General features: G+C 34.5%; 2 protein-coding genes across 13 annotated transcripts; both read right to left on the bottom strand.

The window, feature by feature from the left end:
• Positions 1-16,935: 16,935 nt before the first annotated feature.
• Positions 16,936-45,975, bottom strand: LOC110620415 (acetyl-CoA acetyltransferase, cytosolic 1). 3 transcript variants are annotated; one of them, XM_043958737.1, is made up of 16 exons: positions 45,819-45,975; positions 45,694-45,744; positions 45,501-45,599; positions 45,221-45,394; positions 45,015-45,120; positions 35,295-35,433; positions 34,908-34,985; positions 34,758-34,823; positions 34,246-34,331; positions 21,455-21,554; positions 21,253-21,363; positions 21,129-21,170; positions 20,876-20,962; positions 20,481-20,584; positions 17,342-17,468; positions 16,936-17,226 (listed from the first exon to the last, which is right to left on the bottom strand). In XM_043958737.1, the coding sequence occupies exons 2-14, from the start codon at positions 45,725-45,727 to the stop codon at positions 20,495-20,497; spliced, it is 1,212 nt and encodes a 403-aa protein (XP_043814672.1). In that variant the 5' UTR covers positions 45,728-45,744; positions 45,819-45,975; the 3' UTR covers positions 16,936-17,226; positions 17,342-17,468; positions 20,481-20,494. The 3 variants fall into 3 exon arrangements, with proteins under 3 accessions (XP_043814672.1, XP_043814670.1, XP_043814671.1); XM_043958735.1 differs by having other exon boundaries at positions 20,499-20,584; XM_043958736.1 differs by having other exon boundaries at positions 20,499-20,584; positions 45,694-45,737; positions 45,819-45,967.
• A 4,867-nt stretch (positions 45,976-50,842) lies between these two features.
• LOC110620413 (sister chromatid cohesion protein PDS5 homolog A) lies at positions 50,843-68,398 on the bottom strand. 10 transcript variants are annotated; one of them, XM_043958731.1, is made up of 34 exons: positions 68,091-68,395; positions 65,177-65,380; positions 64,881-65,062; positions 63,676-63,802; positions 63,355-63,573; positions 62,798-63,014; positions 62,588-62,733; positions 62,315-62,460; positions 61,813-62,013; positions 61,688-61,736; positions 61,397-61,588; positions 60,330-60,512; positions 59,914-60,068; positions 59,709-59,841; positions 59,470-59,619; positions 59,322-59,381; positions 57,805-57,941; positions 57,560-57,677; positions 57,338-57,472; positions 57,008-57,204; positions 56,701-56,857; positions 56,391-56,534; positions 56,090-56,170; positions 55,372-55,983; positions 55,148-55,258; positions 54,211-54,290; positions 53,602-53,653; positions 53,439-53,525; positions 53,296-53,333; positions 53,026-53,088; positions 52,802-52,929; positions 51,983-52,386; positions 51,835-51,888; positions 50,843-51,267 (listed from the first exon to the last, which is right to left on the bottom strand). In XM_043958731.1, the coding sequence occupies exons 1-33, from the start codon at positions 68,181-68,183 to the stop codon at positions 51,838-51,840; spliced, it is 5,052 nt and encodes a 1,683-aa protein (XP_043814666.1). In that variant the 5' UTR covers positions 68,184-68,395; the 3' UTR covers positions 50,843-51,267; positions 51,835-51,837. The 10 variants fall into 10 exon arrangements, with proteins under 10 accessions (XP_043814666.1, XP_043814664.1, XP_043814665.1 ...); XM_043958729.1 differs by lacking the exon at positions 50,843-51,267 and adding an exon at positions 51,381-51,742; XM_043958730.1 differs by lacking the exon at positions 50,843-51,267 and adding an exon at positions 51,381-51,733.
• Between the last annotated feature and the right edge of the window lie 3,691 nt (positions 68,399-72,089).

Genomic DNA, 72,089 nt, shown 5'->3' with positions numbered 1-72,089 from the left:
AGGACCTTCCTTCTTAGTTTCAATTACACTAGCTAGATAGGCTGTACAGCCTTTTCTAATCATCCTCCTAGCTGTAGTGGCAGATATGACATTAGAGAGGTAATCTGACCTCTCACCCACAACTATAACCTCAGAACCCTCTAATGTTTTGAGTGTAACTCGCTTTAACTTACAGTCAACTATGACATGATGTCTAGACAACCAATCCATACCCAGAATCACATCAAACTCTCTAAAAGGTAACTCTATCAGGTCACCTAAAAAGGTGTGACCCTGCACACATATAGGACAATCTCTGTAAACTCTATTCACAATCACAAGATGTCTTAAGGGATTGGTCACTGCTATGTCATGCTCTAAAGGTTCTACTTGAATTCCCTTCTCATTACTGATGGGTATGCTGATGTATGAATGTGTGGAACCAGGATCAATTAATGCATAAACATATTTGCCAAAGATAGAAAATTTACCAGCTATAACATCTGGTTTGTCCTGGTCTTCCTTTGCACGAATAGCATATGCCCTGGCAGGTGCTCTAGTGTCTGGTCTGTCTACTGTCTCTGATACTCGGTGACTCTGAGCATTACTAGATTCACCTCTACCTCTACCTCTGCCTCTAAACCCTGTTGACATAGATCTCTCTGTCTGCATAGGCTGCACTGACTGGCCTCTAAGACAATCCCTCATGAAATGGTCTGAGCTTCCACATAAGTAGCAAGCCCTAGTTAATCTCCTGCATACTCCGCCATGTCTCCTGCCACAATGCTCACATACTAGTGGCAACCCTCTACCTGGTCCTTCTGTACTGGATACTGAGGTAGTCTGCTGTCTAGACCTCACTACTGAACTCTGTCCAGGTCCCTGAATCTGCCTAGGTGTTCCTCTCTACCCTATCTGCTGAAATTCCCTCTGTCTCTTACTAGTTGTCTGAGATGCAGAGGATTGTCCCTGATACTGGCTCTGGCTCCTCTTCTGCTGCCCTTTCTGCTTTCTACTTTGCTCTTCTTTAATTCGCTCCAAGCTATGGGACATCTCTACTAAAACTGAGAGTTCCCTAATATGCATAGCTGTGAGGTACATTCTGATATTAGCATGTAATCCTTGCTCAAAGCGTTTACATCTTTCTTCCTCTTAGGAACTATCTCTGTGGCATACTTGCTAAGTTTGACAAATTCTTGCTCATACTCAGTTACTGTAAGCCTGCCCTGTCTGAGGTATACGAACTCCCTCCTTCTCTCCTCTATATATAAGGCCCCAACATATTTCTTCTTAAACTATGCCAAAAAGAATTCCCAAGTCTGCCGCTCTAGTCGAACCATCTGTGTTAATGTTGTCCACCATCTATAGGCTTCATCTTTGAGCAATGATACTGCACACATCAAGCTCTCTACTGGTGAATATTGTAGTTGCTGTAAAACCCTTTCTGTACTTTCTAACCAGAATTCTGCAGCTGTAGGATCATCTTCCTTTTTACCTCTAAAATCTGTTGCACCATACTTCCTGAGTTTTTCTATTGGAGGCCTAGGTTGTGCCTGGGCTACAATAGGTGGGGGAACCTGGACTGCTACAGGTGGTGGTGGTGGTGGTACCTCTGGTACATTTTGTGTAACCCTCCTAAGCAACTCAGCTATTTGCTGAAAAAATGCATCTTGCCCTGGTCCGCCAGCATCAGCAGGTGGAGGAGCAGCAGCAGGTGCAGCTGCCTCAGAGGGAGCATGACTCTCTACCTCTTCATCTACTGCCCTCTGTGACTCAGATGACACTTCTATCAGACCTAAAGACACAAATAAGAGATTTACATCAGAACCATATCATAGCTGTAACTCATTTTCGCATGTACATATATGATACATATGCATATTCATACTATGACCTAAAATCGCCTAAACCATGCTCTAATACCACTAATTGTAACACCCCTTACCCTATCAAAGTGTAGACAGAGCAAGGAATGTCACAAAAGAGACTCAAAACAACCAGCTATGATAATGGCCTTGATATCTGATGTAGACCTCTGATGAACTTTGTGTGCCTACTTTATCTACAACCTGCATGAGGTAAAAACCAACACGCTGAGCTAATGCTCAGTGGGTGATAGTAAACAAATAACAAAATAGAGCAAACAAGTTCACATATACAGATAATCAGGTAAACAATTACAAGCGAGTCAAATGTTGGTAACATGATACAAAGCATACTTGTCAACTTCTAAGTATAAAATATGAGTTGCATATGTATACTTGTGCACGATAAGAATTTTCTTCATATTCGATAAAAACATCTTCTTTTTCCATTATTGCACATTTTCTATCAATAGCAAATCACCATAGCTTAGTGCATGTAATAGATGCAGACATGTTAACATTCAGTGATAAGTTCTCAAAATTGAGTATCAATCTTAATTAAGTTCTCAGCCCTTATAAACACACAGTAAGATCGACTAGGTTGATAAGGAGTTATAACGGTAGGCACAAGGTGCCAAACGGTAGGCTCAAAGGCCAAAACTGTAATAGCAGGGCTTTGTGGCCATGCTTATGAGGTACCTGATATGTAATGTAATAGCCGGCTAGACTCCGGTATCGGAATTCCTACCGTCCGGTGGAATCTCGGATGTCGGAGGCCTCTAGTAGGGTAGAATCATGTTTTCATAAGATGTTTTGAGGTATTTCATGGTTTTAAGAAAAATGGAAATGAGTTTTTGCTTAAAAACAACCTTGAAGGAAAACTCAGGTTCGGCCGCCGAACATGCATGCCTTCGGGAGCGCCTTTAGGCCCCCGAAAGCATACGTGAGGAAAGTCCAGGTTCGGCCGCCGAACCTCATGTTCGGCCGCCGAACATGGCATGCATGCGGAGGCACGTTCGGCCCCCGAACGTGGCCTGGCCAGCCACTATAAAAGGGTCCCTTAGCCGAAAACGGGCGAGCTTTTTCCCCATTTCCGGCCAAGGTGAGTTCTCCGCCACCCCTCACCGATCTTGAGTCTTTTCCTTCAGATCTTTCGAGTTTTTCACTAGTTTTCATCTTGTTTTGAAGATTTCCGAGTTTTGAGCAAGTTTTGGAGCTTTGAGGTTCAAGAACTCAAATCTCTTCCAACTCCAAGTTAGATCGCCTCTACCCTCGATCTTCAAGAGGTAAGGGTCGATCTCTAGCTTACTTTATGTTTTAAACAAGTTTTATGCAAGTTCATGGGGTATTAGCTTACTTTATGTTTTAAACAAGTTTTATGCAACTTTATGTTGAGCTTATGGGTTTTTGATAAGATTTTGATCAATGTGGCTTGCAAATGTATGTTGAATGTGTTATAGATGGGGTATTAGCTAGTTGATGCCCCTAGGAACTTGTATGCTTGTGTATGAGTGTTGTAGATTAGGTTTATGCATGTTTGGATGAGATTGGAGGCATAAATGCATAGGGGAGCTGAGTTTCTGCCATTCTGGGAGAAACCAGGTTCGGCAGCCGAAGGAACTTTCGGCCGTTGAACGTGCTTGTGGAGGCAGCCTTCGGCTGCCGAAGCTTGCCCTCGAAAGGAGACTTTCGTCTCTGTCTGGGACTTTCGGCCGCCGAAGGTGCCGCCGAACATGCATGAGTTTCGCCTCTGTCTGGGAGTTTCGGCCGCCGAAGGTGCCGCCGAACCTGCCTGACTTTCGGCTCTGGAGGGACTTTCGGCCGCCGAACCTGCCGCCGAAAGTGCCCTGTCCAGCCCTTTCTTGCATGTTTTTCTATGATTATTCCATGATGTTTTAGGGGGTTTTGGGGAATAGTTTAGAGTTATGTTCATGTATGTTTGGTCCCTCATTTGAGTCCGCCTGTGTAGGTTCGGACCCGAGGAACCGAGGACCCCAGCAGTGAGTCTGTTGCCCCAGTGTCTGGTCAGAGCTATCCAGAGGTGAGTGGAATAAACCTTTATGTTTTTAAGCAAATTAATCGTATAGTTTTGAGCATGTTCATGCATCATGAATGCCATGTGATGAATTAGGTTGCTTGCATTAGAATTCACGAATATGTTGCATTGCACATTTTAAATGTTGATGTGGATGAATGCTGGATGATCTATATCCCTCGATCTATGATATGACGATGAGATATGTACGGTACGGAAAGTAAGACCAGTGGGACCCATTCTACGTTCGCTGGCACTATGTAAGAGAAAGACCAGGACCCATTCTACGTTCTAGCACAGTTGGACCATGTTATGTTATACTATGTAAGAGAAAGACCAGGACCCATTCTACGTTCTGGCACAGTTGGACCATGTAGAGGGCTATTGGTGACAGGTTCATCCTTGATGTGATTAGCTGTGATGTGATGCATTCCATGATCCATATGATTTAAATGTTTTATTATTCTGCTCACTGGGCTCTAGTAGCTCACCCCTCTCCCATTTCCCCAGGATTGCAGGTACAGGGTAGACCAGGAGATCCATAGGAGTAATGAAGTCATGTGTATGTAATAGATAGTGTGGACATGATAAATGTATTAATGTTATGTAAAAGTACAGTTTCAGTCATGTAATGATATTGAGGATTAGAGATTGTGCTTGACTTTATGTTTGAGGTATCCCTTTTAATACATGATCTTAGATATTTTATAATGTTCATGTAAGCCAACTCATCTCATGTTATAGCGCCCTTTGGGGTATTGATGAGATCCCACAGAGGGGTCATGTTTATGACTATGTACAGTGTATGCTCAGGTTGAGTTGGATGTTTGAAGCAAAAGTTTTAAATTTTTATGCATGTTGTTGATCATGTATAGGATTAAACAGGTTTTCAGGTTGCATGTCAGGCTTGCTACGGGTCCCGGCGGCCTTAAGCCGATCTGGATCCTAGCGCCGGTAGCGGTCCGATTTTCGGGTCGTTACATGTAACCTCAAATATAGATCATGTATCGATAGCAGTACTGCGAACTTTGTATATATATATGGCATGCCATACCCTTAAGCTAACCTCGACTCCTATTACGTTTACCAGGGCCAAGTATGATTAATTCAATGTAAATGCTTATCATTTGAAGCTATTTGAATTCATTTCCAAAATACAGAAATCATATGTCAAAGTTAACAAGATGAGAAATGCATGGCAAATGGTACAAAACTTTGTCAACAAAGCATTCCAATTTGAGAAGATTGCATTCTGCCATATATGGCATAAACTTTTTAAGTAGATTAGAGTTACAATTTGACTTCAGTTTCTCATAAGAAATGTACATATATGGCTTATCTTTCCAACAAGATATAATTCATGCAATTCTGATCACCCTAGCTTAAGTTATGAATTTTTCTTTACAAGCTGCTCAATAAGATCTTAAGCAGTCCAGTATTGGTACTTGTTTATAGTATCACAAAAAATATCAGTTTCATGCATTTCTATACATATTCAAGCTTAAGTGTCTTCTATAAAATTTTAGGTATACTTCTTAAGATTCATTTGACACTGGTCTTAACACATTTCACTAAGTACATAAGTAGTGATAGTATAATCAATACACACTGTTCCGGATGCACTAACTCTGTGTCTAGTTTAGGTTCACTTGAAATTTTCATCATCTTACCTATAGATTCAGAATTTGGTCAACTCATGAAAGTTTTAGATCTTTTTCTCAGCTTTCATTTGGTATATCTTAGGCCTAATTTCAATAAATACACAATAGGTTATGAACTTGTTAATACAAGCAGCCCTGTTAAAACCTATTCTGCCAGATTTGCACTTTTAACTCTCATGTTATGTTTCTTTACTCTAAGCCTTTCAAACACTATTTTAACATTCATATAACATATTTATACAATCAAAGCAACATTTCCAGCAAGTAAAATCAATCTCCAACTTCATATGTCCATGAGAAAATTCAAGGAAAACAGAAAATCAAAGAAACACCAAACCTTTCTTGAATTTCTTCTTTTCTTTTCCTCTTCTAATCTCTAGCTATCTCCTTTCCCTTTGATGTTCCTTCACCTAGGTAGATTTATATCTTAGGAAAGAATTGAATAAAATATAAATTAAAGCTTTATAATTCAAATTCATGCATGAAGAAATGAGAAGATGCCATTTCCTACACATTTCTAAGCTCACCTTTGATTTTCAAGCTTGATGTATATGGAACCCTAAACTTTTCTTCTTCAATTCTTTCAATATATGGTTGTTCCTTTAGCTCTTGGTCTTAGGGTAAATTTTGGTTAAAGGAAGAAGTTGATTTGGTGAAGTTTGGCTTAGTTTTGGTGGGAGAAAGAAAAGTAAAGTTTTCTTCTTTGAAAATGGATGACCTACGGCAACATGAATGAAAGAAGATGACAACCCATTTTTCTATTTTGCTTTGTCATTCTTTCATGCATAATTAGGTGACACATCATCTTTTAACTTTCCATATTTATACTTTGACCTACTAAACTCTTTACCATATTTCAATTTAGTTTTCAAACTTTCAATAATCATAAATTGATCTACTAACCTATACATTTAGCCTTTAGAAGTCCTTTTCACTTAAGCACGCATGACGGATTTAAACAAGCCCCTCAAGCAAGCACGTCGGGAAACTCTAAGCACCTCCCGAAAGTAACTCGTTCTCGACTCGCTAATCACACTGTCTACTTCATTTCTGGATATGTTCGTTTCTTTATTTGAGTTTTCTATGATTTAGTTATTAGCACATTAGAGTTAAGCTAGCACCTCCCCTAATGCCACTTACTCTAGTAGTGAAATAGCCTAACTCATACCTAATGATGGCACTACTCTAACTATGGGTTTGAGGATGTTACACATGTCTTATTAGGAGAGAACTTTAATTATGACTATAAAGGAAATAACTTTTCATCAAATGGATGCCCCATCCTGTGATGCTAAATGTCAAAAGAAAAACAACCTGTAGATGGCTTTGAATGAGAAGTGACTGAAGAAGGACAAACAAACGGAGTGTTTAAGATGAATAATCTACTTTCCTACTTAGACAATCCAATCATCTTCCACAAGGAAAGACCCTAAATGAGATATTAATTAGCTATAACAAAGACAAATTTATCCAATACCAATTAACTTACTCACTGATGACAGATTAAAATTGAATTTAGAATAAACAATTATGAAGAACAAGTAAATGGTTGAGATGTATTGTTCCAATACCTAGTACTTGAACCTGTTAAATTTATATCAGACCTAACTCACCCCAAAAGCTAGCTCAACAGGGAGGATTGCCTATGCCCCATATAAGGGGCACATTACCCCTTTCCTAAATAGATGTGGGATTCAACACACTCCCTCACACTTAGAACCACACTAGAGCGTGATTGATCAAGCCAAATTTAGACCCATTTTTCATGTTGATATTAATGTTAATTTACACATTTTCTACCTAATTTTGTGGTTTTGATCTTATTTTGCAGAAAATAGTATAAAAGGGTAATTTAATAAAAATGGCCTTAAAACTGCCTAAAAGAGAGTAAAAGAGAACAAGCCTAGTTTGCCCAAGTTGTTTGCCAAACCAAGTTGCAGCTGAAATGAGAGAGGGATGAGGAAATTATAGACTTGCTGTTTGACGAGATTGTTTGCCCAAATAAAATGGGCAAACAGACCCGCAGGACAGAGGCAGTGTGCAGATAGCACCCAAAATAGATTGTTTGACCGAGTTGTTTGCCCAAATAACTTGGGCAAACAAGGCCTGCAACAGCAGACAGCAGAGAAGCGGAAAATTCAAATTTCAAAACTTTAAGAAGTTTTTTCCTCCCCAAACACATGAGGACAGCTCAGCAAACCTTGAAGACACCTCAGCACTCAATCCCACATATATAGGAAGCCAAATCTCAAGAAGATATACTTGCCTTCCAAGAATTCAAATCCAAATAGGAAAGAGAACCCCATCTCAACAAGGAAACAAAGGGCAACCTATTCAGCTATAAAAGGTCAGCAAACCAACAAGAAAAACCAATCTCCATCTTTGAAAATCAAACCAGCAGCCGCGCGCCACACCAGTCGGCCATTCTCCATCTTCTTCTTACTTTCTTTCTTTTATTTTTTGTTAGTTTTAGCTATGAGTGGCTGAAATCCTTTTTCTAATTGAAGATTAGGTGAAACTTCAAGTTGTTTATGGATTGAGAGATCTGAACATATATTGTTTATCTTTTATTTATCAATATTTATGCAATTTCATGTTTAATTCCATTGTTGCTTTGTTATTTAGATTAATAGGGCCCATTGATTCTTGATTGCAAAGTAATAATTTGTTAGTTTGGATAGTTTTAAGTCCATAATTGCTTGAATTATTCAAACACAAGTAACTATTGGTGTAAAAAACCAAGGAGATTGCATAATCTAGCAAGATCACCACACGTTTGGGTAGCTAGAATTAGGTCTCTCTATTTCTTAATGCAATTGATAGTTGTATGATGCTAAAAACTCCAAGGACGTTCCTTAGCAACTTGTTGATTAGTGGTTAATTAGAGGATGTTCCCTAGTTAATCTATGCCTAAGGAGGGATATGGAGGTGAGGAGCGTCTTTCATCTAAATAACTAATTTATTGAGTCAAATAAAAGAATATAAGTGTCAATGATCAATCCCAACAACTAAAGTGGATCCAATTCTTCAATTAGAGTTTTTCTCATTATTGAATTCTCTTTTCTTTAATTACTTGCTTCACTTTATTACTTTTAATTCTAGTTTTATTCATCAAACTTCAAAACCCCCCATTTTACTTTTATTGTCTATTTATGTACTTGTCATTGATAGGAAGATAAGTAAGTATCAATTCCTTGTGGATTCGATCTTTTTACCACTATCTACAGTTGTAAAATTGTGGATAACCAAAAATGTTACTTTTGACCGATTTCGACAACCGCACAGTCAGTGATACATTTATAGGAGGCTTAAGGCTCTGATACCATGTTAAATTTAGACCAGGCCTAACTCACCCCAAAAGCTAGATCAAGGATGAGGATTGCCTATGCCCCATATAAAGGGTACATTACCCCTTTTCCAAACCGATGTGGGATTCAATAGAACTATAGGACCCTTTTCACAATGAAACAAAGGACTTAATCACAGGTTTGAAGTCAATAAACAAGGTTGAATCACAAGTGATATGATTAGTAGCACTCATATCTACTAATTCCTTTATTAGAGCCATAAGAATATTGAGATATAATGCTCATACCTGTAGTGTTAACTTGTACAGAAGGAACCTGAATAGGATTAGTAGGAATTAAACTTGAAGCCACATTAGTGTCATTAAGTAAATTCATTAACCTTTGAAATTATCCTTTAGAAAAGACCAATTTGAGAAAAACCTTCAACACGAGTGGAAATTATCTACTACTATGAGAAGTAATGAATATTACTAGGCCAAATACATATGTAGACACCTGAATTATACAAAAAAAATCTTGTGGCACCCTTAACTTTTAAAACGTCCAATTTCACACCTATACTCTTAAAAAGTGAAATTAATTAACCCTCACATGCATAGTCAGTGTCAAGAGTCAATTCACGCGCTAAGGAGAGAGAGAAGTTTTAGTTAATCCTGACATGGAAAAGAAAAAAAAAATCCTATTGCTTTTTCTTCTTCCCAAGTTTCTCTATTGTTATTCTTCCCCCTCATTCTTCTTCTTCTTTCTTAGCCCATTTCTCACCAAATCTTGAGACTCCCAACTTGTACTTCTTGTGCCTTCTTAATAGCGTTTGCTCAATGATCAATGATAGATCTAAACATGCACAACCCTTTCTCGTGCATCTTCTCAATAACGTCAAGTCATAGTCGATGCCTATGATGGCTTTCTCTCACACCATTTCCACGGTGTGCTCTCCAAATTTGATAACTTTCTGATAGTTCTTCTCCACAATGTGAAATGAAGCAATGTGGATAATATTCACTTGGATTTTTGCTCAATTCTTCCTCAATGCATTTATACTTTTTTTTTCTCCTTTTCTTGGGTTAATATTCCCTTTTGTTGATTTTGAAAAAATATGGGCAATGGAATGAATTTACTTTTATTAGCATAAATCTTGAATTTGTTATTAATTATTGTAGAAATGTGAATAAATGAGGGGATGAATCTTTAATGCCATGTCAATATTCACATCTGTTAACCATTGATTGTATGAAAATTTGATTTTGTTCTATTGATTATGAAAAATATTGAATCTATTTTTATTTGAGATGGGAGAGAGTGAAAAGAATAAGAAATGGGTATGTAATTTTTTGTTTGTTTCTTGGAAGAATTAAAAAGAGAAAGAGAAGAAGAAAAGTGGGATAGAGAAAGAGAGAGTTATTGCATAAAAAATTTTAAAAATTTATATGTAATACACATGTCAAATAAGTATTAAATATTTAAGACACATCAATACCATTTTTAATATATTAGAGCGATTTGTTAGTACGCTCTCTTATCTTTAAACACAGTGTTTACTTAATTCCAATTTTTCAAAGATAAGGTGCGAGATGGGACGATTTGAAAGATTAAGGTGCCACAAGGTTTTTTTGAAAAAATTTAGGGGTGAATTTATATATTCAGCCTTGTTACTAATCATACTAAGAATATGATCCCCATAGATCCATGTGTACCAACTCAAAAATATAATTATTGGTAGAAACATGTTCAAAAAAATACAACCTCTGTTGTTTAGCCCTTGAGCAAGCATGACAAGAAAATGTCTTATTAGGAGAGAACATTAACTGCGATTATAAACAAAATAAACTTTTATCAAATGGATAGCCCAACCTGCGATGCCAAATGTCAAAGAAGAACAATCTACAGATGACTTTGAATGAGAAGTAATTGAAGAAAGACAAACAGACTGAGCCTTTACAATGAATAATCTACTTTCCTACTTAGCCAACCATTCATCTTCCATGGGGAATGGTCCTTAATGAGACATTGATTAGCCATAAAAATAAAACAAATCTACCTATTACTAATCAACTTACTCACTGATAATAGTGAATAATTTTTGGAGGAATTTTTTATTTTATTTTAATTAAATTGATCTTTATAAGGTTTGAATATTTATGCACAAAGAATCAACCTAAATTAGGAATATTTACAATAAGAATAAAGTCTTTATAATCAACCCCTATAATCTAGCATAATTAAGATTCCAAAGATCTGAATCCTCCTAATTAGGAACCTTCTATGTTGGTTAACACTTGCCTTCAAGTTGGTGTATATATATCATACATACCCAACTTGCAAACAAAAGTGTGATAGGTCTTGTTACTAAGCCTTTCGATAAACACATCAGCTAGTTGTTTATCGAAAGTCACATGATCTAATCTCAAGATATCATTTATTAACTTCTCTTTAATAAAGTATCGATCAATATCTATGTGTTTCGTACGGTCATATTGAACCGGATTGTGAGCTATACTGATGACAGATTTGTTATCATAGTACAAGAGCCGTTTTTTCCTCTCCAACAATTTCAATTCCTCAAACAATCTCTGCAACCATTGGAGTTCACAAACACCTTATGCCATCACTCTATATTCTGTCTCAGCACTTGATTGAGCAACAACACTTTACTTTTGGCTTCTCCAAGTGATAAAGTTTTCTCCCACAAATGTGCAGTAACCACTAGTAAACTCCTATCATCAAAGGATCCAGCCAATTTGCATATGTGAATGAGTGTATGCAGAGATGACTGTGTTTAGAGAATAGAAGACCTTTTCCAGGAGCAGACTTCAAGTATCACAAAATGTGAAAAACAACTTGCATGTGAGGCTCACGATAATCATGCATAAACTGACTGACTAAGCTAACTGCATATGCTACATCTGGTAGAGTATGTGAAAGATAAATTATTCTGTCTACCAACCTCTAATGTCTACCAATATCCACTGATTTACCAATCCCTACTTGTAGCTTGTGGTTGTTTTCAACAAGAGTTTCTGTTGGTTTGCAGCCTAACATACAAGTTTTTTCCAAAAAATCCAAACTGTATTTCCTCTTTGAAATAAAGATTTCCTTCTTTGATCTAACAACCTCGATTTCTAGAAAATATTAAAGTTTTTCTAGATCTATAATTTCGAACTCCTAAGCCAAAAGTTTTTTTAATCGAGTGATCTCTTCAGTGTCATTCCTTATTATTACTATGTCATCAACATACACTATGAGAAGAGTAATTTTACCCTTGTGATATCTGATAAATAGAGTATAGAGTGTCATCCCCTATTATTAGTATGAGAAGAGTAATTTTACCCTTGTAATGTCTGATAAATAGAGTATAGTCAGAATTACTCTATTGATAGTCAAAGGAAATTATAGCTTTACTGAATCGATCAAACTTGCTTTGGGTGATTGCTTCAACCTATACAAAGCCTTCTTTAGCATGTATATCCTTCCTTGTAATTTTTCATCAGCGAATCCAAGAGGGATTTCTGTATACACTTCCTCTTTTAAGTCTCCATGGAGGAATGTATTTTTCACATCAAATTGTTGTAGGTCCGGTCAAGATTAGCAATGGAAGATAATAAAATTCTGATTGAATTCATTTTGGCAACAGGGGCAAATGTCTCGTGGTAATCCACTTCATAGGTTTGACTGTATCTCTTAGCAACTAGTCTGCCCTTGAATCTTTCAATTGATTCATCTGCTTTGTGTTTTACAATGAACACTCATTTGCAGCCAACTGGTTTTTTTCCAGGTGGAAGAGACACTAACTCCCAAGTCTGATTTTTAGCCTAGGCTTTCATTTCTTCAGTCATTGCTCCCTTCCAATTAGAATGTGTGAGAGCTTCCTTCTGATCTTGTGGGATAGACACAGAGGAAATAGACAAAGCAAAGACTCTATAGGATGGAGACAAAGAATCATAAGAGAGAAAATTAGAAATAGAGTGTTTTGTGCAAGACCTAGCAATTGGTTTATTTATATCATCAATGGGCTCAAGATTTAGAATTGACTCACTAGAAGAAGAAGATGAAGATTCATGACACTGAGTAGGCTGCACAATGGTTTTTTCTGCTTCTATTGTTTCTTGAGTATCTGCTTAAATCTAGTTTATCCAAATGCCCAATTATCTTTTTCTGATCACCAATAGTCTCCCTCTATATAGTAATCTCCTCTAGAGTTATAGGGCTAAGAATCATCTCTTATCTCTCATTGTCCTCCCCCCTAAAGAGGTGATGGAGTAGTACTAAAGTAAAATTCAGTCTCTCTAAACGTAATATCTACACTGACAAAGTATTTTCTAAATAGAGGGTGGTAATACTTGTAATCCTTTTATGTGGGAGAGTACCCAACAAATACATATTTAAAAGCCCTCGGATTGAGCTTCCTACCTATCCTAGTATGAAAAAAACATGTGCATCTATTAATGAGATAAGTTGCGGCTAAGATTACATCTCCCGCATAGGTTTTTGGAAAGTTCATGGTGAAAAGGATAGATCAGGCTATTTCTAACGAGCGCCTATTTTTTCTTTCAGTAACACCATTTTAGGCACTAGTGTAAGGATAGCTAGTTTGATGTAGTATTCCATTAGACTCTAAATAAGTAGAAAAACGACCATCCATGTACTCTGTACTATTATCAATTCTCAAAACTTTTATCCCAGTATCAAATTAAGTACAAATCATCTTGTGAAAAGATTGAAAGCAAGAAATCATGTCACTTTTTGCTTTTATCAGATAAACCCAAGTCATGCGAGTGCAACAATCAATAAAAGTAACAAACCAATGATTACCAAATAATGAGACTATTTGAGTAGGTCCCCAATCGTCAGAATAGATGGTTACAAAAACTATCATACTCATATTGTTACTAGAGGGACAAGAGGTTCTTATATGCTTAGTATACTCATAAGCATCACAAACTAAAGAACCACACTGAGCCTTAGAAAATAAATTAGAATAAAGTTTCTCTAAAACAAAGAAGGATGGGTGTCCTAACTATTGATGCCATTGTATGATTTCCTAGTTGGCATCTTGATTTTTTTTTTCAAAAAGAGTCTGAGGTGAATTCAAATCTAGATTTTCTTTCAACATATATAAGCCATTATACAGTCTACCATCACCAATCCTCTTCCCAATTTGAAGGTCTTAGATAACACAATAGTCAGGAAAAAACTCAATTTTATAATTAAGAGCATTGGTAAGAGCACTGACAGATAAAAGATTAACAGAGAAATGAGAAACGAGAAACAAGAAACGAGAAATATGGAGAACAGAGAATAGCTTAATATTGGAAGTACAAACAATTGATTTGGTTCCAGAGATAGGAATAAAAGAACCATCAGCTATTCTGATTGTATCCTTTTGTAGACACATAAGGTAATTAAAGAAGCATTTAGAGGAGGCCATCATGAGTATATTTGCACTAGAATCAATAATCCATAGAGCACTATCAAGAGACGACATATTAAAAAAACAACAGCAAAGCAACCACATCAATGGAAAAGACATTGTCTAACTAAAACAAACACCCAATCAAACTAAAACAAATACCCAATCAACACCCTTAGCAAAGAATACTTTTTGCCATCGCCATAATAGAAAGCAGCAACAAAAGCAAAGGAACATCCAAACAATTGCAACAGGAGACCGCCCACACCAACCAAACACCCAATCAACACTAAATCCAGCAAGAAACAGCACGAACAGGCCGAAAAGAGAGGTCCAGAGGCAACGACAAGGTTCGAGCATGAAGATCTACACCGGAAACAAGCTCACACACTGAGGGAGGGTGGTGCATTAGTCACACGCGGCCAGATCTCGATCACTGGTGGCTGGCTGCCGGCCGGCGAAGGGGCTGTGACTCCAATGGGGTAGGCAATGATGAAGAAAAATGGGTCTAGATAGGTGAGTAATAAATTTGGTTGCATAGGGTTTTGAACATTTAAAATTGAATTTGAACCCTAAATTAGGCAAAAACTCTAATACCATGAAGAATTTTGGAAGAAATTTTTAATTATATTCCAATTGAATTGATCTTTACAATATTTAAGTATTTATACACAAAAAATCAACATAAATTAGAAATATTTACAATAAGAATAAAAAACTCTAATAATCATGTCTAATTAGGATTTCAAAAATCTAAATCTTTCTAATTAGAAACTTTCTATGTTGGTCAATAAATAGATTAAAACTGAATTCTAGAATAAACAATTATGAAGAACAAGTAAATGGTTGAGATATATTGTTCCAACACCTAGTACTTGATCCTTGTGAACCTTTGGCAATAAGCAAAGGACTTAGTCACAGGTTTGAAGTCAACAAACAAGTTGAATCATAAGTAATATGATCAACATCACTCATATTTACTACCCAATCAAAAGTAATCACTTTATTAGAGTCATAAGGATGATCAAGTAATCACTTTATTAGAGTCATAAGGATGTTGAGATATGATGCTCATACCTACAACATTAACTTGCACATAAGGAACTTAATAGGATTAGTGGGAATTGAACTTGAAGCCACAATAATGTCATTAAGTAGATCCATTAACCTTTGAACTTGTCCTTTAGAAAGATCAATTCGAGAAAAACCTTAATAGGAGTGGAAGTGGATTCACTAGAGACTTGTTCACCTAGAGACTTGTTGAACAAGAAGCATGTCTTGGATTATTTTTTGAATTCATACCACCATTGTTACCATTACTTTGTGAACTTCAAATCTAGAGGAAAAATTATGTGTATGACACTGTGCTTTGATCTGCCGGATCTTTTTTAATGAAAATAAACTATATCATTTTTTCCTTTCTTAACAACCATAACACTATAAAAAATTGTGACCGTAGTAATAATGATCTCTGTATTTCTTCTCTCAATACCATATTACATATTATAAACTTAATTAAGTGAGGAAAATAGTTTATGATATGTTTCATTTAGACCATTCAAGAACTTAAACACTTAGTACTTTTGCAAAATCTTAGCATGTTTTTGAAAATATTTAGAATTATATTTACCACAAGAACAAAAAGGGAGAGGCCCATAGACTCAAAGTTCTTTCCGTGTACTATTCAATTCAATAAAATAAGTATCAATAGACTTTATACCTTGAGTAATGGTGCAAAGAAGATTTTATAGGTGATGTGAATCATCCGACTGAGAGAACCATTGATGTAATTGGTCATCAAATTGGTCTCAAATCTATTTCGCATGTTCTAGATAAAAGATAGTGAAGGCTATAGAAGGAGAAATCAACGCAAGAAGCCACGCTACCAATGACATTGTTGCACTTGACCCATGGCAAAGTATAAATGATACTATAATGATGGCTTAGAAATAGTGCCATCCAAAAACCTTGCTTATTCCTTATAGAAACAACTTCGCTAGGATAGAAAGTTACTTGACACCAATTTAAGAGTTAGAATAATTGAACTTTGACTTTCAGTGTGACAAAGATAGAAAGGAGGAGAGGTATCTTCTAGTGGATTGATCGAATGATTAGAAGAATTTCTCGTGCTGCAATGGAAGAGATCGAAGAAAAAGAGAAAGTCATTAATGAGAGAGAGTAATTATCAAAAATCTAGAAGCTCTTATACCATATCATAAGTTTAGTGTAAACCAAAAAAGAATGATCTTATTCATTTGAGCTACTAACCGCTCACGTATTGTACAACCAATTTACAACAACTAATTATTCTCTAACTAAATAAGTTAGACTAATTAGCTCAGCTCAGCTCAACCGTACAACTTGATATTTTCCAAGAAAAAATTTAATTAAATTATTATATAATCATATAAAGATTTGATTTTTGTATTTGGAATTTAAAAACTAATAAAAAGAAATCAAATAAATTAAATTGTTATAAAATTTTTTGACCCCAAATAAAGGAAGAACCTTGAGAAGAAACTATAACAAAACAAAAATTAAAATCGCAAAATAAGATTGTGTTTGATGTGGTAGAATTGGCTGATTGCTTAACTTCAAGCTAGAGAGGGATTAGAAAGCTTAACGTCAATATACAACATCAGAATTGGTTGATTGCCTAGCAATTAGCATAAAAAGCACAGGAAGAAGAACACATGATTTATTTTTACCATTGTAGAGCTGTAGCAGAAATGTTCAATGAGGAGGGACAATACAATGTCTGGGGACAATTCCATATTTATAATTGAAAAAATGAAAAAAAAAAAAGAAAAAATAAAAAGAGAAAATTCTTCATCCAAACAAAGCAGGGAGTAGCAACTGAACCGGTAAAAGTATACAAAAAGATAGTTCTTTTTTATTCTATTAGTATTTTCTATTCTACTGCTCGTTTATTTTGATTATCATTATCAGTTGGATACCTTCTCCGACAAACCTGCCAACCAGAATTCCAGGTGTGAATACTGACAGAAATGGAAAGAAAATACACACAGCTAAACAGAACAAAACTAGAACTTAATGATTTCAGAGAAATTAGCTTCAGAGCTTACCTAGTGCATTATGCTGCATCTTCCCTTATTAAATGCAAGGTAGTGTACAAAAGAAAATGATGAAATTGCAAAACAGCACAGTAACCAATTTGTTCATAACATAGAGGGTCCCACCCTCGCGACTGACCTGCAAAATAATGGTGTTTTCATGATTGATAAAAGCTATTTATGGATTATTCACCTGTAAACAGATATAAGAGAGTACAAAGAAAGTAGCAGACAAAAATATTTCAGGAATCATTCTGAAAACTGATTGATAAGGTTTGGAAATTAGGACTGGGAGAACTCAGGCCTCTTAATTTTCACCTTTCTGCTGGTTCTGAGGTTGGAACACAAAGTAATGAGAGAAAACAGGAAACGCCCAAAATTGAGCAAGAAACAACATCCTCTCAGCTGAGGGCTATAAGAATTATGATCACGTCAATTACCTCATTGATGGCTAGACACATCTTTGAAAAAATTAGAAAAAGAAAATAGAAATTCACCGGCTTCTCCTGGAAATCAGGAATGCCAGAAATAACATTCATTCCATATCCAGCTTTTCGTACAGTGGGCTTGGACAATTTTGTTTCCTTTCATATGACTATATTGCAAATCTGGATCACATAAATCATAAGTGGAGAATGCAAAATAAGTTTAATTCTCCCAAGAGCTTTAAGCTTTCTGACCAACCAAACTAAGGACTTGATAAATGATTCAGGCTCATATGCCCAGTAAGTTGAACTGGCATTAACTTAGGAAAATGTCATAATTTAACTGTTAGAATGCCGTAAATGTGCCTGCAATTAAGAGATTGAGTTCTGTGATCATGGGATACAATAGTGCCTGTAAAGGTGCATTCTTCCATTTTTAGTGAATGTTTAACTAGTGTATATATATATATATATACTCCCAATGGCTTAAGGGAATCATCAAGCAATACTCCTGCAAGATCCCTCTTTTATTCCTCTCTTTTTCTACATTGTATCAGAGCTTGGCTTCTGATTTTTTTCCTTCTCTCTTTTCACTCCTCTCAGATAAGTCCGCCATTGCAGTTAGCGGACTGTTAAGGTATATAATCTCACCGCCCAAACCACTAGAAATCCTTGCCGCATATCAGCCTCCAGGTGAAATCCCATCGCTGAAGAATCTTCTATGCACCATCTGAACCCTGGTCCACACGCTGACACATGAGGGAGTGTGGATCACTCTTTCCTGGTTAAACTTTCACCAGTCAGTCACCTTGGACAAGCAACTCCATTCTCCTGCAAGTCCTCACCTGGTTAAAGATCAGAGGTCTATCACCTCAACTGGAGCCAACTCTGATCAATACCTAGCAACAAAACAGCAGTCTTCCTCATTTCTTGCCTCTGCTGCCCAGACAGGTAATCTCTTTGCCTGTGTAGCCAAATCGTGGTCCATCAGATCATGAATCCTTTAATTCAGGCACTTACGATCATATCTCTAGTAGTAGAAATTTCTTCTCTATCCATGCTTCTCCTGCAACTTTCTCAAATGTCATTTTAGCTAACAGTTCAAAAACTATTATTAGAAGTGTACGGATGGCTCATCATCTTCCATCAATTATTTTTATTCTTGGTCATACCTGCCCTTGAACGTTCATATAATTTGATCTCTGTTAGCAAATTAACCAAATATCTTACTTATTTTTAACCTTTTTAGCAGCTCCTTTGGTTCTTCTACAAGAGCAGGTATAGGAAGATGATGCCTAGAACACGAGTCAAAAGGTCTGTATTCAAGAACTACCATTGCTTTTCCACCTCCACAATCAAATGAGAGAGTAAAATTTGTGGAGTAATAGAAGAAGAAAGGGGGGGGGGGGGGGGGGGGAGGAAGAGGAACAGAAGAAGAAAGCAGAAAGTAGAAGAGAGAGAACAGAAAGATTACAGAGGGAAAACGTTTAAATTTTGATATTTCTTGGTTTGATCCTTTCAAGCTCACAAGCTGTTATTTATACACTGTTTAGTAACATAAGAAACTGTTCTTGCCACTTAACCACCTCTTGACTTCCCTAACTAATTCTCAGCTACAACTTATTCTACTCTCTTCCCCATGAAACTACAATCCCCTATTCCTCTAATTAGTCATAACATTTCCCATTCCTTGAAATCATTCTTGTCCTCGAGACTCAAGAATAAGGAAAGCTACAATACAATGCTGAAGTTTTTACTTCCTGTGTGTCGATAATTCCAACATTGAGGGAGTGAAGGCTTCTGTTGCAGCAACTTTAAGAGTCATTTTGCAAACAAATAGTTGCAATAAGGCCTGAGTATCTTCCTCGGCCTTCTCTGCATTTTCTTCAGGCATGCCGCTGGTATGACAAGTGGCAAGGCATTTTTTTTCAGGCATGCCACTGGTATGACTAGTGGCAAGCCTTGCCGCTAGTACAATCAGCAGCATGTAGCAGAATCTGCTTACCTGGCAAGATGCACCCCACTTTGACAAAAAAAATTTCCCCACCTCTCTTTGGAAAATATTTTTTAGGTCCCCTCACTTTGATAAAAGGTCCTACCCATACCCCCTCCCTCTCTGCCCCTAATAACTTAAATGATGTAGCAATATAACAAGCTTCCATGGGAGCGCAATTGCTTTGGGACAAAGGAGAGAGGGAGGATAAGAGTAGAGATATCTCCAGATGAATGAATGAATGAGGAAGTTTGAGGGGCAAGATATGAGGCATACATGAAGAGTGAAGACTAAGACTGGAGTGTTCATAATAAACTGCACAACATTGTTTGTATACAAGTTTATTCGTCTTGAATTTCAAATTTTCTACCTTAATTAAAAAAAAAAATTGAACTCAAAATCATATACCTTCTGAAAATATTAATTGAAACAAAATCAATTTGCCAAAAAAATTATAAAAACCATATTAAATTGGTTCAGTTCATTTATCAGGTTGAGACAAAACTTTACTTGGCCCTACCTGTAAATATGAACTCTTCCATTCTTAGTATATATCTAACAAGTATAATTCCAATGCCTTCGGGGAATGAAAAGTCAACCAATGTTTGTGCAAAATATTTCTTCTATGCCTTTCTCTTTTAACTCTTTTTCTACAGTAACCATGAGAGAATGCTCCAACTTAATGTGCTATCAATCTATGCTAGCAAACAACAATATATAATATAATGCTTACCAAGTGTAGAGAGCTTACATGAGCTCGAGAACAAGGGCTGATGCCCCTCCACCTCCATTGCAAATTCCAGCAACTCCGTACTTACCATTTTTATGTCTAAGAACCTGCAAGATGATCACCTAACATGATTTTAATTTCAGTGTAAATATAACAGAAGCATGAAAACTACATATTTATAGATGCCCATCATTCAGTCAGCTGGGTCCTTCCCCACGTAGTTATATAGCCTAAGTGAGAAAGGGGAATAGAGAGGTGGTGGAGTCTGTTAATAAAAAAGGTGAAGGTTACTTGCAGTTGAAAATGGCAGAAGAAAAGCTTACACTGTAATAACAATACAAAGCATGAGAAACAAAAACAAGAAGAAATAAATTGTGGGTAAAGCCCTCAAAGATTACCCCTAACAATGTAACCAAGATACGAGCTCCACTGCATCCTAATGGATGTCCCAAAGATACAGCTCCACCATGAGCATTTACTTTATCCTACATTTATAAGAACCAACAAGTTCACAATAATTCAATTCAACAAATTGAACTGTTCAAACATAAGATGAAAAGTGAATATAATAGCCAAAAGTACAACCCTAAATTAGATTTCAAACTATATTAACAAGTAAGAAATAAAGGGTGGAGTTATTATACAACTCACAAGGTTAAGACCAAGTAGCTTTTGATTAGCAAGAGCCACAACCTGCAAACAATATATTAAAATTTAATTAGCAGACACCCACTTGAATAAAATGTTAAACAGAAATGAACACAACAATTCTTACAGAAAATGCTTCATTTATTTCATAGTAATCAATCTGGGAAGCCTTCAAACCAGCATTTGAAATAGCTTTTGGTATTGCAAGGGCTGGTGCAGTTGTAAACCACTCAGGGGCCTATCCACAAAATACTAATTCAGCATTAAAGTTATCTAATGTTCAGCTCTCCCAAGCCTACAAACCATATGAACCACATTCTTTAAACTACCTGCGCAGCATCACCATATCCTCTTATCCTAGCAATCACTTGCAATCCTAGCTCAATCGCCTTTTCGCCACTCACCAGAACTAGTGCAGCTGCACCATCACTGTCAATGACAGGAAGAACAGTTACAAAGTCAAATGATGGCAGATTACCGAAAAAAGAACACAATGTATATCCAATTCATGCTATAAAATTCATATTGAAGAATTTTAGAAAATTTTAGAATATTATTGTATTTCACTCTTAATCTTTACAAGTGATTTACATGACTATTTATATACAAAAGATTAGGACTAAAAAGAAAACAAATAATCACATAATTACATAAATAATTAGGACATCATTTCCAATCTTGGAATAAGTCAAGGACAATGCCTTCCATATCTTTGCAGCAGTATCAAGCAACAAATAGGACTTAGAGATAACAAAACAATTACCTGAATTCCATTGAGAAGAACTTAAATCACTCTCATCTAGTTGCTTTTTATTACTAGTGATATAGCCGTGCAGTTCTCTAGCCTTGATAAATAACAAACAAGATCTCGACCAAGCGATATAATTGGTTCCATCAAGTTTTAGAAAACTAATTTGCAAAGAAGAGTTATCCGATTTAAGAATCGAGACCATTTTACCTTCTGCTATGATAAAAAGGATGAATCGTGAAAAAATAGGAGGTACCCAAGATTGTACACACAATAGAGCCTAACTAAATCACCAAGAGGCCAGGCAGCATGAGATGGCCAGGAAGAGGTCGAAAATGGTGCCGGAGTGGACTGGGCAGGAAAGCAACGTTGAATAGAACCACACGCGCCGGAAAGGGAAGGTGCGTGAGCCTTACGCACATGGAGTTCCAGTGTCGGAGCAAGACAGCTGACCGACGACACGCCGACAACTGTACTGGTGACAGCAACGAGATGAAAAAAGGCCCCTAGGTAGGACAGTACCAAAATAGTAGATATAGGGTTTAGAAGCCCTAAAAGGAAAAAATTGAAGTGAAACCCTAAAATCAAGAAACCTTTGGTACCATGAAGAATTTGGAGAGTGATTTACATAACTATTTATATACGGAGGATTAAGACTAAAAAGGAAGCAAATAATTAAATAATTATAAAAATAATTAAGGATTCTAATTTATGTCTAGAATCAGTAATCAAATCATATAACTAGAAATCAGTAAATAAATCAATCCATATCCTTGATTTTGATGAGATATTAAACAAAATAGCAATATGAACAAAGAGAATTTAGGACAATATAGAGGTCCCACAAAACGCTCACATCAAATTGTATTGCGTTGGAACCCATAATTTTTAGGCTTTAATTTATTCTATTTATGTAGCTAATTTTTCATGTAACTTTTGCTTCCTTTATCTTCAGCTTCCTATACTAAGACTAGTTAGTGTGTTTTGACCAACACTTTCCTTTTGCTTCTCCAAGTGACAAGGTTTCCCCCGATAAGTGTGCAATAACAATTGGTCGACCTCCTATTGTCAAGGGATCCAACCCAATATCCAACCCAATTTGCATCTGTGAATGCATGTATACACCATGTTTAGAGAATAAGAAACCTTTTCCAGGAGGAGACTTCAAGTATCGCAAAATACGAAAAACAGCTTGCATGAACATCATGTAGAATTTTTGCGAAAAACAGCTTGTATTAGGATCATGCAGAAACTGACTGACTAAACTAAATGCATATGCTATGTCTGGTCTAGTATGCGAAAGATAAATCAGTATGTCTACCAACCTCTAATACCTGCCAATATCCACTGATTCACCAATACAAGCAAGCAGGGATTGCTCTCAACAGGAGTTTCTGCTGGTTTGCAGCCTAACATACTAATTCTTTCCAAAAAATTCAAAATGTATTTTCTCCTAGAAATAAAGATTCCCTTCTTTGATTTGACAATCTTGATTCCCAGGAAATATTGAAATTTTCCTAAACTTTTAATTTCAAACTCCTGAACCAAAAGCTTTTTCAGCCGAGTCATTTCTCAGTGTCATCCCCTGTCATTACTATGTCATCAACATAAATTATGAGAAGTGTAATTTTACCCTTGTGATGTCTGATAAATATAGTATAATTAGCATTGCTTTATTGATAGTAAAAATAATCATAACTCTGCTGAATCAATCAAACCAAACTCTGAGCGATTGTTTCAACCCATACAAACCCTCCTTTAGCCTACACACATTTCCTTGTATTTTTTCATCAACAAATCCCGGAGGAATTTCCATATACACTTCCTCCTCCAAGTCTCCATGAAAGAATGCATGTTTCACATCAAATTGTTATACGTCCTACTCAAGATTGGCAACGCAAGATAGCAATACTCTAATAGAGTTCATTTGGCAATAGGGGCAAATGTCTTCTGGTAATCCACTCCATAAATTTGAGTGTATCCCTTGACAACTAGCCTGGCCTTGAATCTTTCAATTGATCCAATAGGTTTTTGAAAGGTTCATGGTGAAAAGAAGATATCAGGTTACTTTCAACAGGTGTCTATTTTTTCTTTCAGCAATACCATTTTGGGCACTAGTTTGATGCAGCATCCCATTAGACTCCAGATAGGCAGAAAAACTTCCATTCATATACTTTGTGCCATTATTAGTTCTCAAGACTTCTATCTTAGTATCAAATAGAGTACAAACCATCTTGTGAAAAAATTGAAAGGAAGAAAACACATCACTCTTTGCCTTTATCAAATAAACCAAAGTCATACAAGTGCAGCAATCAATAGAAGTAACAAATCAACAATTTCTAGATAGTTATACAGTTTGAGTAGGTCCCCAAATGTCAGAATGGATGGTCACAAAAAAGATCGTACTCCTATTGTTACTGGAGGGATAAGAGATCCTTATATGCTTAGCATACTCACAAGCATCACAAACTAAAGAACCACATTGAGCCTTGGAAAATAAATCAGGATAAAGTTTGTCTAAAACAAAAAAGGATGGATGTCCTTGAAAAATAAATCAAGATAAAAGAGCCATCGGCTATTCTGACCGTGTCCTTTTCTAGACACGGAAGGTAATTAAGAAAGCTTTTAGAGAAACACCTCACGCATTTATTTGCACCAGAATCAATAATTCATGGAGCAATATCAAAAGCACGTACATCACCTCCATTAGTGCCTTTCTTATCTAATATCTTAAAGGTAAAAAGGGACCAACAATACAAAGAAGCATAAATAGCCAAGTTACTATTAAAACACCTTTAAAAACCCAAAGGAGAATCCATTAATGGAATAAGACCGGTCAGAGGCACGACATGCAGAAAAAGGGGCCGAAAAGGAGCATCGATGGAAAAGGACACCGAAGGAAAGCTCACGTGCCAATGCATGGAAGGAGACGCAAAAGCTCTGGCAGAGCGTGAGGACACGCGCGTGCTCACAGCAGGGTCGCATCGTCGGCCTTCGGCCAAAAATTTGATAGGCTTTCTTGTTAGTGTATTTGCCTAGACCATTATCTTGACCTTTTGTATATCATTTTGTTTATTAATAAAAGAGCTTTTATTATCATTATTATTTATTTGCATATTACATAATAATGATTAATATTCCTAATTACTTATTATTATGATGATAATAATAAAATATGACGAGTATGATTATTGATTGATAATCATGAGATGATTATGTGTATGTTGATATAAATCAATAATCATAGATACTAGTTAGAGAACAAAGTATTGGATGGATCCACATTGAGAATGTGATCACTACATAGGTTATTGTCATAAGTGAATCTCAAGATAGTTATGTTTTAATCCTTTGACTTGAGATTGTCGTAGTTTCCAACATAAAAACTGTTATGTTTTGACATAATCAAACATTGTCTTTAATCAGATAATCATAAAGGTTAAGATTGAATATAATAGAAATTATGTAGAGCATGTTGAACAATCAAAATAGAATTTTCCCTCTCTTTGAAAGAGATATCTTCTAGGCCCCTCAATAAGTGAGACTGAGAAATGCATGGCTATACTCAAATGAATTGATAATGTGATTAATATCATTTGGATTTATCAATCTGCTTAGAGATCGAGAAATCATAAGTTTGAACATTATAAGTTTGACATTGACCATGACTTATGCTCAAACTAGATATCGTGTGACAAAGGAATTAATATATGTTCTGTTTATCAGACTTTATCAGACTATCGATCCTCATATTAATTGGGTAGTCATAACGTCTTGCTAGAGGCCGCTTATAATTTATGGATCTTGTCGAACTGGACCTATTGCCAATTAATATGAATCTATTGGGTCACACAAAAAAACGTCATTGATGTGTTATGTCATACTAATGGGCTAAGAGTCTGTTAGTATAATTAATAATAATAAAGATATTATTATTAATATTAATTATTTGTTATTATAAGATAATAATATTTAAAATATCTATAGTCTAACTGTAACTGTTACAGATAAAGGATTTTTCATTTTCTTATGAAAATGACTTATCACATAGATATATTTGTATCTGCGAGATTGTAATAGTTTGTTATGAACACAACTCTTTTGCGAAAAGAAGTGTGGAAAAGCGAAAAGACTGAGAAAAATGAGAGGTTTTTTTAGTGATCATTTTTCTGGTTTGCAGATTGGGGGAGCACATAGCTAATCCATCCGTTGAGAGAGCTAGCACTCCAGACGGAAACGTTCATTTGGATACCATTGGGGGTGTTCGTTTTAGTCCCTTTATCCTTCCTTTCGAATTAAACGAAGCACTCGAATCCTGAAAGGGAAAACATAGATTTTTTTTTCGTTACGTAATTTTGGGTTGTAGTGATCTTTGGGATTCCCTATCCATTTCCTTTGGTACAGGTAGTGTCGAACAACTCCCTTGATATAGTCGCCTATAAGCTTGACCTATTAGTTAACCCTAACTTTTTGTGACAGATTTGAAAGTTAGGCCAATTAAAGTAACAAGACTCTAATATTACGAAGAATTTTAGGAGAAATTTTTTATTCTAATCCAATTGAATTGATCCTTACAATATTTGAATATTTAACACCATTAGGCTCCCCGCAGCATCTGTTAGTAAATAGTTTTTTTTTTACCGTTAAAATATAAAAGACCAGTGAAATTTTAAATTTGATCCTTTTCATTTAATTATTCTAAGATATTTACTCCTCATAAAACATTAATGGGCTCCGGTGCCTATGGCCGGGGGCTCTCACACCACTGCGTCCCGGACCTCTGTTCCCGCTAAAACCCAGGCTCTAGTCCAGACTCTCCCTGCTCTCAAGAAAGCTATCAGGGAGCCCATTACACTCAGTGAGTCTGCGGGGAGCAGCTCGGAAGAAGGCAACGGAGCGGCTCCTTTAGATATCCCGCCTATCCAGGTTGCAGGGGCCATCATGATTGGGGGCTAGGCTGCCAAGCGAGCCCAAACTGATGAGACTACAACCGAGGGCAGGGCTGCTAAACGCACTCACACTCCTGAACCCGCGAGGGCGGCCCCTCTCCTCCAGCTGACAAGGGGAAGAAAGCAGTGAAGCACCTAGCGTCTGCCCCAGAACATGAGCTTTTAAGTGCCACCGAGGTGATTGCAGAGTCTACGCTGGCTTCTGTGGCTGAGATGCTGCGTGAGAAGATGTTCGGAGGAGCCTCTGATGTTTTTCATACCCACTTCCTTGCTCTCGCCAGCCATCTAGTCTACTCTACTGAACAGTAGACGGCCTTCAGTTCGCGATCTCGGGAGGACCTAGGGGATAGCTGAAGGAAATGCTCCTCATGGTAAGTCGTCTGCTTTCCTTAAACGCATTTCTGTTTTTTAGTCACTCTATAATTTTGTTTGCTGCCTTTCCTTGACAGGCGTTGGGCTTGTTCATGGAGATTGATGCTCGGGATCAGTCCCTCCAGAGCTCAATGGACCAGCGCATTGCCGAAGCGCGCCGTGAGGAGAACATTGTGGCCACTGGTAAGGCCTGCAGGCATATCATCGAGTTTCAAAACCAGATCGAGGACCTCACCAAATGGCTGGGAGATATGAAGGAAGAGGTCGGCAAGGCTTCTCAACGGGCTTCTGCGATGGAGTCTCAGCGAGACAAAACCTTAGCGCAGTTGTCTGCTTTAAAGGAGTCATGCCGCCAGCGTGATGAGACCAGAGCTCAGCGCGACGAGGCTTTAGCCCATGCTATTGTCCTCCAACAAAAGCTTAATAAACACATTAAGGACTTAAAAGGCATGGCTTCCACGGCGGAGGAGTCTTGCGTTCAGCAACAACAACTCCGTCGAGAAGTTTTTGTCTTGGAAGAGAGATGTACTTCATTGCTAAGGGACGTTCGAGCTGCAGAGGATAGGATCCAGCAGGCATGTAAGGAGCGTTTGCAGGAGTATAAGAACTAGGCAGAGTTGAAGGACAAAATTCAGCAGGCCTGTGAAGCGCGGCTAGAAGAGTATAAGGCCTATGCAGAGATGAAGGAAAATATATACAAGGAGGCCTTCTGTATATTCGCTTCCGGGTATAATCAAGGCCTCAAAGCGGCTAGGGATGCCCCCTCCACTCCGTTGGCATACCTGCGAACCTCTGAAGTGTAGCTAGGTGGTTGTATGATTAGACAGAAGAAGAAAAGAAGAAATAGAAAGTAGTTGTATCCGGTTATGCGTGAAATTTATACTCTTTAAAAACATGTTACTAATTTGTACTCTTTAAAAATTTATAAATTGCATAAAATAGACCGTAACGTTTTCAACTGCTAATTGCTGCATTATTTCAATTCAAAATTCTTAACCTGGTTAATACCATAAACTGGCAGTTTTGACCCGACTTGACCCGAGAATAATCCGATGATCCGAGTTCTGTAAAATATTTATGATATGAATATTTTATTTTAATTATCATTTACACTCGTCTGCGTGTCGCCGGCATCGTTGTGTTGCTCTGGCTTCGCTTGCATTGCTGATGCGCTCGCTTTGTCGGCGGGTTCTAGTATGGCTACGTCTACGGGGCTTTATATGAATCCAGAGAGCCCATCTCGGTTTGATGTCAGTGATTCCGGTGTTCTTGTTTTGTCCTCTTCGCACGTGTACAGACCCGTGCCGAGAACAGGCTCGATTATTCATTCGGTGGAAACGACATCGTCTTCCAATAACAATGACTCGTCAACCTTACTCAACTTGTCTCTTCTAGGTCCTGATTCCTCCAAGGTCTCCAACAGGCCAGTTGAATCAACTGCAATACGAGTGGCAGACTCGACTCCAGCAACAAACACAATTTCTTTGATGCCGGCAGTGAATCAAGTTCCATGTTTCACTGCAGATTTCATGGCGGTGATGCAAAAAATTGATCGAAAACTCACCCGAGTGACTGTTTCATATAACTATTTATAACTATTTAAACGTTATTAATTTTGCTAAAATAAATTGAAGTTTAGTGACGGTTGTGAAGTAATGACTTAAATTTAGTGACCATGAATGAAAAACTATTTTTGTGTTTGGCAAAACTAATAATGTAAGAATTCAATTCTTTTAAATTCATGTGAGAATTGATTTTAAATTAAAAGTAATTTTGTTAAAATTGTTAGAATTTTGCAAGAAATGATTTCACTTATGACTATTTACATCAAATTACTTAATTAGCCCTTAGAAACTCTTTTTATTTTTTTTCTTTTATCTTTTGTTTTTTTATTTATTTTAATTTAAAATTTATTTCTTGATTTTTAATTAATAATTGCTCTTTACAAAAATTATTTTAATTTAATATTGACTCTTAATACTTAATATATTTATAATCAATATTAAAAAATTTATTATATTATTTTGTTAATTAAAAAAATTATATCTTTAATAGTATAAAATTATGTAAAATTCAGATTTTAAATGTTATAAAAATATTAATAATGATTTTTCATGTGATAAAAGTGATTGTTATTTATAAGAATGAATATTTATGTTTAATTTAAAAATAATTTGAGAATATGAACATATTTTAGTGAAATAATATTAGAAGTATTAGTCATTTGAATTATATGATAAAGAAATTAATATTTACTAATCAATCGCCATGTCGTTTTATCTATTTTATTGTACCGTGGGTTTCGGGTTTTCACTTAGCATATATGAGTAATGATTGGTTTATTGTTTGGTTTTAGTGGTTACATTCATGTAAAATTTTTTCTCAATTTTATTAATTAAAAAATAATTGCTTATAAACAGAAGATTTAATATATAAAAATGCATTCATTTATTCTTTCTTATATTCTAATATTTTTAAATTTTTTTCACTTAACACTTTAAATTTTAGATTTTAAATCGAATGTATTGAAAAATCTGATCAAGATTAGTGTAAGCTCGATTCGGATAAATTTGTTCTGACTTTAATTAATAAAAATTGAGATTGATTTCAAAAAAAAAAGTACATATAAATATATAAATGCATTCCTGGATTTTACGAATGCCATCTTAATTTATCCAAACGTCTTTCCTCACCTAAGCAGCATGATGTCTAGATAAATAAATTTCAAGAATACCAATTTTAAAAAGTAAAAATTGAAAATTTATAATAAATATAATAAAATTTTAGATAAAATGTTTTATATGAGATATTAAGAGATAAGATTGTAATAGTTAAAATTTGAATATGTATAGATAAAAAATTAAAATTTAATGTGAATAAATTTTTATATAAAAGAATAAAAATAAGAATATAAACGAGAATATGGCATGTGGCAACCTTTTTAAACTTATTATTAAATAAGATAGTAAAAATTATGGTTATGTGAGTATTTCGCCAATTAATTATTTATTAATAATATAATGTTAATATATATAATATTTATGTTTTGTGTTTTCAAATCTTATTATATAATTTTATTAATGATAACATATTTAATAAACTATAATTTTATTTCAAGTTTAATAAACAAGTTTTAAATAATTGTACAATTTTATATTCAATGAAGTATACCATTCAATTTTGAATTTTAGTGATAAATTTCCCGTTTTTGAATTATTTGATATAAGACTAATAAAATGATAAATAAAGTGGAAGAAAATACTTCTTATGTATAATTCAGTTGCCATGTCTATGCCGTATGACCACCAAAGTATGATTCAGTAGCCATGTCTAGGGCATATGACCATCAAAGTATGATTCAGTAGCCATGGCTATGGCATATGACCATCAAAGTATATGATTCAGTAGCCATGTCAATTCCACATGACCATAAAAGTATGATTCAGCAGCCAAGTCTATGCCATATGACAATACAAGTATAACTCAGTGGCCATTCACAAACAGCGACTAGAAGGTAAAGTGAATTCTGGTAAACTACTGTACTTTTAGATCCATTTTCCTTAAAATTTTATTTTCACGTCTTAATTTAATCTTATATCATGAATTTTTTAAAAATACAAAATTAATAGAATCAATGGCTAAAATAAATTAAATTTATTTAAAACAAATTATTGAATAATTTAAACTTGTCCAGTATTTGAGTAATATTAGAAAAACATATAATTCGACCTAAGAATAACAAATTAAAAAATCAATTTGTTTTAAAAATAATTTATGCTGTGGGAAATAATTTTTTGAATAATTTTATTACTATATTACATTAATGTAGGAATATTATGAGTATTATTTAATATGACTTTTGTCTTCAAATATGAAATATTTATTTTAATTAAGTCAAAAATATCTTTAAAAATAAATTGAGTAAAAAATTTATTATGCATTACTATATTAATAATAATTAAACAAAATTATTTTTGTTTGATGGGCAAAGTCAGCCATACCCTTTTATGTGTTTGTGTGAAAGATATAAATTGGTCCTGAGACTTCCATGCTCATTGCACAAACCTCAACTAGAATGCCAAGTGAACTAATGCGTTGTTTTGATTTATTTCTTTGCCGTTTCATTTTTTTCAAAATCTTTCTCTTTGTTTCGATTACGGTTTTTATTAGGGTTTGAGAAAGTAACTTGAAAACGAGTTTTTTCATTTCATCAAAGAACGTTATATTTTTCAAAATCTCTCTCCATTTCTTTAATCTTCAATTCATAAAATGGGGCGAAATCATAGAAAATCAGAGAATGCAGAGCAAAAAGAGCCATATTTTAAGTTTAATTTTTCAAATTGAATTTTATTCTGATTGAATGTTACTTTAATTGAATGTTAATCTGATTGAATGATAATTGAATGTTAATCTGATTAAATGTTACTTTGACTGCAGTATTACGAAAAACTCATGAACGCAGCATAGCTCTGAAGGATTTTGAGGTTGATGATGAAGTGTTTGACCTCTTACAAGATACTGGTTTTGAGAACTTGCCTAAACTTGGCATAAATCTTAACCATAATTATGCTTTGATCGGTGCTTTAGTTTCAAAGTATGATAGTAAAAACCAAGTATTTGTTTTTTGTGAGAAAAAAGAAGTGCGTCTATATTTTGGTTTGATAGACGTTTTGCACATTCTTGGTCTGCCAATTGGTGGCTCTTATCCATAGATATGGAGAAATTCCCGGGGCACGTTGTAGCTCAACAGCTATTTGAGAACCCTAGAATTTTTAAATTTATGAATTGAAGATTAAAAAAACAAATTAAGTCATCTTATACCTTAAGAATTCTAGAGTTCACAAATAACTGTTGAGCTACATCAATGGATAAGGGCCACCAATTAGCAGGCCAAGAATGTGCAAAACGTCTATCAAACCAAAATATAGACACTTTTTTTTCTCACCAAAAACAAATACTTGGTTTTTAGTATCGTACTTTGAAACTAAAGCACTGATCAAAGCAGAATTATACTTAAGATTTGTATCAAGTTTAAGCAAGTTCTCAAAACCAGTATCTTGCAAGAGGTCAAGCACTTCATCATCAACCTCAAAATCCTTCAAAGCAATGCTACGTTCATAAGTTTTTTGCAATGCTGCAATCAAAATAACATTCAATCAGATTAACATTCAATTAAGAAGTATGATATCAAGTTGTCATTCAATAACATTCAATCAGAATAACATTCAATTTGAAAAATTAAACTTACAATATGGCTCTCTTTGCTCTGCATCCTCTGACTTCCTATGATTTCACCCCATTTTATGAATTGAATATTAAAGAAATGGAGAGAGATTTTGGAAAAAATATAACGTTCATTGATGAAATGAAGAAACCCATTTTCAAGTTACCTTCTCAAATCCTAATAAAAACTATAACCGAAACAAAGAGAAAGATTTTGAAAAAAATGAAAAGGCAACTAAATAAATCAAAACAAGGTATTAGTTCACTTGGCATTCTAGTCGAGGTTTGTGAATGAGTATGGAAGTCCCGGGACCAACTTATATCTTTCACACAAACACATAAAAGGGTATGGCTGACTTTGCCCTTCAAACAAAAATAATTTTGTTTAATTATTATTAATATAGTAATGCATAATAAATTTTTTACTCAATTTATTTTCAAAGATATTTTTGACTTAATTAAAATAAATACTTCATATTTGAAGACAAAAGTCCTATTAAATAAAACTCATAATATTACTACATTAATGTAATATAGTAATAAAATTATTCAAAAAATTATTTCTCACATCATAAATTATTTATAAAACAAATTGATTTTTTAATTTGTTATCCTTAGCTTGAATTATATGTTTTCTAATATTACACAAATACTGGACAAGTCTGAATTATTCAATAATTTTCTAAATAAATTTAATTTATTTTAGCCATTGATTCTATTAATTTTGTATTTTTGAAAAATCCATGATATAAAATTAAATCAATGGGAGAAAATAAAATTTTAAGGAAAATGGATCTAAAAGTACGATAGTTTCTCGGGATTCACTTTACCTTCTAGTCGCAGTTTGTGAATGGCCACTGAGTTATAGGGGATACTATCACATCATCGGTCACAATTAACATTGTAAGTCATGCCACTTATCCCCTGTTGCTTGAAACTTCCCTGAATTATTCAATAATTTGCTCTAAATAAATTTAATTTATTTTAGCCATTATTCTATTAATTTTGTATTTTTAAAAAATCCATGATATAATATTAAATTAAGTAGAGAAAATAAAATTTTAAGGAAAATGGATCTAAAAGTGTCGTGAGAGTCACTTGACCTTCTAGTCGCAGTTTGTGAATCAACCTAAATTAGGAATATTTACAATAAGAATAAAATTCCTCAAACCCTATAATCAAGCCTAATTAGGATCTAAAATATATGAATCCTCCTAATTAGAAACCTTTTATATTAGTCAACATTCTAACTTTAACACCATTTAAATATATACTTGTCAAGGGTTTAAATATGTAGGAACACAAGGATGAGTTTATATTCCAACTTTTGGTAATTATTGCTTTTATTGCTTTTATTTTTGTCTTGTATGACTATTCTCTTTTTATAAAAAGTAAAAGGTTCATAGAGTACGTTTAGAATTTCACTGATAACATCAACCAATTTGTGCTTTAACACACTCCTTAATTACAAGCTTGAAAAGACCACTTTGATATTACACAAAAATTGCATATACATATAACACAATCACTTAGTTTTCATCTACAAAAGTTAGCCAAAATAGTCTACCACAAGCACAAGCTCACAGAAAGATATGCATGTGATTTGACACCACCACACAACACGCCCAAAGGCTGTCCCAAAGGAGGCAATCAATTATTAATAAGACTTAAAACTTCTTTTAAGAGGTCTTAAGTTTGAATCTCACATGGTGAGAGGTATATGGCAAAGGGGAGAGCTAACCCTCCTATTATCAACTAACTAGTGTGTGTGTGTGTGTGTGTAGAGAGAGAGAGAGAGAGAGAGAGAGAGAGAGAGAGAGAGAAGAACCTTATGCTAGAAGCATTTCCAGCTGTAACTGATCCACCACTAACCTTGAAACTTGGTCTAAGCTTCCTCAATTTGGCAGCATCAAACTAACAAACAAATGGGAGAACAAAATAAATAGACTTCTCAACTAGAAAGAGTTTTCAGTCATAATCAAGTTTCTTTTATCTGACCAACCGTAAGCTGGAAACATAAACAACAATTTCATATGAATGGCCGAGAGACATTATCTGAATATTTGAACAAGAAGCAAAATTACAATACATGTTATGCAAAGTAAATGGAGTTTAAAAAAAAAAATGAAAGAGAAAAACATGTTGGGGATGGCGAGACCAACAAACAATCAATCCAATACTTCCACCTATGCTTAAAAAACTTAAAAAAAAAAAAAAGAATCAACAACAATGAAGACATTAACTTTGTTTTTAAAAGAATCCAATCTATAATAATATCTAAGAATGACTTGGAACATCCTATCTAGAATGATAAATTGGATATCTAATAACTTTGTTTACCTTTCCTAAACCTTCATCCTTATCAACGATAGTAGATGATTTGCCTCGTCCCTCAGAAATTTCAACCTGCAAGCACAAAAATAATGGATCACTATGGACATTATACCAAAATATTGTTTCTTTCAAATCAATGCAAGTTAAAAATCATACAGGAACTATTTCCCAGGAAAAAACACCATCATTTTGGGCAGAAATTCCACGCTCAAAGCTCTGAGTGGCATAAGCATCCTGCACCATCATTTTACAAGCAACAAAAATCCACAAACATCAAAAATTTACAAGGTCTGCAAAGAACTGAACAGAGATGGATATCTGCTTTAAAAGAATGAACAACTTATAAATCATAAGAAAATATCAGCTGTACGGCATTATACATTAATGTGAGTACATAGTACAAGGAAAGAACTGATATCACATATGGATATATGGTCATAAGGAACAATTTTACAGTAGATAACCAAATTGTACACATGAATAGGTGGAAACACGTATAAAAAAGTTAGAAAGTAGGTTAAGCAAGGGAATGAACACCAGCACCTGTTCTTCTCTTGTAATAGTATATTGATCAGCACATATTTCTGCACAAACTCCCATTCCAATGTCATTATATACATCCCATAGGCCATCTTTCAGCATGCCATCAATAATGGTATCATGCCCTAGTCGAGAACCCTTTCTGTTTGGAAAACAGGATAAGAGTGAAATAATGGTGGTAGATCACACTATAAAATAAAATTGGATAAATAAAACTTATAGCCATCAGAAAGAATTTAGCCAGTAGATTACATTAGCAAAAAGTAGTAAAACCACAAACATTATGTACTGTGGCAATCTGCCAAACAGTATATTAAGTAGGATTCGAGAGAGAAGAAAGTAAGAAGAGAGGATAGAAAGAATAGAACTAGAGAGAAATTGAGATTGTATTGTATTAGCAATTTTCGGATGTCTCTCTACAAGTGAGGTTCCTCTATATATTCTGTTTCTATACTAGAATACAGCTTAGATAACAACTTCCAGCTGTTATAACTACCCTTAGGCTTCCCTCCAATTCTAATGGTTCTTTCTTTTTCTGCGATACACAACAATACCCTCCCCATGAGAGCCTTCTTGTCCCCAAAAAGGTTGAAAATCTAGAAATTGAGCATAAAGGAAAGCTTGATCTTCCCAGGTAGCATTTTCAATAGGAAAATTGACCCATTTAACTAGGCCTTGAAGCACTCTCTGTCCTTGTCTCGAAATAGTCCTCTGCTTCAACAACTGTTCAGGACTAACTACCAATTCTTCATTGGCCATCACTGGTAAATCTAGTAAAGCAGTAATAGTATCTCCAAGCTTCTTTTTCAACAAAGAGACATGGAAGACTGGATGTTTGGTAGAATTAGGAGAAAGTTGCAGTTTATAGGCCACTAAGCCAACCTTGGCAAAGATCTGAAAAGGACCATAACACTTGGCTGAAAGCTTAAGGTATTTCCTGATAACTATAGAAGTCTGTCTGTAGGTTGAAGCTTCAAAAAAACCCAATCTCCCACTTTAAATACCCTTTTATCCTCTTCTTGTCCGCTTATTGCTTCATTCTCGACTGGGCAACCTGCAGGTTGCTTTTTAATAGCTTGAGTAATGGCTTGTCTCTTTTGAAGGAAATCAGAAACAGAAGCTACTGGAGTATCCGGTGTGGGAAGCAAGGCCAAGGGGGTGGAGGGTAGCTATTGTACCACCACTCAGCCAATGAAAGCCGCTTAACCCATTTGGAAGGTGCAGTAAAAGTCATGCTGCGTAAATATCCCTCTAAACATTGATTAAGTTGTTCGGTTTGACTATCACTTCGAGGATGGTAAGTTGAACTATAACAAAGTTTAGTTCCCAATAACGTTGGCAAAGCTATGATACCATGAAGAATTTAAGAGAAATTTTTAATTCTATTCCAATTGAATTGATCTTTACAAGGTTTGAGTATTTATACATAAAGAATCAACCAAAATTAAGAATATTTACAATAAAAATAAAATTCCTATAATCACGCCTAATTAGGATCTCAAATATCTAAATCCTCCTAATTAAGAACCTTCTATATTGGTTAATGTTTAGTTGAGTCATGTTATCACCTGTCACCGCTATATCATCAACATACACAATAAGAAGAGTAATCTTACCCTTATAATGTTTAACAAACAGAGTGTGTGATCCGCATTGCTCTATTAATAACCAAAAGATACCATAACTCTACTAAACCTATTAAACTAAACTCTAAAAGATTGTTTTAACCCATACAAAGTCCTTTTTAATTTGCACACATTTTCTTATGTCTTCTCATCAGCAAACCCAGGAGGAATCTCCATGAACACCTCTTCCTCTAAATCTCCATGAATGAATGTATTCTTCACATCAAACTGCTGTAAGTCTCGGTCCAAGTTAGCTGCACAAGATAACAAGACTTTAATTGAGTTCATTTTTGCAACCAGAGCAAATGTTTCTTACTAATAGATTTGGGTGAAACATTTACCAACCAATATGGCCTTAAACCGGTGAATATCCACTTACAGCCAACAAGTTTCTTCTCAGGTAGGAGAGAGACAAGCTCCCACGTCTCATTTTTTACCGGTTCTTTCTTCTCTTCAACTATTGCCTCCTTCCATTTAAGATCTACGAGAGCCTTCTTCCAATCTTGTGGTAGACACAAAGGAAATAGGCAAAAAAAAGACTATATGAGTGAGATAAGGATTCATAAGAAATAAAGTTAGAAATAAGATGTTTGGTACAAAATCCGTACTCAATAGGTTTATCTAAATCATTGGAGCATTTAAGAGTTGAGAGTAACTCACTAGAATAAGATTCTTGGCTCTGAGTAGGCTACATAATCGCTTCTTCTAACTTATCTCTCCTCGAATACCTCCTCAGATCTGACTTGTCCAAACGTCCAATTCTCTCCTCCTAATTAGACTGTCTCCCCCTGTCTACTAGAACTCTCCCTCTGAACCATATCATTAAGAATCATAGAAGTTAATAAAAGGTTTCTTGAGATTAGACCATGTGACTTCCAATGAATAGCTAGCTGATGTATTTACCAAAGGGGTCAGCAACAAGACCTATCACACCTTGGTTTGCAAGTTGGACATATGTGATGTCTATGCACCAACTTAAGGGAGAGTGTTGACCAACATAGGAAGTTCCTAATTAGGAGGATTCAGATCTTTGGAATCCTAATTAGACTTGATTATAGGGATTTTATTCTTATTATAAATATTTCTACTTTAGGTTAATTCTTTGTGTATAAATATTCAAACCTTGTAAAGATTAATTCAATTGAAATGGAATCAAAAATTTCCCCCAAAATTCTTCAAAAGCCATCAGCAATTCTGACACTCTTTTTGGCTAAAGCAGAAAAATAATTGAGAAGACCTTCATAAGAGCCTGTTATGTGTCTATTTGTATCAGAATCAATAATCCATAGAACAGTTTCAAGAGAGGAAGCATTACCCGACTTCGCAAAATTACATGTGGCACTAAAGGAGGAAAAGGTATCAATATGAAACAAGAAGCGCTTGGGACTCTAAATTTCATTAGGGGAAATAAACTCAGCAGCTGTTGTCTCCTTAAAAGGCTCCTCCACAGTTTCTAATAAATTAACTTGAGCTCTAGAGGCAGCTCGTTTCCCTTCACAACCTCTGGTGGGATGACAATGTAACTTCCAGCAAGTCTCCTCGGTATGTCTCGATTTTCCACAATAGCTACAAAGGTGATCTTTTTCAAAATTAGGAGGCTGCAGTATGCTTAAATTAGTAGCCAACCCATCTTTTTCAACTGGTGCAATATAAAGCATAGCATGTCGATAACTTTTCTCTTGTTAAACATGGACACGGGCCTCTTCTAGTGAAGGAAAAGACTTTATCCCCAAGACCCAAATTGGAACATATTCGTTATTCAATCTTACAAAAAAATCATAGACCCACTCCTTTGCAATCATTTTTCAAAATTTGATTGCATCTCCAGTATAGTCTACCTGAGAGTTTTAATAGTAATCAAGCTCCTGCCATAAGGCACATAGTTTAGAATAATATTGGGAGATGGTCATTTCTCCTCATTTAGTACCTTGGATCTTATTTTGAATAACATAAATTTAGACATCGACAAAGCCTTCCATATCTTTACAGCAGTATCACGTAACAAATAGGACTTAGAAGATATGAGGTTGCATAGAGTTAAGTAACGAGTTAAGTAACCATGTCATAACAAGACAATTATCCGAGTCCCATTAAGGAAAATCAGGATCACTCTCATCCGATTGCTTCTTATTACTAGTAACATAGCCCTACAATCCTCTAGCATTCATAAACCAGAGACTAGGCAGCAGCACGGAATGGTCGAAAAGAGGTCGAAAACGGCAATAGAGTGGATTGGGCAATGCAGCAACATCAGACAAAACCTCACGCGTCGGGAAGGAAGGGCACGTGAGTCTCACGCACGTGGATTTCCAGCGTCAGAGTTAGACGACTAGTCGGCGACAATCCGATGACCCTGCTGGTGGGGGCAGTGTGACGAGAAAAGGCCTCTAGATAGGGTAGTACCAAAAAGGTAGATCTAGAGTTTTAAAAACCCTGAAGAGGAAAATTTGAATTTAAACTTAAGTTCTGATACTATGAAGAATTTTAGAGAATTTTAGAGTATCCTTGTATTTCATCCTTAATCTTTACAAGTGATTTACATGAGTATTTATACACAAAAAAGTACGACTAAACAGGAAGTAAATAATCAAAATAATTACAAAGATAATTAAGGATTCTAATTTATGCCTAGAATCCGTAATCAAATCAAATCATATCACTAGCAATCAGTAATTAAGTCAACACTAGTAAATAAAGAGAGGAATTCCATGTAATTTGAGAAAACTGTGGCAACGTCTTTGGCCAAGGGAATGAAGTGAGCATACTTGGAAAATCTGCAAATCACCACTAGGACAGTATCCTTGCCCCTAATTGAGGCAATTGTTCAATGAAATCCATACTGATATGCTACCAAGCTTGTGAAGGAATTGGTAAGGGTTGTAAAAGACCAAGACTTGCACAATATTCAGATTTACATCTATCACAACTGTACGGTGTTTAATCCATTCAACCACTACTTTAAACATACCAAGACAGTAAAAATGCCTTTTTAGTCTCAAATAAGTAGCTTGAATCGCAGAATAGCCACCCAACAATTTAGAAACCCCCTTTATTTGCAGTTTTTTCTGCAACCTCTACTCCAAGAGGTGTTTAATGTTTTCATGGTCAGACTTTATGTAGTATAGGCTGCTCAACATAATGTCTCCATTTCTGAAAAACAAAAGTAATAGTTAGCAACTCCTCATGCACAGAAAGTCCTTGACTTCTATGATCAAAAGCTTTAGAAATGTAAGCAATAGGATAGCCATTTTGCTGCAAAACAGGCCCCCATGCTAGCATTGCTTGCATTAGTCTCCATTATGAAAGGCTAACAGAAATTTGAGAATGCTAAGACTACTGCGCTAGTCATAGCTGCTCTCAACCTTTCAAATGCATGTTGAGCCTCATCTCCCCATTGAGTAGTATCCTTTTTTAACAAATTAATTAATGGCATGCTTCCTATAATAATCAATCAAGCCCAAGAAACCCCTTAGTTCCTTTATGGATTTAGGAACAGGCCAAGTAGACATCACTTGGATCTTAGCAGGATCAGTAGCTACTCTCTTAGCACAGATGATATAACCCAAATAGTCAATCTCCGTTTTCCCAAACAAGCATTTCTTGTGATTAGCAAATAGTTGTTGCTGCTGAAGTATGTGGAAAACAATCTCTAAGTGTTGTAAATGCAGCTCCCAATCAAGACTATAAATTAGTACATCATCAAAAAATACGACTATAAATTTCCTGAGGTATGGTTGGAAAATGTGATTCATAAGAACTTGAAATGTAGCATGGGTATTAGTAAGACCAAAAGGCATTACCAAAATTCATAATGGCTATGATGAATCTTAAAAGCAGCCTTGGAAATATATGGAGGGTCCATTCTAATGTGGTGATAGCTTGCTTTAAGGTCTATTTTGGAAAAAACCCTTGCCCCATGTAATTCATCCAATAGATCATCAATAATAGGGTTAGAGAATTTGTCTTTAATGGTGAGGTTGTTTAACCTTCTATTATCCACACAAAATCTCCAAGAGCCATCTTTTTTCTTCACTAAAAAAACAGGAAAAGAAAAGGAGCTAGAACTGGGCTGTATAATAGAATTCTCCAACATCTCTATAACTAGTTTCTCAATCTCATTTTCCTGGTAATATGGGTATCAATAAGGTCTTATGCTGAAGGTTGAGTGTTTGGTTGTAAGGGAATGGAGTGGTTATATTTTTTGAAAGGGGGTAAGGCTGAAGGTGTTTGGAAAATGGCTTGGTATTTAGTTAACAGCAGCTGCAGGCAATGCTTCCAGGAAAGGAGTTGATCCAATAACAAAGACAGGCTCTAGCTAATGCCCTTCCTCTTCTAGCATATCAATACAAAAGGGATATTGAATATTTGTCCCTTTCTTCTGCAACAATTGGTCAGTATCATAACAAGGCAACAGTTTAACTGTAGAAGATAAAGCCCTTATGTCTTGTAATATAACCAATCTCCCCTCTCTATTGATTGACACTGTAGAGTGAGTGAAATCAAAAAAGATAGGATTAAACAACTTTATCCAATTCACCCCTAATATGATGTCAAAGCTCCCAATATTTAAAACTCTGAGATCAAAAGTAAATTTCAAGTGTTGCACCCACCAAATAAATCCTGAACACATTAATAGACCGGACATTTTCCTTCCTTCAACTACTGTCACTGCCATTTCAGGGACTTCTATCAGAGGTAATTTAAGCTCAACTGCTACCCTAGCATCCATAAAGCTATGGGTGCTTCCACTGTCAACCAAAATGGTAAATTGTTTGCTTTTGTATTGCCCCATAATCCTCACAATAGAACCTCCTTCACTTCCCTACATTGCATTTAGAGAGAGAGTTATCTCCTCTGAACTTTCCACTCCTGCTTCTCCTTCCAATGTATCATGCCACTCCTCTTCCATCTCTACTTTAGGCTCCTCTCCTTGTAAGGCCATGACAGTTTTTTGCTTGCATTGGTGACTAGGAAAGTATTTGTTACCCATTTATAACAAGATTTAGGCTGCCTTATTCCTCTTTGGGTTAGGGTTCTGGGTCTGTTTGGTGTTTGATTGACTTGAGGTTTGACCACTGTTTGGATGTAATATAGGAGCTGTACTAGGTATTTTAGAGCTAGTAACAAATTTCATATTAGGTGGTTTTGGAGGATACGAGTAATTAGGCAGTGTTTGGTTAGGTTTGGATGAGAAGGAATTAGTCATACAAGTGTTTGGCTTAGAGAAAACCTGTGCTGGTTTTGAATTAAAGGTAGTCTTCTTGGAGTAGCCTAAGAGTTGCTCTTGAAATCTGGCAATCTTGAAGGCATGGGCAAGATTATTTGAGGATTTATGCATTCTCACCATTGGCCTAATCTCATCCTTCAAACCCCCAATAAATCCACACAGAAAATAGTCTTCCTCTAGGTGAGGCATGACTCTCTCCATTCTAATTCTTGAATCCTCATAATTATCTTGATATTCCCCCACACTACTCTCTTGTCTCATCTTCATAAATTCTTCCACAATATCTTCTAACCATTGGTCCCCAAATCTTACACACAATTCCCTTTCAAAATCTTCCCAAGAATGAGGACCTCTATCCAAAATCTAATTGTGATACCAAGCATCAGCTCTATCAACTAGAAATAGGCGCGCAGTTCCCACCTTTTCACTAGAAACCTTATAAACCTCAAAATATTTGACACATTTCCTCACCCACACTCCAACCTCTCTTCCATCAAAAGTAATCAATTCAATTTTTTGGAGATATTTTTGCATACTTTCACAATCAATTAGAGATCCAAACACTGCTCCTGATGAATTGCCCCCGGCTGAGCTAGTTTCTTGCTTCTGATTCACCAGCTCCCTTAGGGTAGGTAAAATTCCTTTAAATTTGGGTCAAGCCTAACTCACCCTAAAAGCTAGCTCAAAGGGAAGAAGTGCCTATGGCCCATATAAGGAACACATTACCCCTTTCCACAACCGATGTGGAATTCAACACACCCCCTCACGCCTAGAATTTTACTGGTGCGTGACATATTTATGGGAGGTCCAACATCAGATGGGGAGGCTCTGATACCGTGTTAAATTTGGGCCAAGCCTAACTCACCCCAAAACTAGCTCAAGGAGGAGGAGTGTCTATGGCCCATATAAGGGGCACATTACCCCTTTCCACAACCGATGTGGGATGCAAAACCTCCCAATCTCTGATTTACTCCAACAGCCTCACTCTCCTCATTCACCACTCCTTTTCCTTTATCAATCATAATCCCAAACAAAAAGGATCGCAATTCTTCCATAATTGAATTTCTTATTTCCGCATCAATTTCGCAGCATTTTGCATCATCTCCTCATGCAACCCCTCTAGATTCCTCCTAGAATCCTCTTGTATAATTCTCATTTATTCCTCCAATCTATCAATCTCCACAGAATCAGCTCCCACAACTACAGATCTAGTCATAATGCGCTTCTATAGGAATCGACACTACACCCACCTCGCAATCTTAGTCTGATACCAAATGTACTATGGCAATCTGCTAAACAATATATTAAGTAGGATTCAAGAGAGAAGAAGAAAAATAGAGAAGAAAGTAAGAAGAGAGAATAGAATGAATAGAACTAGAAAGGAATTGAGATTGTATTGTATTAGCAACTTTCGGGATGCCTCTCTACAAGTGTGGTTCCTCTATATATTCTGTTTTTATAACAAAATACAACCGGATAACAACTTCCAGCTGTTATAACTACTTTATGAAAATAACCCCAAACTACCCTTAGGCTTCTCTCCAATTCTAATTATTCTTTCTCTTTCTACGATACCCAACACATTACTACATAGAACTCCTATAGAAAACCAAAACTTCAATATCCTTTAAATTTAGAATGGCCAAGCTTTCTTATTGAATCTCTAGCAGCAACTTGACCAAACCAGATTTTGTCATGTGGTTAACATACAATAATTCAAACTCATCAAAAGAATGTTCAAGTTTAAGAAGGCAAGTTGTAGCTATAAATAATAAGCCATTTCTTTAAGTGGACTCGAAGCATGGAAGAGAGAACCAAATCACAAAAATGTTCATTAAAGAGCATCTAGCATTTAAAAAAAATACACTTGATTCTGCATAAAGCATATAGAGAATTGCTTGAAGCTCAAAAAGAGTGGACATGATCACAGCACAAAAAGAGTAGAATGGGTCCCAATTCCATATAAAATACATATATTATACTTAAAAGAGGAGAGAATAGAAGGCAAAACAAAACGAGCACTTGATTTCATATGAAGCATGGAAAAGATGGATTTGATCCCTCAAACTTCCATAATTCAAACAAGTCTTTTTAGGAAGCAATCTTTTACTCCTACCCCTACGATTTCCCAATTATCCATAATTCATGGAAGTTGGTACTAGCCTAAACCTTCTTTTTCTTCCTAAAAGAGGTTAATGGAAGAAGAGTAATTTAACCTCTTGATCAGATGTACTAACAAGTTTGAGGCCTAAGTTCCCTAACAGGATCCATGCCATGGTTTTGATTAATGGCCATCATTTATAGGTTTTTCAAGGCCCTATTACCCGTTACCTCATTATTTACAAGCTAATTTTGAGTTGCATGGGTAACAGCAGTTACCATCATACTTAATAGTAATGGCCACTTTACTGTTTAGTAATGATAACAACCATTACCTTAATAATTCAAATGTTTTCTTCATTTATTTCCTATTTATAAATTTAATGTTTTTATTTGATGTATTTCTGTTTATTATATAGTAGCATATCTTAATTTTATTCAAGTCTAACAACGATCGTTGCAAACTTCTCAAAAATTTGCTTAGTGCCTAGCTGTTCATATTACATTATGCCTGTTACAGGCTTTTCTCCGTAAACCACAACTATAACAGTCGTAAGTGGTAGCAACAGTGATATATAAACATGATGTATACATGCTTCCTTTTCTCCTGTTGATATTCATAATGATTGGTGCACCTATTCATTGATTAGTAGTCCTGTATCTTCCCCAAAATCAATGTTCATACCATCTATGTCCTCATACTAATCGTCAAACTCTGAATTACAAGAATCAGAGACCCAAAAAAATTCAATAAACAATACAAAAGCAAACCTTGCTTCTGCAAGATACTTCGGTGCATTAGACATGCTTTCCATTCCACCAGCCACAACAATATCATTGACACCCACTTGAATCGTCAATGCAGCAAGCATAGTCGCTGAGGGAAAAGATAAAATAAGCAATAAATCATCACATATTATTCATCCACATCAAACTAACGGAAATATGTCCACCTAAAGTAGAAGAGTCTACCCTACCTTTCAACCCCGATGAACAAACTTTATTGATGGTGGTGCAAATAACTGAATTGGGTATACCCGCACCTAAAGCAGCCTGCCTTGCAGGGGCTTGTCCTAAATTAGCACTAAGAACATTGCCAAAGAAGACTTCTTGCACAAGCGAGGGATCCACGTTTGCCCTCTTAAGAGCAGCTATAAATTGCAAATCAAAGTTACAATATCAAAGCATTTCCAAGCCATTTCCATACACAAGACATGGATACCAAAATAAAAGGTAATAGGATTAAGAATTGGTTACCCTGAATAGCTATGGATCCGAGCTTTGTAGCTGAGAGAGAAGAAAGGGAACCAAGAAAGCCACCCATAGGCGTACGAGCAACACCAACAATACAAACATCTGTTAAACATAACAAATTAATTACAGTTATATATACAGCAAGGAGAAGACTAACTGGAGAGCAAACAAGGCGAAAGGGAAGAAATGGGAAGACCTCGAGGCTTTATAGAATCTGAAGAAAGGGCCATGGAATCAAAACTGTTACCTGTCAAAAGGAATGATTATACTTTTTATACCAATTAAAGATGAAAAGAAAAATCAGAAATTCAACTGGATTACCTGAGATTGCTCGTAGAAATGGAGATTGAGATGCAGCAAAGAGGTTTTTAGAGGGAAAGAAACAACAGAAGTTGATGAGTTGATCAACTCCTCAACTCCTTTGCGCTTATCTACGTTAATACGCTTCTCTATCCTGTCGTGTAGCGGTGGCCCCCGCCAAATTGGGAACTCTGCTCCTATGAGACATTATTAGTTCTCCACGACCGCCACTGACATAAATGTAGGGTTAATTAGCTTATGCGGTTACAATTAGGTCTAATTAATTAAAATGTTTCTCTAATTTATAAATTAAATTAAATTTTTTTTATATTTTACTTCAATAACCACTAATTTTTCAGTTTTTTTTACCGTTAACTCATAAAAAAAAAATTAAAATATCTCTCTAATTTATAAATTAAATTAAAATTTTTTATATTTTACTTCAACAACCATTAATTTTTCAATTTTTTTACCGTTAATCAATAAAAAAAATAGTTAAATAACTCTTTTTGGAAACAATGCAAGTACCAATAACTTCAACTCAGTCAATGGCAATCTCGCCACTTCTTCTTCATTGACAACCCCTTCATCTCTTCCTTTTCCCTCTCTTTAACTGAAAATTTTCACAATTATCTCTACAAAAATCAGCCATAGCAAATTTTCCTATTTTCATTTTCTATCAGCCTTAATCCAACTATCTATCTATCCCATCAATCACCATTGAAGAAATAATCACGTGCGAGTACTGTCTAGATTGAAGACCATCACTTGCATGTTCTTGATTGTGGAAGTATCCATCGTTTTGCCCCATCAAGGCCATCATTTTGCTCTTGCCATTTCAAATCTATTTTATATTGAAGGCCATCAACCGTTGTTCTACTCAACGCCATCCTTTGTTGAAGCATCCATTATTATGCTCCATTCACCATTGAAACAACAATCACTGTACAAGATTTGCATATGGCATTAATCCATCTATTATGGTAAAGATAGGATCAATTTCTAATTTTGGAGCTGCATATTCTTACTCCTAACAAGACTTCATAGACTTGACTAAGTTGTGGACCAAATATGGCTCTGCTTCTAAAGGTAAAGATATTGTGATTATAGATGTAAGGAATGTTAGCCAATCCACAATGGCTAAGATGATGTCCAAAGTCTTGAATTGTAGTTTTCTTATTATTTCCATTATTGTGACTCTAGCTTAGGATATTCAGGGGAAAAAAATTTCAATTGTGTTAGTAATATGTCGGATATTATATTTTAAATATTTAAATACACTACATAAAGGCTATTATTTGTTATTTATCTTTAGTATTAATTCAAATACGAGTAAAGATAAAGTTTATGAGACTATATTACTGTATAAAGAAAATTATAATATGGTTATAATTGTGAGATTTTAATTGCATTTAAGTAATGTTTCTAAATGTTCATGATTGATGTTTTTATGATATTGAACAATGATTAGTAGATGATAATCATTCTTTTATTTCCTTAACATATTTCTGTCAAAGTTATAGGTATAACATCACATACAATGATAAGATTATAAACTTATCTTTGGATCTTTTAGTATAGACACAATGGTTTCTATCAATCATAGTGAAATTATAAGGTATAATTGTATTATGAAATCAAATCTACCATTATCTATAAGACTGCTTAAGACTATATTTACATCTCCTAAGTATACATACATTATGTTTTTTTATATTTTTTAATGAAATCTATAGATTGTTCCATATAAATTTTTTCTCCTAATTCTCCATTGAGAAATGAAATCTTAATATCCATTTAATATAATTATAGATCCAAATTAGCTATAATAGACAAGATTATCTTATTGAGGTAAATATCGCAACAGGAGAAAAAGTTTGCTTAAATCAAATCATTTTTATTGCATATACTCTTATAGTACTAAGCGAGTTTTGTATCACTCCATACTTCAATCAACCTATTTCTTTTCAACAACTTTTTGTCTCATAGGCAAATAAATTAATTTCCACGCTTGGTTTAATTTTATAGACTATTTCTTCTTCCATTACCTTAATCAATTTATTCTTATCAAGGCATGTGAGAGTCTTGTCTAAATAATTAATAGTGTTATACTTATTTTACATTAGACTTAGAATAGAAAACTATCTATTTAAGAACTAAAAATTATGAAAATTGCCCTTTCTTTTAATATCTCGACCAAATGAGCTATTTAATATTATCCATTCGACCACCTTAATATTTTAAGTTGAGCCCACTGTTCTTAAGAAATCAAATGATCCTTAGACTTCATGAAAAATGCCTAAAAACAGAAAGGTAGGGCCTTATTTTTTCATTTCTTGAATCTCTCAACCCTTTTTTATTTTTTTTATTTTATTTTTTATTTGTTTACAGTATAAAATACCTTCTGGAAGGTCTTTAATTACCCCTTACAGATTCAGATATTAAAATATACACGATACAAATTCAGGGATCTACAAATGAGAATGTTAGGAAGCTAATAGTTCATGTTATTTATTTATTTATTTTATTTTAAATATTGTATAACATTTTATTATGTTTTTAATAATTCTTTGTGGTCAATATATATGTTTATGTATGGTTTATTTATTCAAAAAGAGATTATTAAATATTTTATTTAACCTTGAATTATTAGTAATTTAACATTAAAAACTCATTATGCAATAGAATCTTAGATGATATTTGGAAACATAGAGAGAGTCATCACAATTAATTAATTGAAATTTACAATGAATAAATTGATAAAATATAAACAAGAGATTATTTTCTGATCCCTTTATTGTGGTATGCTTCCAAAATAGACACCTTTCACTTTTGGAGACTGAAGCAATTTCATTCATGTTAGTAAGAGACCTACAAACTCAACACAAACACCTTTGAAAATAATTAGTAACACACCAATTGTTTATTAATCATCAAAACAAGGATTAGGACATTTAGGTCCAACAATAGATAATTTAAATAACTTTTGGGTATGGTTAAATAAATTTTTAATTTTCTTCCTTTTTAATTTTTTTATTATTTATATTTTATTTATGGTATTGAATATGCAATTGTCACCTATTCGTTGTGTTGCATGAATTCAAAATTTTATTTTTTTTCTTTTAAAATTTATAGAAATTAAATATGCATATATGTGAATTTAATTAATTAATTCAATTTTAGAATATTATGTTTTATTTGTTAGAGAATAGGGTATGCTATCCTATGATATCATCACTCACTCCTTATTTTTCTTAACATTTTTACCTATATTTTATGCTTCAAGCTCTTGAAAAGTTTAATTGGATTGTGTTGCCTCCAGTGGATTTTAGCTAATATTTATCTTTTTCCTTTCTTTATACTTTTGATTCAAACCTGATTTTATTCATTTTAATTTTTGGAATTTAATTATAATATTTTATTTTTATTATATTTTAATTTAATTATAGTTGATTTAATTTTATAAAATAAATACAAAAAGGAAGGAAATCACAATTTTACCTATTTTTCTAACCTGGCCGAAACCTTCTTTTGATGTGCAAGTCTTGGTGGACCAAATAACTAATTTTAGGAGCCCATGATGAAGCTTGATTTTTGAGGTTATAAATTTGGGTAGATAGTAGGTTGATTTTGTGAGGTTCTTTTTTATAGAATATTATACTTGTCATTACCATTTAAAGGAACTAAGGCTATTTCAATATGTCAATTTTATAGCTAAAAGTTGCATTCATTTGAACATATTTCAAGTTACTTCCAGATATATAGGCAATTATTTAGTTCTTGTTATTTAATTATTAAATTGTTTCATTAAAGATTAAAATTTAGTCCCTATATTACACAATAATTAAATTAGATACCTCTATATTACAAAAATATTAAACTATTTGATTCCTACAATATGAAAATGGCTGATATCAAAGTATTTCTTAGCGCCATATGATATCAATATAAAAAAAATTGCAACATAGAGAAATACATAAAATAGAGGAAATAGAAGTTTGCTTTCCAATTTCAAATTCCACTTTCATTACATTTCATTAATATTCTACTTGTTTATACTAATTATAAAGCCTTCAAATGCCCCAATAATACTTCAATCTTTCTACTCCTCTTTTATCTTCAATATCCCTTTCCTAATTTCAACACTCTAATATGCAATGTTGCCGTTTCTCATGACCCAAGTTGTTGTTTGTGTTGTGAACTTGAGAAGAAATTGGAATGTACCAATCATGCTAACTTCCACAAACATGACAGTAATAATATGTCCTTGGCCTATTTGGATTATCAATTGATTTTGAGATTCTAATTCCAACTCTTTTTCACACCTACAATTTACATCCATCAACCTATCAACCTACCATTCCACCCATCTATATTATGAGAGGAAGACATTTTTAGAAAAAAAAAAAAATCTTCTCTCCTCCTTTTATATTAAAATTAAAATTAATGACACAAGGTAAAAAAGCAGTGGCAAAAACTAACTAATTGAATTTTTGAAATATGTTGGATATTTTAATATATTTTTAAAAATATAGAGATCAAATAGTAAATTTTTCCATACTATAAGGATTAAATAGTAAATTTTTTTATACTATTTAGATAAAAAATATATACTAAAGAGTATTTTGATAATTTTTAATAGAACTAATAGAAAGTTAACTGAGATTCTAATAGTAAGGACTAAATTATAGGTTTTTTCAAATGTCAAAAATTCAATAGTAGAATTTTCAAAATATGAGGACTAAACTTGAAAATTTTTACTAAAAGTAAAGAATTAAATTATAATTTACCCTTAAATTAATCCAACCACTAAGAATATCAAAGAAGAAAAAGATGAAGAGAACAGGGTCCCAACACCCATTTATTGAATCGGTATCTGAAAAGGTCCTACTTGAGCTTTTTCTGCTTCTATTTATAGCGGCTTCAAGGTCCGGTGATTGGGGCAGGTGGTGCCTCTGGCTGGGAGTATGTGCAATAGCAAACTTTTGCAGACATGTCAGACTTATCAAGTGGCTTTGTTGTATCATATCACCTTCAGTCGATCATTGCTACCAAGTGCAATCTCTAATCGAATACTGAAATATTCATATTGACGGTAGGTAATGGTACATATCACTGTCTCATGGTTGGACCTATTGTAGATCGTACAAAATTATTTCAAACCAAAACCAAATGCCGTTTATGATTTCTAGATAGATCACAAACTAGGATTTCACACCCTACTGTCTTGAGGGGAAATCAAAATTAATGGGTGTGAACAAGAGAATTCAACTTTCATCTGATCATGACGTAACCATGGAGCACCAACGCATTAATCTTGAATGTTACAGACCACATCATTCAATTCAAAACAAAATGAACCCAAGATTTGATTCGCTCAAACAGTCATGTAGGAAACTTCCATGCAGCCGAAGGAAACTCTTGATCAATCCTCGACTTTGACGAGATCTTTAGTCCTGCCCACTTGAACCTGATAATCTCGACGTAAGTCTTCAGGGAGGGGTAAATTCAGCAAAGAAGAAGAAAGAGGAGGAATGGCAGAATGCTAATTCAATTCTTAACGCAGATATAAGAGTATAATAATTGGCACAGAACAAACTAGGAAGTCAGCTTTATCACTTTGATCGGTGTCAAAAATCAAACATGAATATGCTAACATACAACAATAACCCCAACTATAGTAACTGTACAAAGTGACCTACCTATAAAGCCTGGTGGTTAGAAAGACGGACTATACTACACCCCCATTAACCATTTCAATCTTTTCTTCTAACATTACTCCTAGTACAAATTACAGGGCATCGAGATTCCTACGTAAGCATATGGAAGTGCCTACTCTCTACATTCATATGTAATAAGTCCCAACAACTTCCAAGATTTATTAGTGTTGCTGTTTACAACATTAAATGGCTTTCATCTCCTTCACCTTCTGCCAACTACACCACCTAAACAAAATGCATTAGAATCTAATAAAGAACCACAACTTAGTGCCTTCTTCCTCCAGAGTCCAGACAAGAAGACAGTTATCAAACATAACTGCTTATCTTGCTCGCCTTGATCCTGATTTTCGTACTTTATGCTTCCAGTTGCTCTGCATTTGGTAACAAGTAAAGTTAAAATAGAAATATTTTTGGAATGGGTCAAGTCATAACGCATAAAGTAAATGCAAGGCAAAAGGTAAGTACAAGAGGCTCGTCATCAGATATGTTGGCATCCTCTGCATTGGAAGGACTTGATTCTATACGTGGTTTCTTTGGATTTCTATGGGCGGTCCTAACAATGTCTTCATCTTGAATCCATTCAGAGTCTGATTTGTCTTTATTAGCTTCCTCCTGTATTCCATCACTCAATTCAACTTCCCGTTCCTCTGAGTGGGTGTCCTCTTCTGCATCATCCTTTTGAGCATTTTCTGCAAAATCTTTACCTTCAAAACTAGATTTCTCTTCTCCATCAGATACCTCTGATTGATTTTGGTTCTCTAGTGTGTCGCCCAAGTGTTTTCCTTCGGATACTGATGTCACTTCCTTGTCAGATTCATCATCTATCAGGTGCTCTGCCACCTTTTTGTCATGTTCCCCATAAGAATCACCTGGAAAATGACAATATCATTACCAACCAGCAATATAGAAATGACATTTCGTGCATCTGCGAGTATATATGCTCACAAAGAGAACGTAACCCAAACAAAGCATTGTAGGGAACCAAAATACATCTGCGTAAAGGGATCTTGTAACCCAAACAAAACAAAATGGTCACCATACCCACTCAACTTGAGGCAAAAATGAGGCAAATGACAAAAAGAAGGGAAAGAGAAAAAGAAAAAGAAAAGCAAGAAAAGAGCAGGGGAGAGAGAGATAATAACAAATATAAAATAATCTCCATAACAACTCATGAGAGTTTTCTACATAGATCTTTAATAAGAAATAAACCTACGTGATATTGACTTTGCAAACCACCAATTTTTATCATTTGACATTAACTGTAAAGGTAAAAGGGCAGTACACCTCGTTTTGCCTCATCCCCTTTAGATTCCTCAGTGGGTTCAGGATTTGATGCATCAGAATCATCTTTATCCTCAAGTTCTTTATGCATGCGCTTTGAGTTCTTCTTAGGAGTTCTTTTTCCTTTAACTCTGGGAAAATAAACAAAATCAATAAATCTAGTGCCATTGGAGAAACAAAAGTTGCAAGAAAAAAGACTTCATAAATGATGAAAACTTTCTACTTACATCTTTTCTGATTTCTTGTTCTGACGTATATTACCTGGACTTCTACTTTTCTGTGAAGGTGATCTGCAGAACAATTACAAAAATTTTAGGCAAGAGCATGAGAAGGATAAGGAATTCTCACAAAAACATCGAGCTTTCATACAAGAAAGGAGATAAACAAGACATAATGCCATGAAACATAGCAATCCAATAGATTTACATAGAAAAAGCTAGTGCAATTATCCAATTTCTGAAGGACATCTAAATTCTTCATTAGAAGGCAATACTTACATTTTAGTCATGCGAGGATGCTTTGATGAGTTTGACTTCTGAAATGGTGCAAAAAGTGAAATATGTTATATAGCTAGTTGCCTTGGAAACATTCAGTTGCTTTATTCCTAGGAAAAATTACAGAAGAAAGAAGATAGTAAAACCTTCATAGATTTGCGACCCTTATCAGCAAGCTCCCAGCGCTCTTTTTCTAAACGAAGTACTTCTATATCTCCATCATCATATAATATCTACACAAAGTTGCAAAAATGAGAGACAAAGAAATAAAGCTTAGAGGGGGAGAGAGGAACCAAGAAAGAGCAATACCACATGTTTCCTTTTTATAGGGTCATACGACTTAACGGTGCCTTCATAAAACCTGTTGATTAAAGTAAATAGAATGAACACATCATACCAAGCACTAGATATGAACATTGTAAATTTCATTTGAGCAAAAGGCAAGCCTCTGTAATCACAAAATCCAACTCTATAGTTTTTGAACTTAACATCTATCCTGGCTCACATCACCCCCAATAGTATCTAGAGTCGTGCATCTTTTTTTTTAATGAATCCCAGAAAATTATTAGCAGAGATAAGCATCTTGTAATAGAGTAATCAAATACGAAAAACAAAAGCCAGCAGAGCTCATGAGTAATTCACATAAAGAGTTGGTATAGATGGCTTGCTTTGATAAGCATACTAGCAGAGGTCAAAAATTAAGACAGGCACATGAACCTACTGCATAACCAAATCAAATCAAAGGAGAGAAGGAAAGCTAGGAGCATTGCTTTCAAGACAATTATGATATTCAGTGAACAAAGACTCTCAAACCAATTTCATCCTCCCCAACCACCATCCTCCAACAAGAAAATAAAGGAGGACGGGAGGGGGAGAGAGAGAGAGAGAGAGAGAGAGGGAGAGAGAGAGAATACTCACTGCTTATCCATGGGCCACCAAACCTTTATTCTATAGCCAATTAATTCTTCAATATCAACTCCACTTTTCTTTGTTGTGCACTGGAAAAGAAAATATCAGTTGGCATAATCACATGTTAGGAGGACAACCGTCACTATAAGCAACAAAATTCACCCTGACAAACAAATAAATTTAAAAGGAAAACACTTGCTCAGAAATATTCCTTGTAAAAATTCAAGGAAATAACCATGCTTATGAACAAAATACAACAGGATATTCATTGCACAATCAGGTCAGCTAGATAAAATAGGTCTCAAATAGGTTGTCTGACAAGCCAACTCTTGGAATTCATTTTGGATAACTTACGGTTTTCAGGTTATTTTGTAAATTTTTGGTTTTTTTTTTTTCCACTTCTCATTTTTTTTAAAGATTTTTTATGCAAAACCTTCAAATTGGGGAAGGTTTGCTTCTGCAGCTTTTTAAATTTTTGGAATTTTCAAATTTGAAAATAAATATACACTTTTCGGGTTTAGTGAGTTTTCGGCAGATTTTAACCCCATTTGCTGGTCATGTCAAAACTCCACCTCTGCATTACCTTCAAGATATACATAGAAGGAAGAGTAATCATTGTCATTCCAAACTTTCAGCCTCAAGCTAGTTCACCAGGGAAAAAAAACAGTAACACGCACAAATGTTTTTCTGAAAACTAAAGAAAGTATTGCCAACAAAAAGGAATATAAAAGCCAAACTACTTTCATTAGGAAAATAAACAGAAAACTTCAGATGCAGAGTACCAGACAAAAACAAGTAACAATAAACACAGAACAGAACAGAGGCAAAATAACTAAATGATTAAGATGTGCAGTAGCTATGAACACAATTGAATCTAGTTTCAGGAGTCATGCAGGGTCATGTACAAATGAGAAAAGCAAATGATGAGTTATGCTAAGGTGTTAACCTTTGCCAAGCCTGCAACACTTCTTCTTTTTCTCTTCTTCATGCTTCCAGTCAAAGACTTGAAATTATTACTTGCATTGCTCTTATCAATGTTCCCTAACACAATAGACTTCTATAACAGAAGTAATAAAGAGGTGAAATATCCACAAAAATCAACCATGCCAAGGTTATTTAGCATTTACTGCTTCTAAGACCCAAGTAAAAGGACAAAATAAAAAAGCCTACCTTTAGATTATCACTGTCTTCTTCAAATTCATTTTCTTTGCTATTGTAACCCAAATCAGAGCTTTTTCCTTTATGTTTTGATGTGAAGCTTATATTCTTTCGCATGCATGATACCAACAAATCAGAATCAATGCTTTCATCTGATAGTTTTGGGATAGACTTCTTCTCTTTTGAATCAGGGCTTGAATCATCCGCTGTAGCAGTTAATGGAGTAATTAAACTGCTTGAGGACAGCCTTGCAATATGAGAAGATGATGATCTCGGTCGTTTAGGTACTGTAACAGATGCTACATCAGTAAACTTTGTTTTTTTAGCTTTTTGATGCTCGGTTTCAGCCTTTCTTTTCTCACTTGGAGAATGTTTGTGACCATTGCTTGATTCAAACTTACTAGATAGCCCCATATTATCCAAATTTATTTCTCTGACCACCTTCAAGACATCCACATCGCTTTCAGCATTTTTGGTTTTAGCTGATAAAGATTTGTTCTTTTTAACCTTGCCACCCCTGGTGCCCCGCAATTTTAACTGTTTTATCATTTTACCAAGGGGCACCTCATTTGCTTCTCTTTCACCGTCTTTTAGAACCTCATCTTCAGCAATATCATAATTAATCTGATGCAATTATAGGAGCACAATAAGTTGGTGGAAAACACAAGTGGCATCAAATGTGAAAAAAATTAATGCATAGCCAAAAAAAACCTTAAGGAGTAGAGCATACTTTTCCATCAGTTTCTAACTTAAGTGATTCAAATTGCATCAAGACATTCTCATCAGCCAACCATGTTTTTCCTTCACTTGCCTAACCCAAGAAAAAAAAAAAGAAAAAACAGTTGTTAACATAAAGATTTTTTTTTTTTTTTTACATATATATGCAACAAGTGAATAAGATGGAAATAAAATGACAGAAGTGCAACAAAATTAACCAATCTAGCAAGTCTATAGAAGAGAACTTCACCACAGGCTTGATAATGTTAACTTAATAGAACCATGAAGATAATTTTAAATTGGAGATAAGATACCAAAGATTCATCCCCTTCTTTCTTCTCATGTGGTTTATAAAGCACTGGAGGCAAGGAAACTGATGAAGCCAACATTTGTATATCCTCCTTCTGAGCTAAGCGCTTGGTGATTGACAGCCCAAGTTCAGAGATAGCATGTGAATTCTGTGGATGTCAATGATTACAAAGATAAGCTTGATTTTCTGCATCACACTGAACTTTGTGTTGATTGTTCCAAAAATGTATGCTCTCTTCAATCTTTCAATAATTGCGTAATAAAAATATTGCAAATTTAACAGTGACAACAAAAACTTGGCATATTATCAACAACCTTTGATTTTGATGCATCAACCATGTCCTCTGAACACTTGATACTTTCAAAGACAGAAACTATTGCAGATATATTCTCCTTCTCTTTGTTGGTGCTAGATTCTGACTTACCGTCGTCATCTTTGTGCGCCAAAATAGAAAGAACCAAATGCAATTGCCTGAAACATGAAGAATAGAATCAGTTTTACCTCCTATTTTAGTTCTTTATCAATGCAATTTTATTGGATTAAAACTTATAAAACTGCATCATAAGAAGAAATGTCCACAGAATATAAGCAATACAGAATAAAAGGTGACATTTGATATACCGATATATATGCTCAAATGCTCTAACATCCTTGCATTCATCCACGTCAGGACATGAATGATGAGCAAGGGCATGGACCAAATATGGTAGAATGCATTCAGGATATGCTGCTGATGTATTTGCATCACTTTGTACAGAGAGTTGCCGGGCCTTTGCTTGGTAATGCATTTGAATTATATCAGCAAGATTCTGCTTTTCCTGCCATTGCAAATGAAGTAGAAATTCAGCCAAGAAAACATCAGAAGTTTTTCACCTTCAAAGCAAGCACCTTTGCACTTGACTTGGTCATTGATAATAATAAATTTGAACCAATCAATTTTAATACAGATACCTCTTCCAAATCAAGGGGCTTTAATCCATTTATATTAAACAAGAAGGCACAAGCATACTTCACATCCAGAAGCCGGTCCTTTATATATTGGTAAACTTTGTTCAGGAATAGTTTCCCAACTTGGGGGAAAGTGATCTACAAGACCCAAAAAACAGGAGGAGAATATTTACAAGCCATCTAAAAAATATATAGATGATGTTAGAAAATTTCTAAAGACTTCACCTCTGGTGTCCTTAAAGTTAGGTAGAAGACATCAACAGGTATCTTGTGATCCCAGTGCTTTGCCAAATGAAGAACAGCCTTAGCAGAAGCAAGCCTCAAATGGGCCTTATCAACTGAACTGTAGATAAGACAAACTTGTACATGAACTGGAAAGCCTCAATGAAAAAAATAATTCAGAAACTACCTACAAGAATAGAAATTTATATACAAAGCATAAACCATAAAGAAAGCTATGAAAGGAGGACCTTGATTCTATATCCTTTGATATTTCTCCAAACATAAGCACATTCCTGAGGATCTCCAAAAGACCGTCAATGCCCGGACGAAGTTGCACATCTTTAACAGGCAAGTAGCTCTTGACCAGTGTCTTGATCCCATATATCTGCAAGCAAATAATAGGTGAACCAAGTACCTAACGTAAAAAGAATTATCAAATTATTATATCTAAGCAACCTTCTGGTAGGGAATTATGAAGAGATATGTAAGAATGGTCATAAAAAGATGAGTAGGGGAATGAAAGTAAAGTGTTTAGGTCCTCTAGTTTTGATTATTTTCATAGCGGGAGAAATGGGAATCAAAGGCACCTTGTTTGATTAAAAGGGGAAGAAAAGGGATATGAAATGCTAAATTTTAATGAAAACAATACTGTCACATAACCAGATTCTCCATCACAGAATAATAGAAATTAGAGAAGAAATAGAGAAAAGAAGGGGAAGAGCAAAAGAAGAGAGAATTAAGAGAAATCAGAATTTAGAGAGAGGAGAAAGTAGATCTTTATTGATTAGAATTTCAAAATGACAATCCTGGAGCTATTCCATTTCTCTTATAGGCCAGTTTCTTCTAAAAACAGCTGGAATTAACTGTTCCAGCCAATTCCTTCTTCCCTAACAGATCTGTAAGACTGTAACAACCCCATACATCTAAACAGAATATCCCTTCTTAACTACTACTAGACTCTTATATGTAACATTACTCCCTCCATGAGCGCATTCTTGTCCCCAAAAATGCTCAAAATCTGAAACTGAAACTGCAAGGGTTCGTTATCCTAAAAAAAACCTCCTTTGCTAGTAAGAATTGTAACTCCAGCCGAAATGATAAAGCTTGGCTGAAGGTGCTAAACTTTCTTCCTTTTCCTTCTCCAAAATTTCCATGCTTGTTCCTTCAAGATCACAAGAGAATTTGATGTCATAACCTTCTTCCTTTCTCTTTTTGCTATTTCCCATTTATCTTCCATAAGAATTCAAGGATAACAACAGCTGAACTCATCATATTGGCTCCCAAAATACTGCCACTGATTTCCAACACCCACACTTTTTGTGACACCTCTATCTTTCTTTTCTCCAATAACATGTCCAAAAATTTCAATAGCAAAAAATTCATTTTTGGGAATGATTTGTGCAAACACTTCAAATTCAACTACAGTGTCCTCCTTTCAGACTCTAGTTACCCATCATTGCCATCTTTATCATTCTTCCATCATTGAAGTCACTTACATTAGACATGTCAACAAAAAGCTCCTGCTCCACCCCAATGCCTTTGTCTTTCTTATTGGAAAGTTCACACAGACATCATGTTCTTCATTAGGCTCTTCAAAAATTTGATTTTCATTGATCAAGACTGGAATCTTTTCCTTTGCCTTACCCTCTAACAAATAGTGTACAACAAATCCAGGAAAATAATACCAAGCAAAAATTGATAACAATTCCATGTCCTACTTTGAAAATATTAAGAAGAAATAAACAACTTCCCCTGTCCAACCAACCTTCAATAAACAAAGTTCACTTCTGTCGTCCCAGCTTGTTTTTGTAGTGTCTTCAGCTTTCTGCAACAGCAGAGCACAGTATTATACAAAAACTAGTTATCATAAATGGAAAGTGGTTGCAGATGTCAAAAGGATTTTGATGACATACACTGCTACATTTGAGAATCTTGCTTTTTATGAATTCCTCAATTTCACCTTCCCTGGTCTCAAAAACAGGCATTGCAGTCTCTGCTATGCATCCCAGAGACTGTAGTACAGCAGGCAAATGTCTCTTCTCCTCCAGCATGTCCACAAGTCTCTGCAAATTGAGTAATAATATGAATATCAGCATCACGACAAATTATCCAATATGTTGAAGCATAGGTACAATGCAAGGACAAGAATAACCTTGTATAAAACAGAAAGGGACTTGAGGCCATCATCCTTTGTTATTGCTGCTAGGGCATGCACAGCATACTTGGCCTGCCTTCGACTGCCTTCTAAGCAGAGCCTCTCCAATATAAGATCACTTGAACTACAGCTAAGCAATAAAAGAGGATGAGCAATGTAAAAGGTACTGACTATAAGTTGTCAAACAATGAAAGAGCCACACCTCGATGACACTGCAAGCTGTTCTCGAATGGTGCCCCCAGCCTTAGCCAAAACATGCAAAGCACCTTCTTTTATTATCTCGTTATCATCTTTCAGAAAATTTACTAATTGTTCTTCAGCCCCAACAAGTAGCATTGGACTGAAGCGTGCAAGAAGCTGAATATTTGAATTTTTTTTAAGAGAAAAAAAAAAGAAAAACAATTAGATAGCAATGCCAAATAAATAGAAGATTTTGATGAAGCAAGCCCATGATAGAGCTGCAAAGATAAAAAGAACACACAAGAGAAGATCATATATACAGTAGTAAACTAAAAAGTTACCAACTCATACAAACCACAAAAAACCAGGCAAGTGTAGCATGTAAGCAGATAGGCATAGTTACTAATAAATAATTTCATCATAGAGGCATGCTCTTACCACCAGTATATCCATACACGATTGAGTGAATTGTGTATTTCCAGCAGACTTATGTGTGGTGGCCTCCAACAGAATTTCTTTCACATGATCTTTGTTGAAAAGTAAATAAGAACTCTTAACAGAGAGATTGCTCAGAAAATCGTAAAGCCGGTGTTTCTCACCAAGTATTTTAAGCAAATCCTCCTGCAGAAAAAAGGAATTCACTGTTGAGAAACTTTTCAATGATAAGAAACTGCAACATGTACGTTCACCATCAACCTATTAATTATTGAAGAGTAAATTTACCAATTCAATCAATCACACGGTGTTAAAATTTACTATATTTTCAGTTAACATCAACTTGTTTAAATAATAATTAAAAGCTAAACGCAGTACGTACTATCACGAAATGGCATCCAGGTGAGGCAGATACTGGGTCCAAATTCACCAATTTTGAAAATTTCAGGAAAAACAATTTCCAAAAGTAGTGAAAGAACATGTTAGTGACAGATTGCCTTGTAGATTGGAGAAACTCAGGAAACACCCTAGTTGCAATGGTACTCTCTAAAGCAATAGCAAGTTACTAAAGGCAATCATTTTATCTGATGTTGATGGTTCTAACAATAGGCAGTCCAGCTGGTGGCAACAATAGTAATGTAATGACAGTGACAAATGGTGGTGCCTTTGCATTAACAGGGGTTGCTAGCTAAGCATGGGTCATTTTTGTAGGGGGAAGCATTGTGGTAGCAGCACATCATGGCGATACTAAATCACAAAAGATGTTATGGAACCGTCACAGGCACAACCATAATAGTAGTGATAGTGAGGAAGATATGTTAAATGAACCAAAAGGTAGAAAGGGTCACACTGGTATCCGTGAAATTTACAGCCACTCAAAATTAATGGCTTTACATTCCGTGAAAGACCCATTCTCACCTCTCATTTCTTTGGTCAAAACAATCCACTCAAATGGTCAAACCCACACCCTGTAATACCCCTCAAGCCCCAAATCCAACAACCAAAGCATATCCTCTCCTATTTGTTCATATACAAAACCTATTTACAGCCATTACAAAATTATAGCTTACCCGACCAGTACAAGCTTGATGAAAACCAGTGTTAGCATCAAGGAGATTTGTTAAAATCTTCCAGATATTGGCATCTTTCAATTGATCAAGTATCTGAAAATTCTCCTCAGCCTTAGCAGGCTCAGCAAATGAGCGAGACATGATACGAAAACAAAACATAACTTTTTTTTGGAATTCTGGGACATCTCCATCCTGTATTCAGATAAAAAAATAATAATATTGTAACTTCTACATCCTTAACTCAACCTTTTAGCTCCAAATTGAGTAATTCAATCTCCAAAATCTGCAAACCTGATGCATCTGTCTGAGTGATAGATACCTCTGCATCTCTTGTTGTAACCTGCAATCCAAGAGGAAATCCCCTGAAAATGAGTGCACAATCCATCAAAAATACATAAAATTGAAACAGAGTAGACCTATCAAACGTCAGGTGCAGTTGCCTGATGCTAACCAAGCACTTATCACACCTTTGCTTTTGCTCCAAAATCTTCTCAAGAGCTTTCACCTCAACTTTGTCAAATACAGAGAAAAATCTGACCCAAAGTTTGACTCTTTCTTTGACTGAGAACTCAGTAGGGAACATGGATCCACAAAGAACTGATTCAATTGTATCTGATCTGCAGAACCGATCAACATGTTAGAAAGATACTTAACCAATATTCAGAGAAGCAAAGCACTTTCCAGTCTAATTTGTTTTTAATCATCTCAAACACTCTGTTCAAGCAAAAATAGATTTTATTCGGAATATATATAATAGAGCATCTATATTAACTGCAGCTCCATAAGAAAATTCAAACATGTGGCCTGGGTCTGAATGGTACAGATGCTAAACTCACCACCAACATTATCATGAAGAGGCAGAAGGACAACTAGAGATTATTGTGAAAAAATTATCTATATATAACCAAGATTGCTTACCTAAAATCTCTGTCATAAAAACATCTCAAAATCTTCCCAGGAATCCAATCAAATTCACCAGGACTGACTGAGCCATCGGAGGACTTCATACAATAAACCCTGAAAATCTCTGCTATTCTCTCCATGGTATATCTCTTAACCAGCAGCTGGCAGGAAAAACATATACAGTGAAAAATTAAAAATAATTGCTAGTGGCTGATAAATAGTTTGGTATTCCTCAAGGCAAAAAGCATACAAACAGATTCTTTAACTTTAAGGGAAGGGCATACATACAGATTTGTCTCGAAGACGCTCCACAACTAGTTTTATAGTTTCAACTGGAATGGAATTCAGTGCATGACATGCCACATCGCAGATCACATCAACAACTTGTTTTCGGACACTCTCATCATAGTCCAGAAGTCGATCAGAGAGAGCAGCTGGAGAACAATTATTCAGTGAGTATCACATATATGATTTTATAAAATCAAGCAACATACTTACAGATTATTTGGGAAGCCTCAGCTCGCAAAGGATTTGACAACAGGCAGTTTTTGACACATTCCAGGACAGACATTCGGACCTCTACTCCTCTATCAGTCAACCTTTTCAAAAACTCTGAAAAGATTGGCTGAAATGCTTCGCTGATAGCAGAACCAGGCAGAGCAAACAGATCTCCAACTAACCCCACTGCTTTCAACCGTATGTCGAGCTGATCAGTCTGCAAATATAAAGACTTGTAAACTGAGAAAAACTCATCAAATTTCAATGTTCTAAACTTCTACAGAAGTAATAATATTAAGCTCTGTATGAATTTAAATTAAATATTAAAATTCTGTTATTTTGCCTCAGCAAATGATGTCACCATAAATTTTTGAATGTAAATGGACATGTTTCAATGTTCAAAAAGCATTATGAGATAATAGTTGCATATAACATGATGACATGACAAGCTCTTTTTGTCAGGTTGTATTCAATGTTTGAGAGCTCAGAATCAAAACCATTACATGCCACATGCAAAATCAAATATACACGCGCAGTCCAGATGAATCTGTAATTACCAAGAGTTCCCCTGTGAGGTAAGGAACGACTCCTGATAAGATCTGAGGAGCACAACAGTAGACGTCATATATGACTTCATGATAGTCAATTTGACAATTTTCCGACCTGTTATCTCCTGATATTGATGATACAAGAAATTGCTTTATTCCAGGTTCAAGTTTTCCAGCGCACTGTTCTATTACATTCATGGCAAGTCTCCTTGCAGCTGAAGAAACATCCTGAAAGTACAAGTTTCATAAAATGTGCTCCTTCTGAAGCAATTTATATTATAACAGGAAAATAATAAGTTACACTAAATGTAAGCAGAGTAAATTGCTTACAGATTTATTTCGACCTAATACAGATAATATGACAAGCAAAAGATCCTCCCGAACATCCTCACTTTCTTCTATAAGCAGAACCATTATTGTTTGCATCGATGTCAATACACTTTCTTGATGATTGTCACTGCAAAAGTGAAAATGTTTAGGTAAAAACTTATTGAATTAGCAAATGAAATATAGAATCTTGGGAAACAACAAGAAATCAAACAGAAAACAAGGAATTAAAAAGACAAGAGTGTCTGCGGCAACAAACTAATATGTATTATCCTGTTTGTTTTTAACACATTAACCTTAACAGATATAATATTTCATCACAACCAATCCGTCCAAAATGTTCATTGATCTTATAACAAAAAAAAAATGTGATTGATGTACAGATCCTACGTCAATAACACAAAATATTGTATATAGATGAAAAGACAAAGCAAGCAGACATCAAAGGGGCATATAGGTACAAATAAGCCAAGCCCCTAATAGGCTAATCAGAACTCAGCTCGCTCAGTAAATACTCATTTGTCGAAGTTAAAACCCAAGCTCAAGATAACTTTGAAAGCTTATTTAATTAATATGGCACTCTTGAGTTAGGCAAAGTTCAGTTTATGCAAACTTGTGAGCCAGCTTATGTATAAACTCTTTTTTTTTCCTTTTATGATGTTAAGTTTTATGCATTTTTGTTTACCCTATATAGGAAAAAACTTATTAACTGTTTACTAAAAGAAAATCTTTTTTTTAATTGTCTTATGAACTTACAGTGCAATACTGCAATCCCTCAAACAGGTATATTTATCCTACTCTTAAATACTAATAGTCTAATATTGAGAGGAACAAATACAGTCAAGTATATTAATCTTTTAAAAAACCTTTCAATAAATTTGTAGAAAACACTCATTTATAATCGAAGTCCACAGAGAATGCCCTGGACCTGATTTCAGCTCATTCAATAAAAAGCCAAATTATAAAAACGTTCCACTCAGTTTGTCTTGACACATTTAATAAACCTAAATTTAAATCTTCTTTCCTAACCAAACCAAGCTAAATATGCCAAAGTGAGATCATTTGCAATCCTCAGGTGTCTGGCTTTGAAATTTTAACAACAGAACAATAATCTTGGAAAGTTGATAGTGGAGCACAAATATGAGAGGTAGTATACTATCACATTGATCCCTTGCATAACAGAAAATAAATTATGAAATAACACACACCTGGCAACAGCAAAAAATGTACTGAACATTTTATTCACCAGATCATCACATTCTAGATCCAACATGACAACACATGACCTATATTTGGCAAGAGTCTCCAAAATAACAACTCTCCTTCCAAATGATGGGCCACTAGTATCACTTAACCCACTAAAGGTGCCAACAATCAAGTGAAAAATATCCTGCAGAGAGGTATAGACACATAAGGTGGAAGTATTAGTGTGTTATTTAAGCAAATCAAGTTGTCAACTAAATTCCATTAATCACTAAGCAAGAGCTTCATAAAAGATGAACACCTTTAGGACATCATCACTGTAAGGAGCTTCAGGAGCTGTAATCCGGGTTATCTCACAGATACAGGTTGCAACTAGAAGTTTAACATCCCTATCTGGATGCTTCAGCAATTCTGGCTTCACAATTGCATTAGAGAAAGGCTGCATTGACTCCATCATAGTAGCTGATGGCGATTGTTCTGTCTCAGAAAGACATGAAGCAGCTTGCTACATGCAAAAATTATATATATAATTCAGAAATATTGCCAATTAATGAAAAAAAAAAAAACTACAAGCATGAGCATCAAAGTTAATATAACTATCATTAAGTACAATTTTCTTAGTTCATCATAATGTAAATATCATCATGTAGAATTTTCTTATTCCACAAAATAGTGAACAACGCAGCAAAAAAGCCTGGGCACCAAGGACGCAAACTGGCATACTATTCAAGAAATACAGAACATTATTCAACAGATAATTAGCCAAAGGAAATACAATGGTAGGAAATTATGAAATAAAAAAGAATAATATAAAACATCAAAGAAAGGAAGGATAAATTTGTAGCACTAAGTGGAAGAGTGACATAAAGAAGCCCCATTGCAGTAGCAACTTCAAGGCCAAAAAGAGAGAGAGAGAGAGAGAGACTAATGTGCATTAAATGGTGAGTTAAAATGAAAATACATCTAAAACCATGCAGAGTTTCAGCAAAGAGAAGAAAGAGTGGAAGGTTGGGAGTGTTCTCTAGATATCTAACTCAATTTCAACAGATGATGTCAGTTAAATCGATGGCAAGCAATTTAATGTAAGGAACAATAAATTAGATGTAACTATGAGATGACTTTCTAACTAGCATTCGCATGCAATAACAACCATTAAACCTTAATCCGAAACTAGTTGTTGTAGTTCTGTGGATTCTTTTTTGCCATTTAGCTTTGTTAGACACCAAGTCTGCACCCCGACCTATTATTTACTTGCAGTTCAAAAAATATAGAATAAAATTTTTAGGGAAAAAAAAACTACTGTTTGCAAGTAAAAGTGAGTAATCCTACATAGGTTGAACGGACCTCAAACCAATAATTACAAATCTTTAACATCATCACTTAGCGTAAATTCACTCATTTTCTCAACTTAACATTTAAGTCCAATAAGTCCAACAAATCCAACAAAGTAGAAAAATTTTAAAAAGTTTCAGGAAAATCACAGAATTTAAATTCAGTTTCAATGATGGTACTAGGGACACATTCCAATCAAAATCTTTCCAGAAATCTAGTATTGCAGTCTATGAAACCTATCCTACTCAAAAACATGTAAAAGTGGGCCCCTATAAAAGGTTGCTTTTCCTTAATTTTTCTCGCAGTTGAGTAGATTTTTGACAAATTACCACATCAAATTTCCAACAACAATTAATTCGAAAGTGACCTCAATGACTTGCACAAACACTTAATTTGGTGATTTGTCCACAATTATTGAAATTAAATTACCACACTAAAGTTAAATGCTAAGTTGAGTGGCCATGGAAGAAAGTTACTGTCACAATAGACTTAATAATCTTTTGTAATATTGCCTGTTATCCATGCTATATTTAAGAATATCACATCTCACAACTGCAAAGAGGAATCATAATGCCCCTTTTTTTTATGATTGCTATATTGCAGCAACAAAACGGGACAGCCTCTGTTAAGTAAGGATAAGTTCAAAAACTCTACTTTGAAGCCCATATATGCATGCAAAATAATCCCCAACCCCATCAAACCAAACCCTATATTAAAGAGCTCTATATTGTCTCCTATCAACCTTAAAACTAGCCAGGTAGCACTGATTATGTTATAAAATGATTGCCCAAGTTCACCACACGCCTGTAAGTCCTCCCTGACTCCCATTTCGCCCCACATACATGAAAAGCCAGAAAAAGGGACAAAAAAACTGCAAGTTAAAATCTGGAATCCATCCAATAGCTTCTACCTCAAATGTCTTGTGTAAATATGCCATTGCTCTGAGAAACAAACCACTAGGTTCAGCCCAATGCAAAAATTCCAAGAAGACCACCAAACCTAGCAAGCATGTTCTAGATAGACTAAGCTACTAATCAGGTATCCAGCACCAATGACATGTAACCACATTATTGCCGTCTGCTGCACGCTTGCACTATGGCATGGTGCACAACTTAATAGTTAACAACCCACAGGGCTAAATTTGACTGCTAGATATTCCAAAATTACTCAAATATTAATTAATGAGGCTGATCAGATAACAATTCAGAGAAGAACCCTTCAAGTCTGAAGCACCATAACCTGTCACCAAGTCCTTACTTCATCATCCTAACAAAGGACCCATTTATTGATTCCTAATTTTTCCAGGCACAGAAGTCCCACCAAGATCCGTATTAATTCTGGTAAGAATGCTCAGTATTTCCATCAAAGCAATAAACTTTAAGCCCAAATGATTCGACCTACCAAATTGGAAGCAAGCTCAAATGTTTAATCCTACGGTTCTTTTATTTAATCTAATCAGAAATTAAATGGTTCCACAATTGTACTTCATAAATCCACTTGGATCTTTTTTCTATTTATCCAGTTTTAGATGCAAAACCTTGAAAGAACAATGCCGTAATAAACCCTAATTCAATCAAATTTAACCAAATGCTCCTTTCTTCCCCAAAACAAAGCAAATTGAAGCATCGAAATCCCATTTCCCAGAGCTCACGTTAAAAACGAAAACTAATCCCACTACTTCAGTAACTCTAGTTAAAGCAAATTCAGCTCACCACCAAAAGACACGCAACACACAAAGACAAGAAACCAAATGTATAATTTCTTTCGTTCCCTTTCCACAGTTATCTCAGGAAACAGGCACAGACCAACAATTCTTCCTCCCCAAATTCACAAGAAACATACAAAATTAAAGCAATTATTTGACAATTCAGAAAAATGCGTACCTTTAAGAGCTTAATGAGAGCGTCCTTAGTAGCAGGAGGGGTCTCGAGTTTCGATCCCACCTCCTTGAGTTGCTGTTCAAGCTTGAGTGCCATTAAAGTCGTCGTTTTTGCTCACCCTTGAACCACCAACAGCAGCTTTCTCATCGATTACTTCCTTTATTTCTCCTTATTTCTTCTTCTCTTATATCGATAGGGCTAAAGCGAAGAAGCTAAAGATGATGGAAGCTGGGTTTTTGTCTCTCTTCAACTTTCTCTCTCTTCGTTCTTTTTATTTATTTTCGATTTTGTGTGTACAAAACAGGTGGAAGTCGGGTTTGTATTTCGAACTGCGACGCGAAATGAACTCTAAATGCTAGCGAAATCACGCGAAATGCTGTCTAGACTTTCCAATCACTAATCTACTTTTATTATTATTATTATTATTATTATTATTATTATTATTATTATTATTATTATTATTATTATTATTATTATTATTATTATTCCTCCTTTTAATAATTTTACTTCTTTAGGCATATTAAAAAATATAATTTTTTAATTATTTTTTTAATTATATTTATTTTAAATATAATAAATTTTATTAAATATTAAAAAAAATTTTAAAATTTTTTAAAAATAAAATAAAATAAAATAAAATTATAATAATTTATTTATATATTATTATAATCTAAAAAAGTAAATAATAATTTTAAAATAAATAAAAATATTAATGAATTACATTAAAATTTTTTTACGATTTTAATAAATCTATTAATTAATTTTTTTCTCAATTTTAAAAATTAAATATTATTAAAAATTTTAAAATATTCTCAACACGTAAATATTAATCAATAAAATTTTTATAAAACTAAACAATCTATTAATAAAATTTTTAAATAAAATAAATAAATATAATTTTAGAAAAAACATACGTTAACCAAATTTTATAAATGTATAATATGAATGATAGTTAGATTTATATAAAACCTTATATATTTAAACTGAACTCAATATAAATCCAATTTTAAGTAAAAATTGCCCATAATTTTGCTCCTTTTGATAAATTTTTTCTATTGCTCCTTGCTGCCGAATCTAAATTTTAAAATTTTATTAAGTGTATTTTTTATATTATTATTGACCTTCCTCTCAAAAAATAACCTTCATAAATAAACTAAGTAGGTTAAAAATTAATTTTAACTCTTAAAATATGGAATTCAAATAAACATTTCAGTAATTAAAACAGATTAAAAGATACCTTCTAAAAATAGGCCAAATAAGTTATTACATGATATGTAAGCCTTTGAAATTCTAATATTAAATAAAAACCCTTTAAATTTTAAAAATAAATTAAATAATTTTTTACTTTTAATTAATTTACAATTTTTTATATTCAACTTCATGTCTTTATGATTAACATCTTTTGGCTTAAAAATTTTTTTCCTGATGTATCTGGTTTACATTATCAATAAAATAATTTCTTTTATGTTTTATTATATCTATAATATCCGTCTAAATTTTTATATTAAAATTTAAAAATTTTAATGAAATTTCCATTAAAATTTAGAATCTCGTAACTAAGAAATTAGGAAAGGGTAACATAGGCTTTTCATTAATAAATTTTGTGGATTTTAAAATATATTTTAAGTGTTAAAAAAAGGTTTAAAAATAAAAATCACCTTTAGCCATCAAATGTAAAGGTTTGATCGTCGAATGTGACCTTTTCAGCCATCTAAAAAAGGATTCCAGTTCGAAAATTAAGAGAAAACTCTCCTTTTGGATAGAGGTAAGGAGCCTTCATTATTTTGCTTTTATTTCAAACCCTTTTAAACTTCAATCCAACTCATTTCATAAAGTTTTCTTGTTTTGCTTGAATATTTAAAAGCTAAAATAAGGATTTTCTCAAGTTTTAGGTGAGTGTCAAGAGTTCCTCCCCTCACCCATCTTCTATAGTGAATTTTCTCCTTAAAAAAAAGTAAATTTTTAAACCTTGAAACCTATTATTTATGAGTTATAACTAAAGAGTTTATGTTGTTTTCAATTGTTTTTGAAATACATGTATGATATGAAAATATTAGTTTTTTTTTTTGCGTGAAATTGATTCTATATATTTTGGGGTTACATGTGAATTTTCTTGTATTGTTAGAGTTGCTTGGAGGCTGTTGGATGCTTTTTTATAAGATACTTGTTGAGTTTTTTTAGTTTTGATCAAGTTTTGAAGGTTGTGGAGATGCGGCAAAATCAAATTTTTTATGCAGAAGACCCTAGATTTTATCGCTGAACCTACAAGTGTTGGTTGCTACTTTTGGTAGCCTTACATGCTTCAAAAAGGACTTTTGCCTTTGTTATAGTATTTTAGGCTATTGAACCTATCGCCGAAAGTCCTTTATTTGGCCTTTTTCGATCCTCTTTATACATGTTTTTTTATATGCTTTTATGGGTTTCTTAGAATAGTTTTAGAGACGTAAAAGTTTATGGTTAGTCCCATATTATGGTGTATCAGTATAGGACTAGACTCGAGAGACTGTCAAGGCCAGTAGTGAGGTAACTGCTAGAAAGTAATACTTACATCTATAAGAGGTGAGTAAAACTAAATTAAAGTTTATTTAAAGACAAATGATGTATTTTAAACGTACTCATGCATGATGAATACAATGAATTATTATAGATTACTTGTATTAGAATCACTAATATGTCGCATTGTATTTTTCTATTTTTTGATGTTAGATGATGAATACAATGAAGTATCATATATGAAATTTTATGATATTATGAATATATAAGTCCATGTCAAGGTCCATTCTATACTTTTAATATTATATAAAGAAAAATGCCAAATTAGTCCTTTTTATGCCTCTAGTTTTATGGGTTTATGTTATGTTTAAAAAGAAGTCCCGAAAAGCACTTGTTATAGGTCAAGCAATATATGATATATGTAGGACTATTAATGACAAATCTATCTTGTTGTAAAATGTTTATAAGATAATGCATATACACGAGTATTTGTTTTATTTAACAACTTTTATTATATATGTTTCTACTTACTAAGCTATCTACATAGTTTACTCCTTTTTCATAACCTCCGGGTTTACTAGTGTAAAGATAATTTTGGGTGCTTTAGAGATTAGTGTATGTGTTTTCCTATGTAAGAGTTTTAGTAATTGACATATAATATTATTAACTGATTAGAATTTTGAAATGTCTTAGAAATATTTTGGAATAACATTTCTCTTGTGATCTCTTTTTACGTAAAATGTTAAATTCTTATGTTATGTTTATCAAACTTTATGGTATGTTGATGGTTGTTGATACAATCTAAAATTCTAATATACAATAATATCAAGTTACACGTCAAGATTAATTTTCAAGCGTTTTACTATACCCTTAAATAATGAATAAATAAGAACATAGATAATTGAATAAGAAAATAAGAATAGAATGGCCACAAAATTACTAACATTGATAATATGCTAATTTTTTATGCAACACAAAGTTAAACAAAATTATCTCTAAAATTTTATTAACCAAGAAAAATAATATTGTTCACAAAATAAGTCTTTAAATTTGTGACTGTCACTTCGAAGGATTTTCTAAAACCTTAATTCTAGTGGTAAAAAGATTAATTCTAATGTAAAAAAAATTATTGGTCAAACAGTCAAACCTTTTTCAATAAGAATCACAAAAAAAAAAAAATTTTCCTAGTTGGACTAGGAGAACTCTTTCTCCTTAGGGGCTACATAAATTTAACAACCTAAATTGGACCTAATTAATTTAAAATAAGTCCAATAAAATACTAAACTACCAAAATAATAAAATAGCCCTAAATGTATTTTGACTTAAATGGACTATATGGCCAAAATAGATGCTGCACACTCCAACTGAGTTGGAGTTTATGTATTGCAGCTCTTAGCTTTCTTTGGACTCTTTTAGTTGATTTTTAAGTCCTTTGATAGGTCCCCGTGCATTGCAAACTTAATCATCCATTGCTTGCTTATTTGCAAAGTATAGTGAACAATCTTTCGT

This window comes from Manihot esculenta, chromosome 8, assembly GCF_001659605.2.
Source record: "Manihot esculenta cultivar AM560-2 chromosome 8, M.esculenta_v8, whole genome shotgun sequence".
NCBI classification, from domain to species: Eukaryota; Viridiplantae; Streptophyta; class Magnoliopsida; order Malpighiales; family Euphorbiaceae; genus Manihot; species Manihot esculenta.
The sequence above is the reverse complement of the archived record's forward strand: the minus strand, read 5'-3'. Positions and strand labels throughout refer to the sequence as shown.

Bases quoted from the DNA above. Each gene is read 5' to 3' on its own strand.
- LOC110620413 (XM_043958731.1), bottom strand. From the start codon at position 68,183: ATGGCACTCAAGCTTGAACAGCAACTCAAGGAGGTGGGATCGAAACTC. The intron at 63,574-63,675 runs GTAAGCAATTTA...TTGTACTTTCAG, and splicing joins TATTAGGTCGAAATAAATCT to GATGTTTCTTCAGCTGCAAG. The intron at 59,382-59,469 runs GTATGTCATCAA...CTGCTGTTGCAG, and splicing joins AGATTCTCAAATGTAGCAGT to AAAGCTGAAGACACTACAAA.
- LOC110620415 (XM_043958735.1), bottom strand. From the start codon at position 45,727: ATGGCCCTTTCTTCAGATTCTATAAAGCCTCGAG. The intron at 35,434-45,014 runs GTTTGCTTTTGT...TTTTCCAAACAG, and splicing joins AAGTATCTTGCAGAAGCAAG to AAAGGGTTCTCGACTAGGGC. The intron at 21,555-34,245 runs GTTCTTCTCTCT...TGTCATTGACAG, and splicing joins GGAAATGCTTCTAGCATAAG to TGATGGTGCAGCTGCACTAG.